The sequence below is a fragment of the Rutidosis leptorrhynchoides genome, chromosome 3, assembly GCF_046630445.1.
Source record: "Rutidosis leptorrhynchoides isolate AG116_Rl617_1_P2 chromosome 3, CSIRO_AGI_Rlap_v1, whole genome shotgun sequence".
Classification (NCBI taxonomy): Eukaryota; Viridiplantae; Streptophyta; class Magnoliopsida; order Asterales; family Asteraceae; genus Rutidosis; species Rutidosis leptorrhynchoides.
In genome coordinates this window covers 564,871,990-564,932,937 of record NC_092335.1, presented here as the reverse complement: position 1 = coordinate 564,932,937, position 60,948 = coordinate 564,871,990, and the positions used below count along the sequence as shown (strand labels likewise).

The 60,948-nt window shown below is 34.8% G+C and overlaps 2 protein-coding genes and 1 pseudogene across 2 annotated transcripts; 2 read left to right on the top strand and 1 right to left on the bottom strand.

The window, feature by feature from the left end:
* Positions 1 to 8,039: 8,039 nt before the first annotated feature.
* On the bottom strand, positions 8,040 to 10,425 carry LOC139902075 (bidirectional sugar transporter SWEET4-like; annotated as a pseudogene).
* Positions 10,426 to 15,232: 4,807 nt separating this feature from the next.
* On the top strand, positions 15,233 to 15,883 carry LOC139902074 (uncharacterized). The gene has a single exon (XM_071884732.1). It carries the CDS (start codon positions 15,233 to 15,235, stop codon positions 15,881 to 15,883), a length of 651 nt encoding a protein of 216 aa, XP_071740833.1.
* On the top strand, positions 15,884 to 16,291 carry LOC139902073 (uncharacterized). Its single transcript, XM_071884731.1, has one exon. It carries the CDS (start codon positions 15,884 to 15,886, stop codon positions 16,289 to 16,291), a length of 408 nt encoding a protein of 135 aa, XP_071740832.1.
* Positions 16,292 to 60,948: the final 44,657 nt, after the last annotated feature.

The following is a 60,948-nucleotide window of genomic DNA, read 5'->3' as shown; positions in this document are numbered from 1 at the left end:
TAAAGCATGTTTATTCTCAGGTGTGAAAGAAATCTTCCGATGTGCATTTGCTCGTATTACATGGAGTCGTTCATGGCATATAGAGGTTAGAACCTCGCAATGGGACCAGCTGTTGAAGACTTCGTCCAGATGGATTAGGACGGGTCCTTTCAATGTTAATTATGATGATGATGATAGTATTATGATGGAGATGGAGTGGTGATTATAATGAGGAAAGAATTAGGATTATGATGTCGGTTATGATTAAGATTAGATGTTACATGATTATGATAATGTTGATGATGATAATCGATGTTGATGATGATAATAATAAGAATGGTAATTAAAAGATGATAGTGATTGGGATTGTTATTACTCTGGTCAAATTATTAAGAAGAAAGTAAGCAACATAGGAACGGTTAAGGATGTTATCGGGTTAGCGGGTCGTCGCGGGTTCAAACCTGGACTTGAGCATTTTTTTAGGACTACTTCTTTGAGGTTCGTGAATCCGAGGCCAACCTTGCACTTGTTTAGTGCTGTCATATGCATTATTGCTACGAAATACAGTTTTGTGAGTTCATTTGATTCTCTTTTACTCTTTACATTTTTGGGACTGAGAATACATGCGCTGTTTTTACAACTGCTTTATTAAATGCTTTTGAAATATATTTTGAACTGAAAATACATGAAATGCTTTTATAAATGTTTGACGAGATAGACACAAGCAAAATATTCCTCGAATGAATTATTATGCAGACAGAAGTTCTGTGGATTATTATTGAATTATATGGACATGATAATTGCCACCAATTGATGTGAATATTTTTCCCTGATTATTATTGCTTGGTAACCTAAGAATTAGAATTGGGTATGGCCCTAATTCCGCGAATCCTAAAGGTAGCTACCGGGTTTAACACCCCCACCCAGAATGTTCACTAGACAGAAGGGCTAGTGGGCGTGGTGTTTAGTACTTCGAGGTTTATATATTATACAGACGAGATGTTCTGTTTTTGGGGATATTATTTATGCGCATTATATGTTAAGGTCGGTTACCAAGCCAAGCAATGAATGAAAAGTGAATGTTATGTATCGAGAGAATGATTTTATACACAGGTTATGTATAAGATTTATAAAAAATGGTTTCGTACACGAGATAGGTGTACTGTATTTGAATCTTGTGGTCTATCAAAATGATGAATTTTATTGTTTACGATAAACCTATGAACTCACCAACCTTTTGGTTGACACTTGAAAGCATGTCTATTCTCAGGTATGAAAGAAATCTTCCGCTGTGCATTTGCTCATTTTAAAGATATTACTTGGAGTCATTCATGGCATATTTTGAAAGACGTTGCATTCGTGTCATTGAGTTCATCAAGATTATTATTAAGTCAATTATAGTTGGATATATTATGAAATGGTATGCATGCTGTCAACTTTCGATGTAATGAAAGTTTGTCTTTTAAAAAACGAATGCAATGTTTGTAAAATGTATCATATAGAGGTCAAGTACCTCTCGATGTAATCAACTATTGTGAATCGTTTATAATCGATATGAATGGGTCCTTTCAGTTAGTATCAGAGCGGTGGTCTTAGCGAACCAGGTCTTGCATTAGTGTGTCTAACTGATAGTTGTTTAGATGCAATAGTGGGTCTGGACTTCGACCGTGTCTGCATGTCAAAAGTTTTGCTTATCATTTCGTGTCGAAAATTACCTGTTTATCATTCTTAGGAAATCACTTGCTTATCATTCTTAGTCTAGAGACATATTACTCCATTGAATGCATGATTAGTGTATAGACAAAATTCATATCTTAGCGTATCTGCTACTGTAAACTTTGTCTGACAACTTCCGAAAATTTCTCCGTAATCTACGGGATCTTATGTACTATACATAAGTATTCTATGTAATTAGAATATCATCTGATATCCAAAAATCATTTCATATCGAAAACTCTTTATCTAACCTTGCAATATGTAACTCGTAACTAGTTCAAATTCCGACAGCTATTCCGACATGGATGTTCACCTAAGCTCCGAAAGCAGCGTCACTAGAAATGAATCAACCAATCAGCCATCCCCAATTCATCTGATGGGTTCGTAGTCTACTTAATTAATGGAAATGAGAAGAAGACGATCCTTTCCACAAACCGAATTCACCTCTTGGTGAAGAACCTGAAGCATTTACATGTGAACCAGTTCAATACACTATATTCACTCTCATTTCCAGGATATCTCGCAATGATTATATGATATCTAAAATTCTCAACCATATTCATCCGCTTGTTCTGACCGACAATCATCCTGGAGTAATGGAAGAAGTCAACGAGCTTCGCGCTCGAGTAATTAATTTGGAAAATATGGTGTAAAACTTACCAACTTCAACAACATCACCAGCACCAACAGTACCATCAGTAACAGCACCAGTACCATCAACAATCCACGTCTCAACATCTCATTATGTACCTCGAGCATAATTATCGTTCTACGTATCGCTCTACATCAATTATCTTCGTTCTTCATGGCGATTATGTAATCTCTAATGTTTTAGAGATTATGTATTCTAGTTTTGACGGTAAACCAAATGAGTTTAATACTAAATTAACTCATTAAATCCATGATTACATCTGAAGAAAATATATATGTATATATGTTTTCATAAAGATTGTAATTAAAAATTCTTTTGTACAAACTGTTAATGATGAAAATATTTTAACGGGTAGGTAATACCCGAGGAATATTTAGATTTCACATTAATAAATTACACTGTACATTCTTCGAATCTGATTCAACGGTCATTTACTATCCTACTTATATCCACATATATATGTATTCATTCACCACAAAATAACCATTTTCATTCAATTTCATATTTGGATTTTGACCTATCAGAATCCAACAAGTGGCATAATAAAGAAAACATTGGACAAAAATAAAATTTGTTAGAAACAAACAAATTAACTATGAGAAATTCTGTTAAGAATCCGCGCTAACAAAATCCTAGCTAACTGTTCCTAGTTAACTGTTAATTCCTTATTACATTTAATTATCGCAATTTATTTTTCGCAATTTTAATTCTCGCAATTTTATTTATCGTCATTTAATTTCTGTTATTTTTTTTACGCACTTTATTTATCGTCATTTAATTACTGTTATTTTATGCACTTTAAATATCGGGACACGTATACAAAGTTTTGACATATCATATCGATGCATCTATATATATTATTTGGAATAACCATAGACACTCTATATGCAGTAATGATCGAGTTCTCTATACAGGGTTGAGGTTGATTCTACAATAATATATATACTTTGAGTTGTGATCGAGTCTGAGACATGTACACGGGTCATGATACGTATTAATTAATTCGAATATTATATATTAAGCTATATATGAATTATTGGACTGTTAACTGTGGACTATCAACTGTGGACTACTAACATTGGACAATTAAAATGAATTAAAATACTGATTATAACATATGAAACTAAACAATTCTTCAAGTTTGCCACTTGATTTCATCTTAAACCTCATTTGTATCTTGATGATTACAATCTGCGTTCAAACCTTTCATGATTCTTGAAAACATCTCAATTGAGAGGATGAACCGACCGCACTTCATCTACGGGAGAAAAGATTGATGCATATAGTTATGCACCTGAAAAACTCTCGGAACCTGAGTAAACGTTTAACACATATCTGTACTAACTCCTTTGGCGTCGTTATTACCGAAAATAACTTTGCAATTCCTTTCAAAGTAGCAAATTTTGTCACAGCTCCAGCAAGTCAACTTCGACTTTTCGTTCGAAACAACCTTATTAATACCTTGATATATATGTGTGCTCTTTTATTGTTACCAGAGAACCTTTTATATTCCACCATATTATCATCGGCGTTTAATCATCTAAAAACACAATTCTCCTGAAACCACCTCGGATTGATAGCTGATGATTCAGATATCGTAGCATTAAATGTAGGGGAAACAGAAGAGTTGTAAATGGTCTAAACGGTCAAAAGTTTGATGATAAAGAAGGGAGTGTTAGGAACGCTCGAACAAAAATTTGGTACTGAAAAACAGATTGAGCAAACCATGAAAGAGACCAAGGACAAATACAAGGACCATACTATATATTCAAAGAAATCAGGTAATTCTGGATCTGATGAAACCTTCAACGAATATCTTGCTCCGTACTCATGTTAAAATCTTGCGGAAAATCTTTCTTCATCAATCATCGAACTTAGAAATTCCAAAATATCATCATAAATATCTTCGATATTTCTGAAGATATTTTCATAAATATTCTCGTCCGAAATTATTTATCTTTTCGTGCTATCTATATTACATCATAAAGGAAACTACAGTAAGTCATGTTGAGTTTCTAATGAAACATGATGATTCACAAATCATACCGTCATCATGTGTCATGTCACACGACTCTTTCATTCTACTTAACCTCTATTTGAATCTTGTGGTCTATCAAAATGATGAATTTTATTGTTTACGATAAACCTATGAACTCACCAACCTTTTGGTTGACACTTGAAAGCATGTTTATTCTCAGGTATGAAAGAAATCTTCCGCTGTGCATTTGCTCATTTTAAAGATATTACTTGGAGTCATTCATGGCATATTTTGAAAGACGTTGCATTCGAGTCGTTGAGTTCATCAAGATTATTATTAAGTCAATTATAGTTGGATATATTATGAAATGGTATGCATGCTGTCAACTTTCGATGTAATGAAAGTTTGTCTTTTAAAAAACGAATGCAATGTTTGTAAAATGTATCATATAGAGGTCAAGTACCTCGCGATGTAATCAACTATTGTGAATCATTTATAATCGACATGAAGGGGTCCTTTCAATGTTCATGTATTCAAGAAATACTAGACTGATGATCCACGTTACCAGATCATTAATAAGAATCTCCGGGATTCTTATAAGAGCGTCTACTAACATCTTTAATTTTATTCTTTCATGGATCACCGTTATTTCTTGATAATTAATATCGTATCTATCTTTGAGAATTTTCCATAATCACTTGGATCTTTGATCATATAATATGTAGATTCTAAGGACTCGTCAATATGTTTGCTAAGAAAAATACTTGTTATTGCTTTCTCTTGTTCGGAACAATTGTTATTTTCATTCAGGGTTTCTAAAATCCCGATTGATTCGAGATGTTTTTCTACATTCATAACCCATGTTAAGTAGTTGTTCCCACTTGATTCTAAAGGAGCAAATTTAAGCCTTTTCAAATTCGACATTTTCTATTATCAAAAGATGAACAACATAAATCATAATCATAATCAACTTCTATTCATAGACAAATAATAAAATGAAATTAGAATCATTTTAAATTCATAAGTAGCAAACAACAGAATAATAGCATGATTACAAATGATAAAACTACAAGAGCAGGATAGAATATAGGTTCACCCCGTGGTATATTAGCAACAATGATGATAGTTAGTATGACCAATACAATAGGAAAAATCATCCTTGTATGAATCATCTTTACAAAAAAAACTTTTTGAGAGTGGTAATCTGAGAAAATGAAGATTGATTTGTGAAAATGTGAAAACGGAGATGTTTATTTTATATTTATAAAATATAGTCGTTGTAACGTCGTCAGTTGACGTTAACAACCATTATGTATATATGACCGTTGTAACGTCGTTAGTTGACGTTAACGATTGTTATGTACTAGTTGTATTAATAATAATTTTAATAAAAGAATTTTATTAGTACAAATACGATTACTATAAATACATTTAGTATAAATACGTTTAGTATAAATACGAAGATTAAGAGAATAAACATATTATGCATAAATAATAAATTTTAAGAATAAACATTAGTATGTATGAAATAAATAATGATTAATTGCATAAGTAATCATAAATGTTAGATAACATAAATATAAATGTTAGTGAAGTTAAGAGTTAGATTACAGAAATATAATTCAGGCGGTATAACCGACCATATATCATAAATATAAATGTTAGTGAAGTTAATAAAAGTTAGATTACATAAATATAATTCAGGCGGTATAACCGACCATATATAACTTAAATAACATAAATATAAATGCTAGTGAAGTTAATAAAAGTTAGATTACATAAATATAATACAGGCGGTATAACCGATCATATATAACTTAAATAACATAAATATAAATGTTATTAAAGTTAATAAAAGTTAGATTACATAAATATAATTTTATTTATGATGATAATAATATTTACCTTACTAATAAATAATAGAAGATATCGTTAAAGAATTTCTTACATTGATTAGTGACTTGTGCTTGCTTAGATAAACCTTGATTATACGGAGCACTTCGTGCTGATAACGTGTTATAATTCAGTAGACTTATAACTACCTTTAGTGGTTTGATTTATGTTATAATTCAGTAGGCTTATAACTACCTTTAGTGATTTGATTCTTGATTAAGAATACTAATAATGAAGTGTAAGAACAAAGATGATAATGGAGAGAAAGAAAGAAACACTTTGTAAGTGTGAGAAATGATGCAAGTGTTTTAGCTTGCAATACATGGCTATTTATACAAAAATAAAGCTATCCAATATTAACTCAGTATTGGTACAAAATTGACTATCCACATGTAAATAATATTTTTATTATTATAACACCAACAACTAATCGGTATTCCAAACAATTTTCAGTTTTCACACCTACCTTGAGTCCTTGAACCGCACAGAACTTCAGGCAAACAGAGGCAAACAGTGGCAAAACAAATCCTCAAACAAACGATCCATTGACCTCAACTTCCTTTTGAACAACTGATTATATAATTTCGTTCATGCCATATGAAATAAATAAAAGCAATAAAAACACTTGTGCCACTACCACACTAGCAGTATCCTGAGACGCCATAAGAGATATTGAAGCAGTATTGTCCTTCCAATTGTAGCTCTGACTAGGAATATCAACTAACAAACAATCCATCTGGTCTATTCCCATCACAATAAACTCATTCATTCCTCAAATGGCCATTTTGAAAGGATTATACATCTTCTCAAGGTATTTTCTCTTTTAGTTCAAGTAATACATTGGGTTGTTCTGTTGATTCTGTATTAGATTTAGGGTTTGAAAGATAGATAAGATATATATTTCCCATGGTACAATATATAGAGACTAAATTAGTCTGACTAATACACAGGGTTAGCCCTAAACATGTATAAATGGGATTAATGCATAATCTGATATAGCCTGACAGATAGCCCATTTTACTTTTGTGGTTTGTAGGTGACAGATCCATGGTTCTTGTTGTATTCTTTCCTGTTTCTTGGCGCATATGGTCAAGATTGTTATGACTTCATCCTATTTAATAGCACATACAAGAGATGGTGGAATGAACAAAGGATATGGCTAATAAGGGGACTGTCACCCTATTTGTTTGGACTTGTTGAGTACTTTATTAAACAATTGAGGATAGCCACACAAGGGTTCAATGTGACAAGCAAAGTGCCAGATGACGAACAAAGCAAAAGATATGATCAAGGTCTTGTGGATTTTGGGGTACATTCTGCCATGTTTGTACCCCTGACCACTGCATCGATTGTCAACTAATCCGCATTCGTTATTGGGATAATTCGAATGCCGAGTGTCAAGGACTTTGAAAGTTCCTTTGTGCAATTGTTTATAACCAGTTTAATTGGCCAGTTTATGAAGCCATGTTACTTAGGAGCGATAAATGGAGGATGCCGATTAAGACCATTGTTCTTTCGGTGTGTTTGGCATCAGTTTTATGTGGTGGAGCTTTTTTTATATTGTAAACTAATATATGTAAGTAGTTGCTGTACAACTTAGTAGTTGTGCTAAATATTTGATAAGCATCCCAGAATCTATGTAACTATAGGCATATGGTTGACCACAATATCATGTATATTTGGGTTTTTAAGGGCATCCCATATGTGAAATCTAATGGTTCAAAACATTGTGTAGAAACCCATGCTCCAATCTCAGTCTTATATAGTCATTCATATTTGTTGCCACCAATTTTATAGCTTTGTTCTTTTGTATTTTACAGATCAGCCCATCTCAGCCAGGCCCACTTATGCAACTTCTTTACTCTCAGCCGATTGTTGGTTTGTTGATTTGTAAAAGGTTGCGTAGAGTGCCAACTGGGTTAATCCCAAAAGTGCTCCAATTCCACTAGGTATCTGTAAACAAATATACACAAGGTCACATAACTATAATGCTACAATATTCATTCACATTGGAATGTATAGATGGAGAATGTTTTTAGTTGTAGTAATAAATTTTAAATGCGTTCCAAGTCAAACAGAGAGTGAAAACAGTGACTTACAACAATGAAGAGATCAAAGCGAATGAGTGCGTAGATAGTCCAGCTTATGCCATTGAGTAATGAAAATAGAGACGGTAAAAAGGGCATATATTTTACGCTTTTGGTAGTAATCACCCGATTCTACATCACAGATACATACAAAAGTCTTCTGTCAAGTTATATTATAAGAAAAAAAATCTGTCTCATTCATAGTCCATACAGTTTATTAACAATTTTCCATCAAGAAAACAATTACTGTAATTCTAAAACTCTAATTTTGAACATATATCAATAGAACACTTCAAATTCCTACTAGTAGTTTTTGCCATACTAGTAGTTTTTGCCATATTTTGCATAAACTTGTCAAATTTTACAGGTCAAATTATATATCACAACTAATAGAACACTTCAAATTCCTTACATTTTATGACTAAATCGTGTCCAGTCGTGCTAAGGTAAAGCTGCTACAACTTCATTACTTTGAGTAAAACAATGATTACTGACTAGAGTTGTTAATTACGCATAGAGCCTAAATTGATGCATCATTAAGTCCTAATATAATATATTCTAATAATAATCTAATATATAATCTAATATAATGTTCAATATGAAATATGAATATATAAAGTAAATAAGGGAGACAAACATACCATAACAGATAAAGGGGCTGCATACATCACGATATTGGCAAAAGTAGCAAAGACACCAACAATAGTTGACCGGTCCTTAGTGGTGTGAGCCTTAGTGAAGACCACACCAGTCAAAAACCCAAGGAACAAAAATTCATACAGCATCCATAACATCACATTGAACCTCTGTTCCCGGTCAGAGTATATTAGGAAAAGCACCAAATATACAAAAGCTATAAAGAAGCCTGTCCCATTGATTGTCAACACCAACAAACTGTGTGGGTGCACCACTGGTAGTCCATACAGCACCCATAACCCACAGTTTATAAATGTGGCTAGGTATGGTTTTGGTGAGAATTGCTCCACTGCTCCATTCTTCACTATTTTCATGAATGTTGGCCTGCAATATACATATATATTTTATCCTAATAATGCTTGACTTTATTCAAATATAGTAGTAATAAACATTAGTTTGATCTTTCCTAGTTAAAGCATCATGTTCTTTTTATATCTCTAATGGCATGATAAACTAGCATGAAATTATAGGTTGCAATACACTAATACAATAAGATGAAACCAGAACACTGTTCCTAAACTAGCATAAACTAAATTCATACTCTTGAAATGGACACCATAACAATTTTTCAAAAAATTGGTGTCTTAAGATTGATCATTATTCTTTTCGCATTACTGCCACATTTGTTGGTGATGAGATTGTGATGGTTCAAAACACACACAAATAACAGGTACAAAGGAACGATGAACTGCATTACAAAGTGGCGAGTTTTCTGACTATATTTCTTTAATGGATAACGATTACACTAACGAATGAAAAACTAGAGAAATTACGGTACAAATAGACATAAATACAAATTTTACTTGAATAAAACTGATATGCAAATCCTAGTTTAATAACTTAAACGAGGCAACAAAACGTAAGATGAAAGGTGTATACCTGCATATCCTTATTCTAATGGCAACCACAACCAGTTATTTACCTAAAACCTAACATGCATTCCAATTCCAATAGAGAGGGGGCAAATTGTCATTTGACAATAACACATATTGAATTCATGAAGTGTGCATTCGTATAGCATGAGTGTATGACGGTTGAAGATGCTAAAAATATCTGTTTGCTAAAATCAAGTGCAGCATATATAAACACACATACAGACACACACATATAGATACAGATACACGTTTACGTATAGATAATTGAATTTTGTAAATAAATTGTACAGATAAAGTTAACTTACACCGGAGATAAGAACAAAATCAGAGCAATCACATTTCCTGAAAAACGATCAACAATTTAGGTCAAATATATACCGAAATCGACAAACAGAATGATACGAGTATAAGTGTATTAGATTCATGTCATTGAAATCAAAATTAGGAAAACATTGATTAAAACTAGCGAATGAAGATTTAATTGAAGAAATGTAAAGTAAAATTACCGATAATGCCGACTGTTGTGCGAGCAACTTCTGTAGAAACCATGGCGAATTGAAGAAGGAAATTAGTGTGTAGTTGAAAAGTGAAATGAAACGACTACTTCGTATTTATATATGTTGATATTCTAGAGAGAGGGAAGGGTGACGAATGTGCAGTTTGATTAATATCACCGATTGTAACTTTTTTCTTTAACCATCACAAAATCGTTTAAACGTCGACGTTTGATATTCGGAAAAAGATTCGATTTAATTTATAGTAGTACGGAGTATCTTGGAATTGTTAGAAGGAAAAAATCAGTAACGGTTAGTGATATAACCTGAAATTTCGTTTAATCCTGCTCTTCGTAGATAAGTTTGAAATTTAGTAAAATGTCCGTTTACCCATTTTTGACTCTTTAGTTTAGAATTTAACATCTTAACTTAATCTTATTACAATATAATTTTCTCCAAGATATCAATTCAATTATGAAAAGTGTTTCGTAAGTTTCAGTTAACATTTCCATAATCAAACAGATATATACTCTAAAAGTTAAATGATAGTGTACCCCACCTCCGGCCCGTTTACCAGCTTCGCAGTTTGCTTCGGAGGATCTGCCACAATATATAGAATGAAGGAAAGCTTTAGCTACAGTGAACGAGGTCCTGGAATCAGAGCAACAATAGTGATCTTAGAGCCCATAAAACCCAAGTCAATTACAAAGTCAGGCTAGCGAAACTATTCCTAGCTCGGTGCACGCCTGTACCACAAAGGAAAGGGACAAGATCACTTTCCTCTGCAGGTTTACCAAAAGGAAAAGTCAACTAGTGATCCAAAATCATTGAGAACTAGCGAGCTGGTATAGGAAGCCGCTCCATCCCACTTATAAATAGAATAGAATGCAGGAAACATTCCACATTCGAAATATACACACTTAATAACACAATCATGTTATATCATTTACTTCGATGGCGCAAAACAATCCTCTGATTGTTACCTTCGGGGAATCGCCAACGAACAAAACCAATATCATAATCACTCAATCTCAATCTTTGTGACTTGCATATCCCCATATCAATACTAATCGCCGGTTATTGTACAAACAATTGGCGCCATCCGTGGGACTCACATTTTATTCATCTTGTTGAGCAAGAACCGACGTCATGGCGGACTCCAGTCACATACCTCCGGGTTTCACACCACCCAGAATCACGCAAACCTCAGATTCAACACAGCTAGAGTTCTCAACCGTGGGAACCTTGACCAGGTCACCAGCCACTCCCGCCATATTCGTCTCAACGAGCAGAACCACCGCCGTTGATAGATAAGACTTTCGTCTTGAATAATTACGATCATATCAGATCGGTGATAAAGGATCTAAGGGACACGAGAATCTTACAAAGTAGAAGGGTGCTAACATACGAAAGCGAGGATTATGACGAGGAGATGGAAATGGAACCTCCTAATCAAAATTCACAGCCTAGGAACCCACCAGTAAACTCGTCAGTAGAAGCTATGACTCGAGCAGGGGAAACCCCCAGCATATCTCAGGTAACCCTAACTATACCTACTGCACCACTCTACACTTGTAATGCGTCAGCCCCGACTGTGTCCATAGCACCCCAGGCACCGAATAGGCATGTACCACCTCCTCACCCGAGCTGGGGTAGCTTCGGGCAACCGAACCAATATGTATAGGCCCAAGGAAACTCTCATGTCACCCCCAACATACCATGTGTGGAAACAACCCCTGTGAACAATCAACCAAACGCTTCGGTACCACCGGTGACCAGCCATGCGTACTTCCAAAATTGGAACCATCCACCACAACAAATGACCACAACCTGGATATATCCTCCTAACCAGGGGGGAATGTGTTGCTCCCGAGGTCACCAGATACTACCCCCGATCGCGGCCAACAACAACTTCTGGATAAATCAAAAAACCCCGTTTATGCCCTACATCCAAAACTGTGCATTCCCTGATGGAATGAAAATACCCGCACACCTAATTTACTACGAAGGAAAAGATGACCAGATGATTTCCTTAGTATATTCGAGGGTGCAGCACGAATGGCCAAATGGGACATACCCGTAGCATGTTACGCATTCTCCTACATGTTAAAGGGGGATGCTAGGGTCTGGTTTGACTCCCTACCAAAAGACTCTGTAGCTAGCTTCGATGACTTAAAACGGCAATTTAGGTCTAAGTTTAGTCAGCAAAAGCGACACAAAAAGAATCATGTGGCCGCTCATGGGATAAAGCAAAGAGATAGCGAAGGTTCTAGAGCCGTCCCCACTAGGTATACTAACGAAACTCAACAAATTCCCAGCCTACCGGAATCCCAAAGAATATCTGGGTTGCTTTATGGATCTAGGGTCAGACCTCTCATTGAACACCTTAGCCGAGACCTACCAAGCACTTACGAAGCTTTGTTAGAAAAGGCATATATATGGTTAGACGCTAAGGAAACAGCAGGTAACTTCGTCCTAGACGACGCTCCCATGAATAGGAGAAAAGAAAAATCAGAAAGAAGGGATGACAAATATGGTAGGAATGAGGATAAAGGGAGATTTCACCCTTACCGAAGAGAAACTGGAGCCGGGATCCTAGGGGCGTTGATAAAAACCCCCCAAGGAAATCCTAGCAACAGAAAAAGCAGCCAACAAGTTCAAAGCCCCGGGAAACATGTCCAACAGAGGAAGGAACAGAGACATGACCAAGTTTTGTGACTTCCACAATGATTTTGGGCACGATACGGATGAATGCTTCAACCTCAAAACAGCCATTGAGGAGGCTGTTAAGTCGGGCAAATTATCTCATCTCATAAAAGGAATCCGAGAACCAAAGAAAGAGAGGGTACATGAAAAGAAAATGGAAGACACGAGTCAAGAAGTAGAGAATGTAATCCTGGCAATAGATTCACACCAGCCTTTTAAGAAAAGAGAAAGATGTCGTATCATCAGAGAATGGAGTTAAGTATCGTTCCCAGCCCTTGATACAATATGTCCTTCGGACCTACCGGTCACCATAAATGGAAAGATTTTCAACAGAGAAGTACGAAGGATATACCTTGACAGTGGAAGTGCTTGTAACGTAATGTACGAACATTGCTTCGAACGGCTAAGTCCTGCGATCAGAGCACGGTTGGGTGCCCCAAGAGTACCCTTAGTAGGATTCTACGGAGAAAGGTGTTGGCCCATTGGAGAAATTGATCTCGACTTCACGATAGGGGAGCCACTATTGACAAGGACCGAAACTATTGATTTCGTGGTGGTCCGAGCAAACTCCCCACATAACATTCTGCTTGGGAGGGTAGCTATGAAAAAGATGGGTATAATCGTATCCACAGTACATCAAATGATCAAATTCCATACCCACGAAGGGATCGGAACTCTCGCATCAACATATGACAGGAATAAGGTGATCCTGGCCATAAAAGAAACAATGAAAGAACCGACCGAGTGCATCCTCGAAGCTTCGAAGGAAGATCCCCAGGTAGAAAAGATATCAGTGAATCCGATGTTTCAGGATCAGGAGATCAGCATAGGAAAGAAATTGCCAGCATCCACCAAACAAAAGCTCCGGAAGTTACTACAAGCCAATGTGGATGTATTTGCTTAGGAAAACATCGATATGACCGGGATACCACGAACCATCAATATACAGGGGTCACCCTTCGTGACGGAGCATCGACTCAATGAGCATAAGCACCTTGAACAGGTGCATCAGAAAAAATGGAACTTAGCACCGGAAAGGGACGAAGCGGCCTGTAAGGAAGTAGAAGGTCTGCTAAAAGCAGGAATAATTCGCGAAGCTAAATATCCTTCGTGGGTCGCTAATCCAGTAATGGTGAAAAAATCAGACGGAGGATGGAGAATGTGCGTCGATTTCACCAACATCAACAAAGCATGTCCCAAAGATTGCTACCCCCACCTGAAATCGATTGGAAAGTCGAATCCCTAAACGGGTATCGATACAAAAGCTTCTTAGATGCTTACAAAGGGTATCATCAGATCAAAATGGCTAAGGAGGACGAACAAAAAATGTCATTTTTCACCATCAAGGGAATTTATTGCTATCAAAAGATGCCCTTCGGTTTAAAAAACGCAGGGGCAACTTATCAAAGACTCGTCGACAAAGCCTTTCATAATCAGCTAGGAAGAAATCTAGAAGCCTACGTGGATGACATGGTAATCAAAAGTCGAAAAGAAGAAAATCGGATAGAGGACATCCAGGAAACTTTCAACAGGCTTCAGGCAATAAACATGAAGTTGAACCCGAAGAAATGTTCTTTTGGAGTCGAAGAAGGAAAATTTCTTGGGTATTATATCACCAAAAAGGAAATCCAGGTGAATTCGGAAAAGGTAGACATGCTAAGACAACTCCAAACCCCCACAACCATAAAAGACATGCAGAGCTTGAATGGGAAATTAGCATCACTTAGCAAGTTCTTATCAAAGGGAGCAGAAAAACAACTACCCTTCTTTAGGATCCTAAAGGGATGCTTGGGAAAAAAGAAAATTGTCTGGAACGAAGAAGCAGAGAAGGCATTCGTCGAAATGAAGGAGTACATCGCCAAACTCCCTACCTTGACTTCACCCGAAGAAGGAGAAACAATCTTCTTATACTTGGCCTGAAAGAGTGCATTAGTACAGTTTTGGTTACCGAACGAGAGAAAACGCAAGTACCAATATACTTCGTTAGTCGAGTACTTCAAGGAGCAGAGCTGAATTATCCAGAACTTGAGAAACTCACCCTAGCACTCGTCCACACAGCTAGGAAACTCAGGAGATACTTCCATGCACATCAAATAGTGGTGCTTACCAACAAACCAATCAGACAAGTACTCTCAAAACCTGAAAAATCGGGGAGAATGGCCAAATGGGCCATTGAGTTAGGTGAACATGACATCGAGTTCCGAGTCAGGCACGCAATCAAAGGACAAGTTCTAGCAGATTTCATCGCCGAGACAGATAGTGTTAATGAAGAAGATACAGAGAACTCAACTCAAGTTATTACCCCAAAGATCGAGAGTGAAGAATGGAAGTTATACACCGACGGTGCATCAAGTTCTGATGGATCAGGTGCTGGTCTGATGTTAGTAAATCCCGAAGGAAAAGAGTTCACTTATGCACTTCGTTTTGAATTCGTAACGACTAACAACGAAGCAGAATACGAAGCTCTGTTAGCAGGATTGAGAATGGCAAAGGAATTAAAAATCCTTCATCTCCGAGCCTTCGTCGACTCACAACTAGTGTCTAACCAAATCAGGGGCACTTTCGAAGCAAAGCAACCCACCATCCAAAAATACTTGTCAAAAGTAAAAGAACTGATCGAGAGCTTCAAAAGTTTTGATATCGAACATGTCCGAAGAAGTCAAAATAAGAAGGCAGACGCACTGAGCAAACTTGCTTCGCTTGCATTTGAGCATCTTTCAAAAGAAGTCTTGGTGGAGGTGCTAGAAAAGAAATCGATCCAAGAAGAAGAGGTCAATGACCTCATACAAGAAGACGCGGTAACATAGATGACTCCACTGCAGGTATATCTTGAAACAGGAAAATTACCAGAGGATAAAAGCGAAGCAAGGAAGATAAGGATAAAGGCACATTCATATAAAATAATGAACGGAGCACTATATAGAAGATCCTTTCTCACTCCATGGCTTCGATGTGTAGGGCCAAAGCAAGCAACTGTCATAATCCAAGAAATGCACGAAGGGATATGTGGTCTTCACGCAGGTCCAAGGTCAGTAGTAGCAAAAATCATGAGACTAGGGTACTATTGGCCTACAATGCATCACGACACAACGACGGTACTACAAACTTGTGAGTCTTGTCAAATCCACTCAAACGTCCCGAGATTACCCAAGCAAGAACTAATCTCTGTTACATCTGCGTGGCCATTCATGAAATGGGGAATAGACATAGTTTGACCTATCAATGATACCCCCAGGAGCCCAAGATTCCTACTGGTAGCAATCGACTACTTTACCAAGTGAGCCGAAGCAAAACCCTTGGCAGCAATCACTGGTAAGCAAATAGAAAAGTTTGTCTGGGAGCAAATCGTATGCATGTTCGGAGTTCCTCAAGAAATAGTCTCGAACAATGGGAAACAATTCGCAGAAGGAATATTCCCAAAATTTTGCAAGCAATTAAAAATTCTCCAAAACTTCACCTCAGTATATCATCCCCAAGGTAATGGACATGTGAAAGTAACAAACCGAGACATAATCAAAGGAATAGAGAAAAGCTTAGGTAAGTGCAGAAATGGATGGGTCGATGAGCTTCCCTTAGTGCTGTGGGCACACATGACAACACCAAAGCGAAACAATGGCGAAACCCCCTACAGCCTTGCATACGGAACAGAAGCTGTCCTTCCTGCAGAGATACAAGTGCTAACAGAGAGAACAGCGAACAATGAAAACAACGAAGAAAATCTTCGAGTCAACTTGGATCTACTCAAGGAAAGAAGAGAGGCAAATGTGATTCGGGAGGCCTCGTATAAACGAACGATCGAAGGCTATTACAACAAGAGAGTAAAGCCCTCAACCTTCAAAGTAGGAGAATATGTCCTAAGGTTAAACAGTGTAAGCAAAGTGGAATACGAAGGAAAATTAGGACCAAATTGGGAAGGCCCCTATGTAATTTCACAAGTGCTGGGTAAAGGCTCCTACAAATTTGAAACGACAACCGGCAAACCAATACCAAGGGCATGGAATGCAACCAACCTCCGAAAGTTTTATCATTAGAAGTCTTGTATCTTTTATTTTGTAACATGTAGTTGAAAGATGCAACATTGGTAGTTGAAGCCTATAAACTTCCTACACAAAACTTAATGAATTTCTCACAACTACTTTTGATAAACTAATGTCTTAACAAACTTAAAACTCCATATGGGGAATTATGTGAGAAAAATGACAGCCGTCACATAAAATAACCCTGTAATAATCCACCCTATACCGAGCAACGAAGCAAAATATGCTTCGGAATACTCGACGTAAGGAAACAAGCTTTCCTTAAAAGTGATCACTGCACCACCATCCTGCAGGAAGAGAGTTTTTACCCATCCAAGCAGGATAAAATATATGGTAACACACACAAAAAGCATGCTAAATTAAACGAACTAGAGTTATGCCATACATGACCATTGTTCAAATAAAGAAGGGCGACAGAGCCCAGGCACCTAAGCCAAACAAAAGATGATAATTGTTTTTAAAATGATTACAAACAACAGCTAATTAAGAGGGGCATCAACCTTTCCAGATTCTCCCATAGCTTCAGGAACCTCCAGGTGAGTTTCTTCATCATCATCATGAACCGTAGGAACAACAGTGGCAAGCGTCTTCAAAAGCTCACTTGGCTTGGCATCCACCTTGGCTGAGATGGTCTTGACATAATCGAATTCAGCTTGCTCGAGCTCATCAAAAGTAGAGTCAACCATTGCCTTTTCCTGATCAGTATAATCCGCAAATTCAGCAAACTGCACAACCCCTTTAGATGCCAAACCCCCTATCACTTCACACCTAGCCTGAACTTTCGAAGGCAACACCACGTTACCAAAAAGTTGCCCAAAATTTGCACTCTTTAGTAATTGGTGACAAGCATGAGGAATAACCTGAGAAACAACTTGGGAATAATCAGACTTCAACATTTCATAACGCTTATTGTAGTCTTTCAACTCATCAGCAATGGCCAATTTCTGAACCTCACCTGCCTTCACTGTAGTGACCCGAACTTTTCCATGATTATATAATAAATGAAAACTATATTTTCATGATTAAATGTTTCCAACATGTTAAGCAATCAAACTTGTTAAGACTTGATTTATTGAAATGAGTTTCATGTAGACAATTGACCACCCAAGTTGACCGGCGATTCACGAACATTAAAACTTGTAAAAACAACATGATATATATATATATATATATATATATATATATATATATATATATATATATATATATATATATATATATATATATATATATATATATATATATATATATAACATGATATTATGATGAGTAAGTATCTCACCAAGTACATTAACAATGAGTTATAGACATAAAATGAAAGTAGTGAATTAAGAAACGCGAAACGATATATATAACGGCTATCGTTACAACAACGTCTTACTAAATACATATGTATCATGTTAAGATATTAATACACTATGTTTAACATCATGAAATGATAATTACATATATCATTATGCGTATTAACAATGAACTACACGAGTACGATGAGACTACTAACTTAAGGATTTCGAAACAATACATATATGTAACGATTATCGTTGTAATAGTATTTTACACACACACACACACACACACACACACACACACACACACACACACATATATATATATATATATATATATATATATATATATATATATATATATATATATATATATATATATATATATATATATATATATATATTAATACACCATGTTAACATGTTAACATAACAATTTAACATCTCATTTAAGTGTAATAACAATGGATTAATTACATTTAACAAGATCGTTAACTTAAAGGTTCCGAAACAACACTTACATATAACGACTAACGATGACTTAACAACTCAGTTAAATGTATATACATATAGTGTATTAAGATGTATTAATACACTTTTGGAAGACTTCATGACATATATCAAAGTACTTCTACTTAACAAAAATGCTTACAATTACATCCTCATTCATTTACATCAACAATTCTACTCGTATGCACCCGTATTCGTACTCGTACAATACACAGCTTCTAGATGTATATAATATTGGTATATACACTCAATCATCAGCTCCTTAGCAGCCCATGTGAGTCATTAAATATGTGAGAACCATCATTTGGCAACTAGCATGAAATATCTCACAAAATTACAAAAAATATTATAAATCATTCATGAATTATTTACATGAAAACAAACTTACACATCCTTTATATCTAATCCATATACCAATGACCAAAAACACCTACAAACACTTTTATTCTTCAATTTTCTTCATCTAATTGATTTCTATCAAGTTCTATCTTCAAGTTCTAAGTGTTCTTCATAAATTCTATAAGTTCTAGTTTCATAAAATCAAGAATACTATCAAGTTTGCAAGATTACTTTCAAGCTTTCTAATCCAATCCAAGTAATCAGCTAAGCTCAAGAAATCTTTCTTATTTACAATAAGATATCTTTCTAATACAAGGTAATATTCATATTCAAACTTTGATTCAATTTCTATAACAATAACTATCTTATTTCGAGTGAAAATCTTACTTGAACTTGTTTTCATGTCATGATTCTACTTCAAGAACTTTCAAGCCATCCAAGAATCCTTTGAAGCTAGATCAATCTTTGTTACTTCCAGTAGGTTTATCTACTAAACTTGAGGTAGTAATGATGTTTATAACATCATTCGATTCATATATATATATATATATATATGTATATATATATATATATATATATATGTATATATATATATATGTATATATATATATATGTATATATATATATATATATATATATATATATATATATATATATATATATAACTATCTTATTCGAAGATTTAAACTTGTAATCACTAGAACATAGTTTAGTTAATTCTAAACTTGTTCGCAAATAAAGTTAATCCTTCTAACTTGACTTTTAAAATCAACTAAACACATGTTCTATATCTATATGATATGCTAACTTAATGATTTAAAACCACGGAAAACACTGTAAAACCGGACATACGCCGTTGTAGTAACACCGCGGGCTGTTTTGGGTTTGATAATTAAAAACTATGATAAACTTTGATTTAAAAGTTGTTCTTCTGAGAAAATTATTATTCTTATGAATATGAAACTATATCCAAAAATCATGGTTAAACTCAAAGTGGAAGTATGTTTTTCAAAATGGTCATCAAGATGTCGTTCTTTCGACGGAAATGACTACCTCTTTAAAAAAATGACTTGTAACATGTATTTTTGACTATAAACTTATACTTTTTCTGTTTAGTTTCATAAATTTCAGTTCATTATGAAACCATAGTAACTTGAATCACTCAAAACGGATTTGAAACGAAGAAATGACGGGTAAAACAAAATTGGATAAATTTGCTAGTTTTAGCTACGAAAATTTTGTAACAAATCTAGACTAAACATATCCTAACTAATTTATATTGTATTATACATATTATGTAATCTTGGGATACCATAGACACGTATACAATATTTTAACATATCATATTGATCCATCTATATATATATTTCGGAACAACCATAGACACTCTATATGCAGTAATGCTTGAGTTAGCTATACAGGGTTGAGGTTGATTCCAAAATAATATATATACTTTGAGTTGTGATCTAGCCTGAGACTTGTATACACTGGGTCATGGATTGATTTGAGCTAATATATATTGATTTATTTCTGCACATCTAACTGTGGACAACTAGTTGTAGGTTACTAACGAGGACTGCTAACTTAACAAACTTAAATAATTAAAACGTAATAAAAACTGTTGTGAATATATTTCGATCATACTTTAATATATATGTATATATTTGTTATAGGTTCGTGAATCGACCAGTGGCCAAGTCTTATTTTCGACGAAGTAAAAATCTGTGAAAGTGAGTTATAGTCCCACTTTTTAAATCTAATATTTTTGGGATGAGAATATATGCAGTTTTATAAATGTTTTACAAAATAGACACAAGTACGTGAAACTACATTCTATGGTTGAATTATTAAACCGAATATGCCCCTTTTTAGTCTGGGAATCTAAGAATTAGGGAACAGACACCCTAATTGACGTGAATCCTAAAGATAGATCTATTGGGCCCAACAAGCCCCATCCAAAGTACCGGATGCTTTAGTACTTCGAATTTATCATGTCCGAAGGGAGTTCCAGAATGATGGGGATATTCTATATGCATCTTGTTAAGGTCGGTTACCATGTTTTCATTATATGAATGATTTTTATCTCTATGCAGTTTGCGAAATGCCTGATATGAGATGTGCATTTATGAGAAATGAAATCTTGTGGTCTATTATTACAATTTGATAAATATATAGGTTAAACCTATAACTCACCAACATTTTTTTGTTGACGTTTTAAGCATGTTTATTCTCAGGTGATTGTTAAGAGCTTCCGCTGTTGCATACTAAATTAAGGACAAGATTTTGAGTCCATGCTTGTATAATATTGTTTAAAAACTGCATTCGAAGGCATATATTGATGTGTAATATTATTGTAAACCATTATGTAATGGTCGTGTGAAAACGCTATATTTTAGATTATCATTATTTGATAATCTTCGTAATATTTTAAAAGTTATGGTTTGTTTTAAAATCAAATGCAACCTTTGAAAAACGTCTCATATAGAGGTCAAAACCTCGCAACGAAATCAATTAATATGGAACGTTTATAATCAATATGAATGGGACATTTCAGTTGGTATCCGAGCGTTGGTCTTAGAGAACCAGAAATTTGCATTAGTGTGTCTAACTAAATTTGTTAGGATGCATTAGTGAGTCTGGACTTCGACCATGTTTTCTTTAAAAACGATTGCTTAACATTTTTTTTGTTGGAAACTATATATTATTAACATGTAAATATTATGTGATATATTAATCTCTTAACGTGTTTGATATTGTGTGATAGATGTCTACCTCTAATACAAATCCCATCGATTCACCTAATAATAATGAAGAGTCGAATATATATTGGGAAGTTTCACAAATTCCCGAAGAGGAACCGGAAGAAGAGGAACCGGAAGAAGAGGAACCTGAAGAAGAAGAGGTTACAGGGGAGGAAATATTAGAAACCACTGAAAAACTGATAAATAAAAGAAAATCCTCAATCAATGGACCAAAATTAATAATGGTCAATGGTGTTTCCGCCGAAGAAGCAAAATATTGGGAAGATTACCAATTTTTCGATGAATCGGATCCCGATGAGGATTCCGATGATGTTATAGAAATTACCCCGACACAATTTGAAAAGGCAAAAGAAAATAATAAGGGAAAAGGCATAAAAATAGAAAAACCCGAGTCCAACCCCGATGACCTCTATGTTAACATGAAATGTCCCGATGGAAAATACCGTCAACACCCGTATTTCTTAAGTTTTAGCTATAACACGGGAACATCTAAGCCACCTGGTCCTTCTAGACCATTTGTGAAAAGAACGGCTCGTATTAGGGGAGCACCATATATCCCTAGGAAATTAACGAAACAAACTAAGTCCGAAGAAGAAGAAACAAGTGAGTCGGAATAAAGAGTTGTAATCATGCGGTGTAATATATGTAATATAAGTGTGCTTGTACTTTATTGTTGTATGAAAAAATTGCTTGTATTATTTGATAATTATCTTTTACGAATCTAATTCTCTTCTGTTTTACAGTATAAAAACACAATGGACGTTAAGGATAGACAACCAAAAATTTTAGAAGACCTACCCGGGGACATGATTGATGAAATCTTGTCTAAAGTCGGTTAGAATTCGTCGGCACAATTATTTACGGCAAAATTAGTTTGTAGAACATTTGAAGAATGTTCCAGGCATGCCTTAGTTTATAAAAGGCTTTCATTTGAAAGATGGGGTATATCACATTGGGGACACCGTAAGTTACGCCGTGTTTTCTTTAAAGCGTTAAATGCAGGGAACCCAAATGTAATTTTACGCTACGGGTTAAGAACCTATTTTGACTCAACATATCCCAACGTAGGACTTTGTGAGTTAGAAAGAGCCTCTAACATGCAACATAAAGAAGCATGTTATGCTTACGGGTTAGTGATGTTTGCTTCTCACCAAAGTGAGAAAAAGAACATCGGATTGCAACTTTTAAATAAAACATTCTCACAAGTGACGGATTCAATAGTTGGGGTGAGAAACAAGGTTTTTAGATTATTACGGGGCTGTTGGGCATTACGAAACCCTCGTCCCTTTGATAACGTTACAACATGCTGTCTTGTCAACGACCACAACGGTTATGTTCCACAAGACCAAGGATGGGAAGTAGTCTTAGTAAAACCAGAATGCATGACTTGTTTCTGGACTTATAAATTACGTGTTTTTATTGCCTTTGCTGAATGACTTGCGTATTAACTAGGATTGTTGTCACAACTGTTTTGTGTCAAAGTTATTGTGTGCTATATTTCATGCTATATGTATAATAGCGGTATTGTAAGTTTGTAAAATATTGTATAAAATTTGAACGCGAAATATTATTATAATCAGTTTTTTATATAGAATTGCAGTAGTTGAATTGTATATTAGCTACTAAGTATGAACTTAACGGGTAGGTACTACCCGAATTAAAACTATAAAATGCTAATATGAAGAAAAAGCTTTTATAAATGAGTTCATACTATGCTACGAAATACTATTGACTACTCTTAAAATTCTATATGATTAACTTAATTCTTTTGGTATATTTTTGAAGGAAATGGCACCGACGACTCGTCAGAATTTGAACATGAGCGAGAAAAACTTCCGTGTTTTCCTTGCAGCAAACATAGCCGCAGTACAGGCTGCAATGCAAAACAACAGCAATAACTCTGAATCTAGCAATGCAAATAACGCCACAAGAAATCGTGTAGGATGCTCCTAAAAAGAATTCATTGCCTGTAAACCTTTGGAATTCGATGGAACCGAGGGTCCAATCGGATTGAAACGGTGAACCGAAAAGGTTGAATCAGTGTTTGCCATAAGTAAGTATACTGAAGAAGACAAAGTAAAGTATGCTACGCATACCTTCACAGGTACTGCGTTAACATGGTGGAATACCTATCTAGAGCAAGTGGGACAAGATGCTGCGTACGCACTACCGTGGTCAGCATTCAAACATCTGATGACTGAGCAGTATCGTCCCAGAAACGAGGTCAATAAGCTCAAAGTAGAGCTTAAGGGATTACGAATACAAGGATTCGATATTACCACATACGAACGACGATTCACGGAGTTGTGTTTATTGTGCCCAAGAGCGTTCGAAGATGAAGAGGAGAAAATTGACGCATTTGTAAAAGGGTTACCAGAAAGGATCCAAGAAGATATAAGTTCACACGAGCCCGCCTCCATACAAAAGGCGAGTTAAATGGCTCATAAACTCATAAATCAGATTGAGGAAAGAATTAAAGAGCAGGCGGTCGAAGAAGCCAACACGAAACAAATCAAGAGAAAATGGGAAGAGACCAGTGACAATGGTCACAATTTTAACAATCAACACAGCAATCACAACTTCAATCGCACCAAATTTCGCAACAACAACCACAACAACAACCATCCCAACAACAATAACCATTACAACCACCGTCCCAACAATAATAACAATCGCAACAACAACCATTTCAAAAAAAACAAACAACAGAAACAACCATGCTTCAGGTGTGCAGAGTACCATCCGAATGTGTTCTGCACAACATTTTGCACCAAGTGTAAGAGAAGTGGACATGGCACGGCAAAATGTGAGGTTTACGGACCAAAGAACAACAAAAATAAAGAAACAAATAATGTCGGAACAAATAATGCCGACTTAGTTTGTTATAAATGTGGAAAATCTTGTTATAAATGTGGAAAATCGGGCCACATTATTAGAAATTGCCCAAACCAAGGGAATACTAATGGGAAAGGCCGCGGAAGTATTTTCAATATTAATGCGGAAGAAGCGCAGGAAGACCCGGAGCTTGTTACGGGTACGTTTCTTATTGACAATACATCTGCTTATGTTTTATTTGATTCGGGTACGGATAGAAGCTATATGAGTAGAGATTTTTGTGCTAAATTAAGTTGTCCACTGATGCCTTTGGATAATAAATTTTTATTCGAATTTGCAAACGGTAAATTAATTACAGCAGATAATATATGTCGGAATCGAGAAATTAAACTGGTTAGCTAAACATTTAAGATTGATTTGATACCAGTAGAGTTAGAAAGTTTTGATGTGATAATTGGCATGGACTGGTTGAAAAAGGAGAGAGCAGAGATCGTTTGTTACAAAAATGCAATTCGCATTGTACGGGAAAAAGGAATACCCTTAATGGCGTACGGAGAAAAGAGCAACGCGAAGCTAAATCTTATTAGTAATTTGAAGGCGCAAAAGCTAATAAGAAAAGGTTGCTATGCTATTTTAGCACATGTCAAGAAAGTACAAGCCGAAGAAAAGAACATCACTGATGTTCCCATCGCAAAAGAATTTCCCGATGTATTTCCGAAAGAATTACCGGGACTACCTCCACACCGATCCATTGAATTTCAAATAGATCTTGTACCAGGAGCTGCACCAATAGTTCGTGCTCCATACAGACTTGCACCCAGCAAAATGAAGGAACTCCAAAGCCAATTACAAGAACCTTTAGAGCGTGGTTTCATTCGACCAAGCACATCACCATGGGGAGCTCCTGTTTTGTTTGTCAAAAAGAAGGATGGTACATTCAGGTTGTGTATCGACTACCGAGAGTTGAACAAACTTACCATCAAGAACCGTTATCCACTACCGAGAATACTACAAGGCTCGTCGGTTTATTCGAAGATCGATTTACGTTCTGGATATCATCAAATGCGGGTGAAGGAGGATGATATTCCGAAAACAGCTTTTAGGACGCGTTACGGTCATTACGAGTTAATGGTTATGCCATTTGATTTAACTAATGCACCAGCTGTGTTCATGGACCTTATGAACCGAGTGTGTGGACCATATCTTGTTAAGTTTGTCATTGTTTTCATCGATGACATACTTATCTGCTCAAAGAATGATCAAGAGCACGAAGAACATTTGAGAAAAGTGCTAGAGTTGTTGAGGAAAGAAAAACTGTACGCTAAGTTTTCAAAGTGTGCATTTTGGTTGGAAAAAGTTCAATTCCTCGGTCACATAGTGAACAAAGAAGGTATTCAGGTGAATCCGGCAAAGATTGAAACCGTTGAAAAATGGGAAACCCTGAAAACTCCGAAACACATACGCCAATTTTTAGGATTAGCTGGTTACTACAGAAGATTCATCCAAGATTTTTCCAAAATAGTAAAACCATTGACTGCATTAACGCATAAAGGGAAGAAATTTGAATGGAAGGATGAACAAGAAAAAGCGTTTCAATTGTTGAAAAAAAAGTTAATTACGGCACCTATATTGTCATTGCCTGAAGGGAATGATGATTTTGTGATATATTGTGACGCCTCAAAGCAAGGTCTCGGTTGTGATTAATGCAACGAACGAAGGTAATTGCTTATGCGTCTAGACAATTGAAGACTCACGAGTAAAATTATACGACGCATGATTTGGAATTAGGCGCGGTTATTTTTGCATTAAAGACTTGGAGGCACTACTTATATGGGGTCAAAAGTATTATATATACCGATCACAAAAGTCTCCAACACATATTTAATCAGAAACAACTGAACATGAGGCAGCGTAAGTGGATTGAGTTATTGAATGATTACGATTTTGAGATTCGTTACCATCCGGGGAAGGCGAATGTGGTAGCCGACGCTTTGAGTAGAAAGGACAGAGAACCTATACGGGTAAAAGCTATGAATATAATTATTCGCACTAAACTTACTACTCAAATAAAGGAGGCACAACAGGGTGTTGTAAAAGAAGGGAATTTGAAGAATGAAATACCCAAAGGATCGGAGAAACACCTTAATATTCGAGAAGACGGAACCCGGTATAGAGCCAAAAGAATTTGGGTACCAAAGTTTGGAGATGTGAGAGAAATGGTACTTGGGGAAGCACATAAAACTAGATACTCAATACATCCCAGAGCGGGAAAGATGTACAAGGACCTCAAGAAACATTTTTGGTGATCGGGTATGAAAGCCGATATTGCGAGATATGTAGGAGAATGTTTGACGTGTTCTAAGGTCAAAGCTGAACATCAGAAACCATCAGGTCTACTTCAACAACCTAAAATCCCGGAATGGAAATGGGAAAACATTACCATGGATTTCATTACTAAATTGCCAAGGACTGCAAGTGGTTATGATACTATTTGGGTAATAGTCGATCGTCTCACCAAATCAGCACATTTTCTGCCAATGAGAGAAGATGACAAAATGGAGAAGTTGGCACGATTATACTTGAAAGAAGAGTTCTCCAGACATGGAATACCAATCTCTATTATCTCTGATAGGGATGGCAGATTTGTTTCAAGGTTCTGGCAGACATTACAGCAAGCATTGGGAACTCGTCTCGACATGAGTACTGCCTATCATCCACAAACCGATGGGCAAAGTGAAAGGATGATACAGACCCTTGAAGACATGCTACGAGCATGTGTTATCGATTTCGAAAACAGTTGGGATTGACATTTACCATTAGCAGAATTTTCCTACAACAACAGTTATCATTCGAGTATTGAGATGGCACCATTCGAGGCACTTTATGGTAGAAACTGCAGGTCTCCGATTTGTTGGAGTGAAGTTGGGATAGACAGATTACGGGTCCAGAAATTATTCAAGAAACCACAGAGAAGATCATTCAAATTCAACAACAGTTAAAAACCGCCCAAAGTCGACAAAAGAGCTACGCGGACATTAAAAGAAAAGATATAGAATTTGAAATTGGAGAGATGGTCATGCTTAAGGTTTCACCTTGGAAAGGTGTTGTTCGATTTGGTAAATGGGGGAAACTAAATCCAAGATACATCGGGCCATTCAAGATTATAGATCGTGTCGGACCAGTTGCTTATCGAATTGAGTTAGCTCAACAACTCGCGGCTGTACATAACACCTTCCACGTCTCGAATTTGAAGAAATGTTTTGCTAAAGAAGATCTCATTATTCTGCTAGACGAAATCCAAATCAATGAAAAACTTCAATTCATCGAAGAACCCGTCGAAATAATGGATCGTGAGGTTAAAAGGCTTAAGCAAAACAAGATACCAATTGTTAATGTTCGATGGAATGCTCGTAGAGGACCCGAGTTCACTTGGGAACGTGAAGACCATATAAAGAAGAAATACCCGCACTTATTTCCAGAAGATGTGTCAACACCTTCAACCGCTTAAAATTTCGGGACGAAATTTATTTAACGGGTAGGTACTGTAGTGACCTGAACTTTTCCATGATTATATATTAAATGAAAACTATATTTTCATGATTAAATGTTTCTACCATGTTAAGCAATCAAACTTGTTAAGACTTGATTTATTGAAATGAGTTTCATGTAGACAAGTGACCACCCAAGTTGACCGGCGATTCACGAACATTAAAACTTGTAAAAACAACATTATATATATATATATATATATATATATATATATATATATATATATATATATATATATATATATATATATATATATATATATATATATATATAACATGATATTATGATGAGTAAGTATCTCACCAAGTACATTAACAATGAGTTATATACATAAAATGAAAGTAGTGAATTAAGAAACGTGAAACGATATATATAACGGCTATCGTTACAACAACGTCTTACTAAATACATATGTATCATGTTAAGATATTAATACACTATGTTTAACATCATGAAATGATAATTACATATATCATTAAGCGTATTAACAATGAACTACATGAGTAAGATGAGACTACTAACTTAAGGATTTCGAAACAATACATATATGTAATGATTATATTTTTAATAGTATTTTACACACACACACACACATACACACACACACACACACACACACACACACACACATACACATATATATATATATATATATATATATATATATATATATATATATATATATATATATATATATATATATATATATATGGTATTAAGATATATTAATACACCATTTTAACATGTTAACATAACAATTTAACATCTCATTTAAGTGTAATAACAATGGATCAATTACATTTAACAAGATCGTTAACTTAAAGGTTCCGAAACAACACTTACATATAACGACTAACGATGACTTAACGACTCAGTTAAATGTATATACATATAGTGTATTAAGATGTATTAATACACTTTTGGAAGACTTCATGACATATATCAAAGTACTTCTACTTAACAAAAATGCTTACAATTACATCCTCATTCATTTTCATCAACAATTCTACATGTATGCACCCGTATTCGTACTCGTACAATACACAGCTTCTAGATGTATATACTATTGGTATATACACTTAATCATTAGCTCCTTAGCAGCTCATGTGAGTCATTAAACATGTGGGAACCATCATTTGGCAACTAGCATGAAATATCTCACAAAATTACAAAAAATATTATAAATCATTCATGAATTATTTACATGAAAACAAACTTACACATCCTTTATATCTAATCCATATACCAATGACCAAAAACACCTACAAACACTTTCATTCTTTAATTTTCTTCATCTAATTAATCTCTCTAAAGTTCTATCTTCAAGTTCTAAGTGTTCTTCATAAATTCTATAAGTTCTAGTTTCATAAAATCAAGAATACTATCAAGTTTGCAAGATTACTTCCAAGCTTTCTAATCCAATCCAAGTAATCATCTAAGCTCAAATAATCTTTTTTATTTACAGTAAGATATCTTTCTAATACAAGGTAATACTCATATTCAAACTTTGATTCAATTTCTATAACTATAACTATCTTATTTCGAGTGGAAATCTTACTTGAACTTGTTTTCATGTCATGATTCTACTTCAAGAACTTTCAAGCCATCCAAGAATCCTTTAAATCTAGATCAATTTTTGTTACTTCCAGTAGGTTTACCTACTAAACTTTAGGTAGTAATGATGTTCATAACATCATTCAATTCATATATATATAACTATCTTATTCGAAGATTTAAACTTGTAATCAGTAGAACATAGTTTAGTTAATTTTAAACTTGTTCGCAAATAAAGTTAATACTTCTAAATTGACTTTTAAAATCAACTAAACACATGTTTTATATCTATATAATATGCTAACTTAATGAATTAAAACCTGGAAACACGAAAAACACTGTAAAACCGGACATACGCCGTTGTAGTAACACCGCGGGCTGTTTTGGGTTTGATAATTAAAAACTATGATAAACTTTGATTTAAAAATTATTTTTCTGGGAAAATGATTATTATTATGAACATGAACCTATATCCAAAAATCATGGTTAAATTCAATGTGGAAGTATGTTTTTCAAAATGGTCATCAAGATGTCGTTCTTTCGACGGAAATGACTACCTCTTTAAAAAAATGACTTGTAACCTGTATTTTTGACTATAAACTTATACTTTTTGTATTTAGTTTCATAAATTTCAGTTCATTATGAAACCATAGCAACTTGAATCACTCAAAACGGATTTGAAACGAAGAAATGACGGGTAAAAAAAAATTGGATAAATTTGCTAGTTTTAGCTACGAAAATTTTGTAACAAATCTAGAATAAACATATCCTAACTAATTTATATTGTATTATACATATTATGTAATCTTGGGATACCATTGACATGTATACAATGTTTTGACATATCATATCGACCCATATATATATATATTTCGGAACAACCATAGACACTCTATATGCAGTAATGCTTGAGTTTGCTATACAGGGTTGAGGTTGATTCCAAAATAATATATATACTTTGAGTTGTGATCTAGCCTGAGACTTGTATACACTGGGTCGTGGATTGATTCGAGATAATATATATTGATTTATTTCTGTACATCTAACTGTGGACAACTAGTTGTAGGTTACTAACGAGGACTACTAACTTAACAAACTTAAATAATTAAAACGTAATAAAAAATGCTGTGAATATATTTCGATCATACTTTGATAAATATGTATATATTTGTTATAGGTTCGTGAATCGACCAGTGGCCAAGTCTTATTTTCGACGAAGTAAAAATCTGTGAAAGTGAGTTATAGTCCCACTTTTTAAATCTAATATTTTTGGGATAAGAATACATGCAGTTTTATAAATGCTTTACAAAATAGACACAAGTACGTGAAACTACATTCTATGGTTGAATTATTAAACCGAATATGCCCCTTTTTAGTCTGGTAATCTAAGAATTACGGAACAGACACCCTAATTGACGCGAATCCTAAAGATAGATCTATTGGGCCCAACAAGCCCCATCCAAAGTACCGGATGCTTTAGTACTTCGAATTTATCATGTCCGAAGGGAGTCCCGGAATGATGGGGATATTCTATATGCATCTTGTTAAGGTCTCTTACCAGGTATTCACCATATGAATGATTTTTATCTCTATGCAGTTTGCGAAATGCCTGATATGAGATGTGTATTTATGAGAAATGAAATCTTGTAGTCTATTATTACAATTTGATAAATATATAGGTTAAACCTATAACTCACCAATATTTTTTTGTTGACGTTTTAAGCATGTTTATTCTCATGTGATTGTTAAGAGCTTCCGCTGTTGCATACTAAATTAAGGACAAGATTTGGAGTCCATGCTTGTATAATATTGTTTAAAAACTGCATTCGAAGGCATATATTGATGTGTAATATTATTGTAAACCATTATGTAATGGTCGTGTGAAAACGCTATATTTTATATTATCATTATTTGATAATCGTCTTAATATTTTAAAAGTTATGGTTTGTTTTAAAATCGAATGCAGCCTTTGAAAAACGTCTCATATAGAGGTCAAAACCTTGCAACGAAATCAATTAATATGGAACGTTTATAATCAATATGAACGGGACATTTCATTCACCTGCCTCTGCAAACCTGTTATCTCATATCGAGCAGCCTTCAATTCCTCTTCATAACTAGGAGCCATTAATATCTCCTTCTTAAGCTTCTTAACCTTCTCACTCATAGAAACATGACGCTCTCTCAAAGATTCAAGCTCTGCAGTACGCTTCTGTAAAAGGGAAGAAGCAATATGACCCATAGAAGCAGCCTGAAAATTGATAACAGAATACGCATCATGGAAGCTCTTCATGTCATCAGCAAAAGAATTCCCCCAGTTATCAGGAACGAGGCTATCATTGAGATCAAAGCAATTGCTCGGAGCAGGAACTTCAGAATACACAGGCAGATCTGCAAACAAGCAAAGAAATAAGTAATAAATAAAAAGAAATGAGTAGCAAAGCAAAAAACGAAGCAAAATATACCAAACAAAGGGTTAGCAGCAACGATGTCATCACTCGCTTCGTCTTGAAGATGGCCGAACTTTTGGTTTTTCACAGAAGAAACATCAGGCTGAGCCTTTCACTTCATCACACCTTTAGATTTGTAACGTTGTGCCACCCTGGCCCCAACGCCTGTCACCAGAGAGGCAAGAGGTTGGTCATCTTGGGTATCCACATCAATAGGAGCTTCCACTTGATTCGATTTTTCCTTCGTATTAACCTTTGACGAACTCACTTCGACATGATCAGTCCTTGGCTTACTAGATATCTACATGAAACCAGAGCATGTAGGAGATCCAACATTCTTAACAATAGTCGACCGAGTTTGGACAGCAACAGTATATTCCTTCAAACCTTGGGCCTTGACAACATTCCTCAATGACATTTCTGTAAAAGGCACAACTGATAAGTATAAACAGTTAGAAAGGCAACCAATTATATATAAAAACAAAAATAAAACATACCGTGCTCCCCATAAAAGAACACATGAGTAGCAGTACCCTCTTCCCATTCAGGTGCCATCCCTAACTTAAAAAGTATAGCATCTGGGTAAGTAGAAGGAATGATGGGGTGGATACAAATCCTCCTAAACAAAGCATCATCTTCATAAATGAAAGGGATAGGATCTTTGTATTCTTTAGGAACAAATGCCCTTTCAGGATCAGAAACAAAAGGATAATCTTTCGGAAACAAAAAGGATTTTTTCAAAAAGATAAAAGAACACTTCCAGTTCTGAACATCAGAAAATTGGGGAGCGAAGCAATAAACAGGAGAAGGAGCACCTCTCCTACTTTTTCGCTTTTGAACAGTAACCCAATCACCGGTATCACCAGTACGAAAGAAACGGCGAAATAGATCAACAGAATGTTCACCGCCATAAGCTCTACACATTACCTCAAAAGCCATAACCTTTTTCACGGCTAAGGGATGAAAAACAGAAATATTCACTTTAAAGTAATCTAAAATGCCGAGAAAGAAAGAAGAGAAAGGAACCCTAACGTTACACTCAGTGAACAATTGGGTATACACGCCAATGTAACCCTTAGGAGGATTCAAGATGTGCCGGTCGCTAGCCGGAATAACAGTATTGCCAGATTTCAAACCAAGCATTTCAATCAGATACGACAGCAAAGAGGGGTTAAAGTCGCTAAAAGAGGCCTTAATACCACGTTTAGACATGGTAAAAATAAACAAAAAAGAAAAACATAAGAAGAAAACTATGAGTACCTTGGTATGCGAAGAAGAAAGAGTTCCAGATGGTAAAGTTTGAATGAAGGATAAACACAAATGAGAGGGAGAAGAGGAGGCGTTAAAACCTTAAGAAAAGAAGAAGAGTGGCCGTCAAATCAAACTGCAGGGCACTCTCGATAACCGAAACCCATTGGACGATCGTACACCCAACAGTAAAACCGAAAAGATTCTCTCATTAAGGGTAAAGTAGTAATTTCGGGGACAGGAGTATTAAACGGTGCAGTCAATTGTCAAATCACAGCAGCAAAAGTAATTATTACTGAGTTTAACTTAACGAAGCTCATATGTTGATATTAATTCTTCGTAAAATTAAACTAGGGGGCTTGATAGTGTACCCCACCTCCGGCCCGTTTACCAGCTTCGCAGTTTGTTTTGGAGGATCTGACCACAACATATAGAACGAAGGAAAGCTTTAGCTACAGTGAACGAGGTCCTGGAATCAGAGCAACAATAGTGATCTTTGAGCCCATAAAACCTCGATCAATTACAAAGCCAGGCTAGCGAAACTATTCCTAGCTCGGTGCATGCCTATACCACAAAGGAAAGGGACAAGATCACTTTCCTCTGCAGGTTTACCAAAAGGGAAAGTCAACTAGTGATCCAAAATCATTGGGAACTAGCGAGCTGGTATAGGAAGCCGCTCCATCCCACTTATAAATAGAATAGAACGCATGAAACATTCCATATTCGAAATATACATACTTAATAACACAATCATGTTATATCATTTACTTCGGTGGCGTAAAATAATCCTCTGATTGTTACCTTCGGGGAATCGCCAACGAACAAAACCAATATCATAATCACTCAATCTCAATCTTTGTGACTTGCATATCCCCATATCAATACTAATCGCCGGTTATTGTACAAACATTAAACATGTATTTTTTTTTCTTTCTAAAATAATGATAACATTAAAAACATAGTCTTTTCATCAATAGATAAAAAGATGAAATCGCTACAAAGTAAACAAAAGCGCCACAAGACTCATAGGCATTAAACGATCTCTAACACTAATCAAAGAGTAAAAGTTAACTAAGTCTGAACCTTGAGCAACCAGATATCTAAAGCGATCCCCTATCACAATAAAAATCAAGAAACAAAACAATAAACCACATCTAACTAAAAATGCCAAACTAATATAAAAGCAACGAGTCGAACACAAACTAACCAACAGCCTTTTTACCTTTTCGAGTTTTTATGATCGGCTTAATTACCACACAGTCCACCTTCAATCGATTAAATAACTTGCCCGCCCGATTTTTAATCTCATAAGATGAAACCTTAGTCGAAGAAATACCAATCCTAATACCGGAACCGGAGGAGGGAGCGAACCTTCCTTTTGAAGGCCCTAAAAAACCCAACATTTTGATGCATGCTTCCACGCCACAACCGTCATCTGGGGTTGCCAAATCTTCATCACGAGACCTGGTACAAGGTGAATTGCGCATTACGCGCACCCTCTGGTCACACTCTGTAAGAATTTGAGTATAAACTCACAAACACAATCAATCAACTACCAAAATTACAAGAGAATCAGGTTTGATAGTTACAATGATAAAAGAGTAATGAATCACACACTTAGTGTAGTGACCCGAACTTTTCCATGTTTATATATATTAAATGAAATTGATATTTACATGATTAAGTGTTTTCAACATGTTAAGCAATCAAACTTGTTAAGACTTGATTAATTGGAATAGGTTTCATATAGACAATTGACCATCCAAGTTGACCGGTGATTTACGAACGTTAAAACTTGTAAAAACTATATGATGACATATATATGATTATATATATAGTTAACATGATATTATGATAAGTAAGTATCTCATTAGGTATTTTAACAATGAGTTATATACATAAAATTGTGTTTATTGAATTAAGAAACTTGAAACGATATATATAACGATTATCGTTATAACAACGTCTTACTAATTACATTTGAATCATATTAAGATATTGATACACTATGTTTAATCATGATAAATGATAAGTAACCATGTCATTAAGTGTATTAATGTAGCGACCCGACAAAATCGTCATTGACGGTGCCGTCTACTTAGGTCCCGTTGCGTGGTCATAGTCTCTATATGAGACGCGTTTGACCAAAATTATGTCACATTCATTTGAAATGTACAAAACTTGCAAAGTTTAGTTTACAAAACGGTTCGACAACAAGTTTAAGTTTACAAAAGTTATAAAGTGTAAATGAAATAACTTGCGGCATAATTAGTTTAAAATCACGGTTTGCTATAAATAGCAAAAGTATGTAAACGATATGTTGAATCCAAAGGTACTATCACTAGCGTATGTATGTATGTATGCTTGACCCCAAGCAAGTATGAGTGTACGCGGAAGCATGTATCAAATAGCCAAGTATGAACCTGAGAAACATATAGAAAACTGTCAACGAAAAACGTTGGTGAAATCGTAGGTGTAGTAATAAACGTTATTTTTGAATCACAAGATTTAGTATTTCCATAAAATTGATCATCCAAAAGTTGCATTCCAAAAGTTGGTTCGCGAGCACCCAATTATCAATGCTTAACATTCCTTCCATAGAACCCCATCACAATAGTGTTAGAACATACACTGTTTCTCGAAAATATATTTCATCCGTAGACGGTAGCGAACCGTCCGTAATGAGGGTTTGTCAAACCCGTATGGCCACACAATATAAGTTCTCGCTTACACCCTGCAAGTGTAACTAATGATAATCGAATTGAGGATTTTTGTTCTAACTCGCTGTGGAATGTTTGTTTCCTTGTACTTGTGTTCAAAGTATAAAGTATGTAGTATAAAACTGTATATGTTTCTCATCCCATAATTTAAAAGTATTAAAGTTGTTGAAAGATGGGACTATGATCTCACCTCGAGTACACGAGTATAAAAATACTTCACAAAGTAAACGTGTGCATGATAGTTGCTTAGCCTTGACCTAAACAAATAATTTGTATCAATTAATCGGTTACGACACAAGGTCGGGTGAAATGTGTTCAATTAGTCCTAAGGCTCGTTACGACTCGATTAAGTAGCATGTGAATCAAATTATCACGTTTCATGCAAGATACAGTATAGAAGCGAGTTAGAAAGATTGTATAAGTATTCGGTTAAGTTTGGCTAAAAGTCAAACTTGGTCGGGTCAAAGTCAACGAAAAAGTCAACACGTTCGGGTTGGGTCCCGAACTATTTTTCTGAGGTTTTTAATCATATATAAGCATGTTGGTCAAGTTTCATGTTAATCGGAGGTGCGTAGCATAGTTAGAATTAAACGAAAAACGACAATTTTGGACAGCCCCTGATAGTTCATCTGGACGGCGTCCAAAATGGCTGGACGGCGTCCAGTATTGAAGGCCTGGACGGCGTCCAAAAGGCTGGACGGCGTCTAAGTCTGAAGAGCTAGACGACGTCCAAGAATCTGGACGGCGTCCAGATCTGTATCCAGGCCCTGTTTTGCTGCAGCAAAGAAATGCACGAACCAAAACTCAAACAATCCCAATTTATGACCCGCAAACAATCAAAACATGTATCCTATATCATCGGGAAGGTATTTTGACAAAGGATACAACTAACCACATATCATCAATCGAGTTTATCATTTACAACAACAAAAACCTCGTCAAGAGATCGTTAAATGTTCATAATCGAAGTCTCAAGTTCACAAAATGCATTTCATGATTCGGGAATCCAATTCATACATATGATATGCCGTTTTGAAGGTAACGAAACATACAATACAACTAAACACTTACTAACAATGTTTCATGGCATTCAAATCATCAAAAGTCCATTTTAAGAGCTATCAAACCCTAGCCAAGAATCACAAAATCAATAATCATGTTAGTGATGTTTTTCCAAATCAACCTACACACCAAATTGAAGCTAGTGATACTAGTAACACAATTAAAACATGAACTTTAACAATTTAACAACATTAACTCATCCAAAATCAAAGATTAAGCACACCCATTTCAATTGTTCTTACTAGTTACTCAAAACAACAAATCGAGCAAGTAAATCATATATTCATGCTAGACACGAGCCATAGACACTAACTAACACCATTTCAAATCAAAAACACGAATTTAGAGAAATCTAGAGTTTTAGAAATGTTACCCAAACGAGATGAAGTTGGTATCAAATTGTAGAGGATGAAGAGAGGATTCCAAATACGTAATTTGTTTTGATGTTGGCCTCCTAGATCGAATTTAGATGATGAATGATTGAATTGGTTAAATGTGTGTGTGTTCTTGCTAGAGAGAAAGAGAGAGAGATGGAGATGATTGAATGGTGGTGATTGGGGTGGACTAGTTGACCTAGTCAACTAGTTTGCCCCGTGTCAATTTTAGTCCCTCGAGTTTAGAAGCGGGTGCGGGATTTTACCGAACGAATATTTTGAAAACGCTCGAGTAAACGAGTGATGTTATAATTAAGTAACGGAAATATTATGAACGGTAGTCAACGGAAACTACGAATTTAGACAACGGAAGATATTATCTAAAAAAAAAAAAGACGGTCGTTAAAATAATTTAACGAAAAAATGCGGGATGTTACATTACCTACACCTTAAAAGAAATTTCGTCCCGAAATTTAGTTGGAAGTAGTAGTCGTTGTTTCTTCCTCGAGATCTTGCGTTGTCGGTTCTACGAATAAGTGAAGGTACTCCTTCGGGTATTTCAACGAACTTCGACAGTCGCGATTTTACGTTGTTTCAGAGCTTGGTTTCACGATTTATAGTTTCAACCGGTCCTCCTAGAAAGTGAAGTTTATCGTTGATAGTAAGTTCATCGAAGAGGATAACAAGTTCTTGTCTGGTAAGACACTTTTTCAAGTTCGACACATGGAAAGTAGAATGAACGGAGCTCAAATGAGTCGGAAAAGTCTAAACGGCTAGCAACGGGTCCAAAACGCCCCAAGATTTTTAAAGGATCAAAATATCGCGGATTTAGCTTTCTACGTTTTCCGAAACGGATTGCACCTTTTCAAGGTGCGACTTTTAACGTTACGCAGTTTTCCACATGGAATTTGAAAAGTTTACGTCTAACAGTGGCATAGCTCCCTTGGTGACTACAGTCGTCTCGAGCCTTTATGAGGTTAAAGAAGTTTCTTGGTTGTTCCATGAATTAGCTCGGGTTCGGTGGTTTGATTATCATTAACTTGGTTCTACGAAAGGAGAATGACGTTTCCGGTCACATAAGATTTCAAAAGGTCTGACGTTAAGACTTGAATGATAACCATCGGCGTAAGAGAATTTAGTAAAGGCAATGACTTTTCTCAAGAAATTTTGAAGTCGATAACACGAATTCGTTTTATGATTTCCAAGGTTTGAATCGTATGTTTGTTTGGCCCTTCGAGATGCTTTGATGTGTTGTACTCATGTTTAAACGTGGTCCCGAGGCTTTTCGAAAAGCACTCCGAAATCCAGAAGTGAAACAAGAATCTCGATCTGAAATGAGGTACATTTCTGTAAGGTATGTTTGAACGGGTACATCAGGACTCGAAAACGTTAGTTAGAACAAATTTCTAAAGAAATTTGCGTCGCGAAAGATTTATCTGTTTCCAAAAATGTTTGTCGGAGCAAGTTCTCATCGGTCTCTGAAAACGTTCGTCGGGGCTATTCACCCTCGAGGCGAGTACTAGTATAACGTGAAGAGTCTATCTCTCCATTGAAAATTTAGAATCAAAGATTTCCTTATACGGAAGTACGAGTGTAATACGAGAGAAGTTTCCACCTCGGTGTGAGCATAACAGGTATATTGTAGTTCGTTGATAAAAATGTGCGAGGACGAGATAGTATTCATGTATAACGTATGTTTGAAGTTGAAAGAATTCGTCATTCATTCGGAAGCATAAATATGGTTCGATAATATTCGAAGGTGTCTCCCCGGTATGGTTGTTGTCAGTACTTTCGGAGTTTTCAGATGTCCAAACATGAATAGATGAAGTCATGTACATGGCACATGGTGGTGATTAGGTTGATCGAGTCCAATCACCATCACGAGTCATTAGAACTTTGGTATGGCTTACCGTAATATAACTACGTTGATCGAGTGTCGTTATATTACGCTAACTCATACCTCCATTCCCACATCACTCCATAACATCAAGTTCGTGTAACTGTGAAGATCTAGAATGAACAAAGTGTAACGACGTCTCAAACGTGACTCGTATTAAATCGAAAGAATTTCTGCAACTCTAAGGAAGCGTTCCCCGAGGGAAGTGTATAAATGATTGTTCACGTCAATGCGGTTCGAGTCAGACAATAATGTATTTAGGTATGAAAAGAGTAACGAATCATGATAACAAGTAGTACGCAACCGTAGTGATAAATAGTGATGACGATACTTATCTAGAGTGGTGGTGGTAACTTTACAACACTTGTGGATAGTAAGCTGAGACGGGGTGGATAACAACCAAGGAGTCAGAATTCCCGAACTAGAGTGACTAACGAAGTCGTGGTCATCCGTACGCGTATAAACCTTGAATTCACGTGTATTACCAAAAAGTGGCGGAATACGAGTTCGTATGATGAAGGTTGGGTACCATTATAAAGTTTGCCTAAGAATGATTCAAGTATAATGCACAAGTATTCAAGTAAGTGCTATCTATAGCAAATGTATGTCAGAATGCAATGGCTAACTATCCGGTTGTAGTCTAGATTACCTAATGCATCCTAACGACTCTGTCAGACACACTAATGCATATCCTAGTTCCCTACAACCAACGCTCTGATACCATCTGTAGCGACCCGACAAAATCGTCATTGACGGTGCCGTCTACTTAGGTCCCGTTGCGTGGTCATAGTCTCTATATGAGACGTGTTTGACCAAAATTATGTAGCATTCATTTGAAATGTACAAAACTTGCAAAGTTTAGTTTACAAAACGGTTCGACAACAAGTTTAAGTTTACAAAAGTTATAAAGTGTAAATGAAATAACTTGCGGCATAATTAGTTTAAAATCACGGTTTGCTATAAATAGCAAAAGTATGTAAACGATATGTTGAATCCAAAGGTACTATCACTAGCGTATGTATGTATGTATGCTTGACCCCAAGCAAGTATGAGTGTACGCGGAAGCATGTATCAAATAGCCAAGTATGAACCTGAGAAACATATAGAAAACTGTCAACGAAAAACGTTGGTGAAATCATAGGTGTAGTAATAAACGTTATTTTTGAATCACAAGATTTAGTATTTCCATAAAATTGATCATCCAAAAGTTGCATTCCAAAAGTTGGTTCGCGAGCACCCAATTATCAATGCTTAACATTCCTTCCATAGAACCCCATCACAATAGTGTTAGAACATACACTGTTTCTCGAAAATATATTTCATCCGTAGACGGTAGCGAACCGTCCGTAATGAGGGTTTGTCAAACCCGTATGGCCACACAATATAAGTTCTCGCTTACACCCTGCAAGTGTAACTAATGATAATCGAATTGAGGATTTTTGTTCTAACTCGCTGTGGAATGTTTGTTTCCTTGTACTTGTGTTCAAAGTATAAAGTATGTAGTATAAAACTGTATATGTTTCTCATCCCATAATTTAAAAGTATTAAAGTTGTTGAAAGATGGGACTATGATCTCACCTCGAGTGCACGAGTATAAAAATACTTCACAAAGTAAACGTGTGCATGATAGTTGCTTAGCCTTGACCCAAACAAATAATTTGTATCAATTAACCGGTTACGACACAAGGTCGGGTGAAATGTGTTCAATTAGTCCTATGGCTCGTTACGACTCGATTAAGTAGCATGTGAATCAAATTATCACGTTTCATGCAAGATACAGTATAGAAGCGAGTTAGAAAGATTGTATAAGTATTCGGTTAAGTTTGGCTAAAAGTCAAACTTGGTCGGGTCAAAGTCAACGAAAAAGTCAACACGTTCGGGTTGGGTCCCGAACTATTTTTCTGAGGTTTTTAATCATATATAAGCATGTTGGTCAAGTTTCATGTTAATCGGAGGTGCGTAGCATAGTTAGAATTAAACGAAAAACGACAATTTTGGACAGCCCCTGATAGTTCATCTGGACGGCGTCCAAAATGGCTGGACGGCGTCCAGTATTGAAGGCCTGGACGGCGTCCAAAAGGCTGGATGGCGTCCAAGTCTGAAGGGCTAGACGACGTCCAAGAATTTGGACGGCGTCCAGATCTGTATCCAGGCCCTGTTTTGCTGCAGCAAAGAAATGCACGAACCAAAACTCAAACAATCCCAATTTATGACCCGCAAACAATCAAAACATGTATCCTATATCATCGGGAAGGTATTTTGACAAAGGATACAACTAACCACATATCATCAATCGAGTTTATCATTTACAACAACAAAAACCTCGTCAAGAGATCGTTAAATGTTCATAATCGAAGTCTCAAGTTCGCAAAATGCATTTCATGATTCGGGAATCCAATTCATACATATGATATGCCGTTTTGAAGGTAACGAAACATACAATACAACTAAACACTTACTAACAATGTTTCATGGCATTCAAATCATCAAAAGTCCATTTTAAGAGCTATCAAACCCTAGCCAAGAATCACAAAATCAATAATCATGTTAGTGATGTTTTTCCAAATCAACCTACACACCAAATTGAAGCTAGTGATACTAGTAACACAATTAAAACATGAACTTTAACAATTTAACAACATTAACTCATCCAAAATTAAAGATTAAGCACACCCATTTCAATTGTTCTTACTAGTTACTCAAAACAACAAATCGAGCAAGTAAATCATATATTCATGCTAGACACGAGCCATAGACACTAACTAACACCATTTCAAATCAAAAACACGAATTTAGAGAAATCTAGAGTTTTAGAAATGTTACCCAAACGAGATGAAGTTGGTATCAAATTGTAGAGGATGAAGAGAGGATTCTAAATACGTAATTTGTTTTGATGTTGGCCTCCTAGATCGAATTTAGATGATGAATGATTGAATTGGGTAAATGTGTGTGTGTTCTTGCTAGAGAGAAAGAGAGAGAGATGGAGATGATTAAATGGTGGTGATTGGGGTGGACTAGTTGACCTAGTCAACTAGTTTGCCCCGTGTCAATTTTAGTCCCTCGAGTTTAGAAGCGGGTGTGGGATTTTACCGAACGAATATTTTGAAAACGCTCGAGTAAATGAGTGATGTTATAATTAAGTAACGGAAATATTATGAACGTTAGTCAACGGAAACTACGAATTTAGACAACGGAAGATATTATCTAAAAAAAAAAAGACGGTCGTTAAAATAATTTAACGGAAAAATGCGGGATGTTACAATTAACAATGAACTACATATGTAAAAACAAGACTACTAACTTAAAGATTTTGAAACGAGACATATATGTAACGATTATCGTTGTAACAACATTTAACTGTATATATATCATACTAAGATATATTAATATATCATAATATCATGATAATGTAATAATTTAACATCTATTTATATATAATAAACAATGGGTTAACAACATTTAACAAGATCGTTAACCTAAAGGTTTCAAAACAACATTTACATGTAACGACTAACGATGATTTAACGACTCAGTTAAAATGTATATACATGTAGTGTTTTAATATGTATGTATACACTTTTGAAAGACTTCAATGCACTTATCAAAATACTCCTACTTAACAAAAATGCTTACAATTACATCCTCGTTCAGTTTCATCAACAATTTTACTCGTAAGCACCCGTATTCGTACTCGTACAATACACAGCTTTTAGATGTATGTACTATTAGTATATACACTCCAATGATCAGCTCTTAGCAGCCCATGTGAGTCACCTAACACATGTGGGAACCATCATTTGGCAACTAGCAAGAAATATCTCATAAAATTACAAAAATATTAGTAATCATTCATGACTTATTTACATGAAAACAAAATTACATATCCTTTATATCTAATCCATATACCAACGACCAAAAACACCTATAAACACTTTCATTCTTCAATTTTCTTCATCTAATTGATCTCTCTCAAGTTTCATCTACAAGTTCTAAGTGTTCTTCATAAATTCTACAAGTTCTAGTTTCATAAAATCAAGAATACTTCCAAGTTTACTAGCTCACTTCCAATCTTGTAAAGTGATCATCCAACCTCAAGAAATCCTTGTTGTTTATAGTAATATATCATTCTAAATCAAGGTAATACTCATATACAAACTTTGATTCAAATTCTATAACTATAACTATCTTAATTCGAGTGATGATCTTACTTGAACTTGTTTTCGTGTCATGATTCTACTTCAAGAACTTTCAAGCCATCCAAGATCCTTTGAAGCTAGATCATTTCTTGTTACTTCCAGTAGGTTTACCTACTAAACTTTAGGTAGTAATGATGTTCATAACATCATTAGATTCATACATATAAAACTATCTTATTCGAAGATTTGAACATGTAATCACTAGAACATAGTTTAGTTAATTCTAAACTTATTCGCAAACAAAAGTTAATCCTTCTAACTTGACTTTTAAAATCAACTAAACACATGTCCTATATCTATATGATATGCTAACTTAATGATTTAAAACCTGGAAACACGAAAAACACCGTAAAACCGGACATACGCCGTCGTAGTAACACCGCGGGCTGTTTTGGGTTTGATAATTAAAAACTATGATAAACTTTGATTTAAAAGTTGTTCTTATGGGAAAATGATTTTTCTTATGAACATGAAACTATATCCAAAAATCATGATTAAACTCAAAGTGGAAGTATATTTTTCAAAATGGTCATCAAGACGTCGTTCTTTCGACTGAAATGACTACCTTTACAAAAATGACTTGTAACTTATAGTTCCGACTATAAATCTATACTTTTTCTATTTATATTCATAAAATAGAGTTCAATATGAAACCATATCAATTTGATTCACTCAAAACGGATTTAAAACGAAGAAGTTATGGGTAAAACAAGATTGGATATTTTTTTATTGTTGTAGCTACGGGAAATATTGTAACAATTCTATAAAAATCATATCCTAGCTAACTTATATTGTATTATACATGTATTCTAATATATTATGTAATCTTGGGATACCATAGACACGTATGCAAATGTTTTGACATATCATATCGGCCCATGTATATATATTATTTGGAACAACCATAGACACTCTATATATAGTAATGTTGGAGTTAGCTATACAGGGTTGAGGTTGATTCCAAAAATATATATACTCTGAGTTGTGATCTAGCCTGAGATGTGTATACACTGGGTCGTGGATTGATTCAAGATAATATATATCGATTTATTTCTGTACATCTAACTGTGGACAACTAGTTGAAGGTTACTAACGAGGACAACTGACTTAATAAACTTAAAACAGTAAAACGTATTAAAAATGTTATAAATATATTTTGAACATACTTTGATATATATGTACATATTTGTTATAGGTTCGTGAATCGACCAGTGGCCAAGTCTTACTTCCCGACGAAGTAAAAATCTATGAAAGTGAGTTATAGTCCCACTTTTAAAATCTAATATGTTGGGATGAGAATACATGCAGTTTTATAAATGTTTTAAGAAATAGACACAAGTAATTGAAACTACATTATATGGGTGAATGATCGAAGCCGAATATGCCCCTTTTGCTTGGTAACCTAAGAATTAGTAAACCGATCTACTAATTGACGCGAATCCTAAAGATAGATCTATTGGGCCTAACAAACCCCATCCAAAGTACCGGATGCTTTAGTACTTCGAGTTTTATATCATGTCCGATGGATGTCCCGGAATGATGGGGATATTCTTATATGCATGTTGTTAATGTCGGTTACCAGGTGTTCACCATATGAATGATTTTTATCTCTATGTATGGGATGTATATTTAAATATGAAATCTTGTGGTCTATTATTATGATTTGATAATATATAGGTTAAACCTATAATTCACCAACATTTTTGTTGAAATTTTAAGCATGTTTATTCTCAGGTGATTATTAAGAGCTTCCGCTGTTGCATACTAAAATAAGGACAAGATTTGGAGTCCATGCTTGTATGATATTATGTAAAAACTGCATTCAAGAAACTTATTTTTGATGTAATATATTCTTATTGTAAACCATTATGTAATGGTCGTGTGTAAACGGTATATTTTAGATTATCATTATTTGATAATCTACGTAATAATTTTTAAACCTTTATAGATAAAATAAAGGTTATGGTTGTTTTAAAAATGAATGCAGTCTTAGAAAAACGTCTCATATAGAGGTCAAAACCTCGGGACGAAATCAATTAATATGGAACGTTTATAATCATTATGAACGGGACATTTCAGTTGGTATCAGAGCGTTGGTCTTAGAGAACCAGAAAATTGCATTAGTGTGTCTTACCGAGTTTGTTAGGATGCATTAGTGAGTCTGGACTTCGACCGTGTTTTTCTTCAAAAACGATTGCTTAACATTTTTTTGTTGGAAACTATATATTATTAACATGTAAATATTATGTGATATATTAATCTCTTAACGTGTTTGATATTGTGTGAGAGATGTCTACCTCTAGTACAAATCTCATTGATTCACCTAATAATAATGAAGAGTCGAATATATTTTGGGAAGATTCACAAATTCCCGAAGAGGAACCGAAAGAGGAGGAACCGGAAGAAGAGGAACCAGAAGAGGAGGAATCGGAAGAGGAGGAACCAGAAGAAGAGGTTTCGGAGGAAGAAATATTGATATCTATAGTAAATCGATTAAATAAAAGAAAATCCTCAACCAACGGACCAAAGTTAATAATGGTCAATGGTGTTTCCGCAGAAGAAGCAAAATATTGGGAAGATTACCAATTTTTCGATGAATCGGATCCCGATGTGGATTCCGATGATGTTATAGAAATTACCTCAACCAATTTAATAAAGTGAAAGAAAATATTAAGGGAAAAGGTATAAAAATAGAGAAACCCGATTCCAACCCCGATGAACTTTATATGTATCAGCAACATTCGTATTTCCTAAAAAGTAACAATGACCCGGGAACCTCTAAACCACCAGGTTTTTCTAAACCATTATGGAAAATGACAGCTCGTATTAGAGGAACACCATATATTCCTAGAAAATTAGGAAAACGAACCAAGTCCGAAGAAGAAGAAGTGATTCAGATTAGAGGGTTGTAATCATGTTGTGTATTATATGTATTGTAGTGTGCTTGTACTTTTATGTTCTATGTAAAAAAATTGCTTGTATTGTTTGTTATTACGAATCTAATCCTTCTCTATTTTACAGTATAAAAACAAAATGGACGTTAAGGGTAGACAACCGAATATTTTAGAAGACCTACCAGAGGATATGATTGAGGAAATCTTGTCTAGAGTCGGTCAGAATTCATCAGCACATTTAGTTATGGCGAAATTAACTTGTCAAACATTTGAAAGACTTTCCAGAAATGCCTTAGTTTATAAAAGGCTTTCCTTTGATAGGTGGGGTATATCACATTGGGGAGACCGTAAGTTACGCCTTGTTTTCTTTAAAGCATTAAATGCGGGGAACCCAAATGTAATTTTACGCTACGGGTTAAGAACCTATTTTGACTCAACATATCCCAACCTAGGATTTCGTGAATTAGAAAGAGCTTCTAACATTCAACATAAAGAAGCATGTTATGCTTACGGGTTAGTGATGTTCGCTTCTTACCGAAGTGAGAAAAAGAACATCGGACTGCAGCTTTTAAATAAGACCTTCCCACAAGTGACGGATTCAGTAGTTGGGGTGAGAAACAAGGTTTTTAGATTATTACGGGGCTGTTGGACATTACGAAACCCTCGTCCTTTTGACGACATTACAACATGCTGCCTAGCCAATGGTCATAACGGTTATTTTCCACAAGACCAAGGATGGGAAGTCGTCTTAGTAAAACCAGAATGCATGACTTGTTTCTGGACTTATGAATTACGTGTCTTTATTTCCTTTGTTGAACAACTTGCGTATTAACTAGATTTATCTTCAAAACTGTCCTGTATCAAAGTGTACTATATTTTATGTTATATGTAATATAGCGATGTTGTAAGTTTGAAGACTATTTGTATGTGATATATTATTATAATCAGTTTTTCATATGGAATTGTAGTAGTTGAATTGTATATTAGCTACTAAGTATGAACTTAACGGGTAGGTAGTACCCGAATTTAAACTTATAAAACGCTAATATGAAGAAAAAGCTTTTATAAATGAGTTCATATTATGCTAAAAAATACTATTGACTACTCTTAATATTCTGTATGATTAACTCGATTCAGTTGGCTATTTTGAAGGAAATGGCACCGACTACTCGACACACCATGAATATGAGCGAAGAGGAATTTCGTACCTTTCTTGCTGCAAACATAGCCGCAGTACAGGCTGCGCTACATACCAAAAATAACTCTGAATCTAGCAATGCAGCTAACGACGCAAGAAATCGTGTAGGATGCTCCTACAAAGAATTCACTGCCTGCAAACCTTTGGAATTTGATGGAACCGAAGGACCAATTGGATTGAAACGGTGGACCGAGAAAGTCGAATCGGTGTTTGCCATAAGTAAGTGTACTGAAGAGGACAAAGTTAAGTACGCTACGCATACCTTCACAGGTACTGCGTTAACGTGGTGGAACACCTATCTTGAACAGGTAGGACAAAATACTGCTTACGCACTACCGTGGTCGGCATTCAAGCAATTGATGAACGAACAGTACCGTCCTAGAAACGAAGTCAATAAACTCAAGGCAGAACTTAGAGAGTTACGAACACAAGGGTTCGACGTTGCCACATATGAACGACGATTCACAGAGTTGTGCCTATTGTGTCCGGGAGCATTCGAAGATGAAAAAGAGAAGATTGACACGTTTGTAAAAGGGTTACCAGTAAGGATTCAAGAAGATGTGAGTTCACACGAGCCAGCTTCTATACAGAAGGCAAGTCGAATGGCTCATAAACTCATAAATCAGATTGAGGGAAGAATTAAAGAGCAGGCGGCCGAAGAAGCCAACACGAAACAACTCAAGAGGAAGTGGGAGGAAAACGGTGACAAGAGTCACCAGTACAACAACAACAATTACAACCACAATCGCAATAACTATCCCAACAACTATCCCAACAACCGCAACAATAATCGCAACAATAACCGCAATCCTAACAATAACTGCAACAAACATCCCAACAACAACAAATACAACAACCGTTTCAACAACAATAACAATCCCAACAACTACCTCAATAACAACAACGGCAACAAAAACAAAAAACAGCCATGTCATAGGTGTGAATAAAATCATCAGGGTTTTGCACGACATTTTGCAACAGGTGTAAAAGAAATGGTCATAGCGCAACAAAGTGTGAGGTCTACGGACTAAAGTTTAATAGAACTAAAGGAACAAATAATGTCGGAACAAGTAATGCTGAAACGAATAGTGTCGGAGCAAGTAATACCAAAGCTGTTTGTTATAAATGTGGAAAACCGGGCCACATTATTAGAAATTGCCCGAATCAGGGGAATACTAATGGGCAGGGTCGTGGAAGAGTTTTCAATATTAATGCGGCAGAAGCATAGGAAGACCCGGAGCTTGTTACGGGTACGTTTCTTATTGACGATAAATCTGCTTATGTTTTATTTGATTCGGGTGCGGATAGAAGCTATATGAGTAGAGAATTTTGTGCTAAATTAAGTTGCCCATTGACGCCTTTGGATAATGAATTTTTACTCGAATTAGCAAACGGTAAATTAATTTCAGCAGATAATATATGTCGGGAGAGAGAAATTAAACTGGGGGATGAAACGTTTAAAATTGATTTAATACCAGTCGAGTTAGGAAGTTTTGATGTAATAATTGGCATGGACTGGTTGAAAAAGGTGAGAGCAGAGGTCGTTTGTTACAAATATGCGATTCGCATTATGCGTGAAAAAGGAAAACCTTTAATGGTGTACGGAGAAAAGAACAACGCGAAATTAAATCTTATTAGTAGTTTGAAGGCGCAAAAACTAATAAGAAAAGGTTGTTCCGTCATTCTAGCACACATCGAGGAAGTTAAACCTGAAGAAAAGAACATCAGTGATGTTCCCGTCGCAAAAGAATTTCCCGATGTATTTCCGAAAGAATTACCGGGACTACCTCCACACCGATCCGTTGAATTTCAAATAGACCTTGTTCCGGGAGCTGTACCAATAGCCCGTGCTCCATACAGACTCGCACCCAGCAAAATGAAGGAACTTCAGAGCCAATTACAAGAACTTTTAGAGCGTGGTTTCATTCGACCAAGCACATCACCGTGGGGAGCTCCTGTTTTGTTTGTCAAGAAGAAGGATGGTACATTTAGGTTGTGTATCGACTACCGAGAGTTGAACAAACTTACCATCAAGAACCGCTACCTACTACCAAGAATCGACGACTTATTTGATCAACTACAAGGATCGTCGGTTTATTCGAAGATTGATTTACGTTCTGGGTATCATCAAATGCGGGTGAAGGAGGATGATATTCCAAAGACTGCTTTTAGGACGCGTTACGGTCATTACGAGTTTATGGTTATGCTGTTTGGATTGACTAACGCACCAGCTGTGTTCATGGACCTCATGAACCGAGTGTGTGGGCCATATCTTGACAAGTTTGTCATTGTTTTCATCGATGACATACTTATTTACTCGAAAAATGATCAAGAGCACGAAGAACATTTGAGAAAAGTGCTAGAGTTGCTGAGAAAATAAAAACTGTATGCTAAGTTTTCAAAGTGTGCATTTTGGTTGGAAGAAGTTCAATTCCTCGGTCATATAGTGAACAAAGAAGGTATTCAGGTGGATCCATCAAAGATTGAAACCGTTGAAAAGTGGGAAATCACGAAAACTCCAAAACACATACGCCAATTTTTAGGGCTGGCTGGTTATTACAGGATATTCATCCAAGTTTTTTTCCAAAATAGCAAAACCCTTGACTGCATTAATGCATAAAGGGAAGAAATTTGAATGGAAGGATGAACAAGAGAAAGCATTTCAATTGTTGAAGAAAAAGTTAACTACGACACCTATATTTTCATTACCTGAAGAGAATGATGATTTTGTGATATATTGTGACGCCTCAAAGAAAGGTCTCGGTTGTGTATTAATGCAACGAACGAAGGTAATTGCTTATGCATCTAGACAATTGAAGATTCACAAGCAAAATTATACGATGCATGATTTGGATTTAGGCGCGGTTGTTTTTGCATTAAAGACTTAGAGGCACTACTTATATGGGGTCAAAAGTATTATATATACCGACCACAAAAGTCTTCAACACATATTTAATCAGAAGCAACTGAACATGAGGCAGCGTAGGTGAATTGAATTGTTGAATGATTACGACTTTAAGATTCGTTACCACCTGGGGAAAGCAAATGTGGTAGCCGACGCCTTGAGCAGAAAGGACAGAGAACCCATTCGAGTAAAATCTATGAATATAATGATTCACAATAACCTTACTACTCAAATAAAGGAGGCGCAACAAGGAGTTTTAAAAGAGGGAAATTTAAAGAATGAAATACCCAAAGGATCGGAGAAGCATCTTAATATTCAGGAAGACAGAACCCGGTATAGGGATGAAAGAATTTGGGTACCAAAATTTGGAGATATGATAGAAATGGTACTTAAAGAAGCTCATAAAACCAGATACTCAATACATCCTGGAACGGGGAAGATGTACAAGGATCTCAAGAAACATTTTTGGTGGCCAGGTATGAAAGCCGATGTTGCTAAATACGTAGGGGAATGTTTGACGTGTTCTAAGGTCAAAGCGGAGCATCAGAAACCATCAGGTCTACTTCAACAACCCGAAATCCTGGAATGGAAATGGGAAAACATTACCATGGATTTCATCACTAAATTGCCAAGGACTGCAAGTGGTTTTGATACTATTTGGGTAATAGTTGATCGTCTCACCAAATCAGCACACTTCCTGCCAATAAGAGAAAATGACAAGATGGAGAAGTTAGCACGACTGTATTTGAAGGAAGTCGTCTCCATACATGGAATACCAATCTCTATTATCTCTGATAGGGATGGCAGATTTATTTCAAGATTCTGGTAGACATTACAGCAAGCATTAGGAACTCGTCTAGACATGAGTACTACCTATCATCCATAAACTGATGGGCAGAGCGAAAGGACGATACAAATGCTTGAAGACATGCTACGAGCATATGTTATTGATTTCAAAAACAGTTGGGATCGACATCTACCGTTAGCAGAATTTTCCTACAACAACAGCTACCATTCAAGCATTGAGATGGCGCCGTTTGAAGCGCTTTATGGTAGAAAGTGCAGGTCTCCAATTTGTTGGAGTGAAGTGGGGGATACACAGATTACGGGTCCGGAGATAATACAAAAAACTACCGAGAAGATCATCCAAATTCAACAACGGTTGAAAACCGCCCAAAGTCGACAAAAGAGCTACGCCGACATTAAAAGAAAAGATATAGAATTTGAAATTGGAGAGATGGTCATGCTTAAGGTTGCACCTTGGAAAGGTGTTGTTCGATTTGGTAAACGAGGGAAATTAAATCCAAGGTATATTGGACCATTCAAGATTATTGATCGTGTCGGACAAGTAGCTTACCGACTTGAGTTACCTTAACAACTCGCGGCTGTACATAACACTTTCCACGTCTCAAATTTGAAGAAATGTTTTGCTAAAGAAGATCTCACTATTACGTTAGACGAAATCCAAATCAATGAAAAACTTCAATTCATCGAAGAACCCGTCGAAATAGTGGATCCTGAGGTTAAAAGACTTAAACAAAAGAAGATACCAATTGTTAAGGTTTGATGGAATGCTCGTAGAGGACCCGAGTTCACCTGGGAATGAGAAGATCAGATGAAGAAGAAATACCCGCACTTATTTCCAGAAGATATGTCTACACCTCCAACTGCTTAAAATTTCGGGACGAAATTTATTTAACGGGTAGGTACTATAGTGACCTGAACTTTTCCATGTTTATATGTATTAAATGAAATTGATATTTACATGATTAAGTGTTTCCAACATGTTAAGCAATCAAACTTGTTAAGACTTGATTAATTGGAATAGGTTTCATATAGACAATTGACCACCCAAGTTGACCGGTGATTCACGAACGTTAAAATTTGTAAAAACTATATGATGACATATATATGATTATATATATATAGTTAATATGATATTATGATAAGTAAGTATCTCATTAGGTATTTTAACAATGAGTTATATACATAAAATTGTGTTTATTGAATTAAGAAACTTGAAACGATATATATAACGATTATCGTTATAACAACGTCTTACTAATTACATATGAATCATATTAAGATATTGATACACTATGTTTAATCATGATAAATGATAAGTAAATATGTCATTAAGTGTATTAACAATGAACTACATATGTAAAAACAAGACTACTAACTTAAAGATTTTGAAACGAGACATATATGTAACGATTATCGTTGTAACAACATTTAACTATATATATCATACTAAGATATATTAATATATCATAATATCATGATATAATTTAACATCTCTTTAGATATAATAAACAATGGGTTAACAACATTTAACAAGATTGTTAACCTAAAGGTTTCAAAACAACATTTACATGTAACGACTAACGATGATTTTACGACTCAGTTAAAATGTATATACATGTAGTGTTTTAATATGTATTTATACACTTTTGAAAGACTTCAAGACACTTATCAAAATACTCCTACTTAACAAAAATGCTTACAATTACATCCTCGTTCAGTTTCATCAACAATTTTACTCGTATGCACCTGTATTCGTACTCGTACAATACACAGCTTTTAGATGTATGTACTACTGGTATATACACTCCAATGATCAGCTCTTAGCAGCCCATGTGAGTCACCTAACACATGTGGGAACCATCATTTGGCAACTAGCATGAAATATCTCATAAAATTACAAAAATATTAGTAATCATTCATGACTTATTTACATTAAAACAAAATTACATATCTAAACACTTTCATTCTTCAATTTTCTTCATCTAATTGATCTCTCTCAAGTTTCATCTTCATGTTCTAAGTGTTCTTACAAGTTCTAGTTTCATAAAATCAAGAATACTTCCAAGTTTACTAACTCACTTCCAATCTTGTAAAGTGATCATCCAACCTCAAGAAATCCTTGTTGTTTACAATAAGATATCATCCTAAATCAAGTTAATACTCATATACAAACTTTGATTCAATTTCTATAACTATAACTATCTTAATTCGAGTGATAATCTTACTTGAACTTGTTTTCGTGTCATGATTCTACTTCAAGAACTTTCAAGCCATCCAAGATCCTTTGAAGCTAGATCATTTCTTGTCACTTCCAGTAGGTTTACCTACTAAAATTGTGGTAGTAATGATGTTCATAACATCATTCGATTCATACATATAAAACTATCTTATTCGAAGATTTGAACATGTAATCACTAGAACATAGTTTAGTAAATTCTAAACTTGTTCGCAAACAAAAGTTAATCCTTCTAACTTGACTTTAAAATCAACTAAACAAATGTCCTATATCTATATGATATGCTAACTTAATGATTTAAAACCTGGAAACACGAAAAACACCGTAAAACCGGACATACGCCGTCGTAGTAACACCGCGGGCTATTTTGGGTTTGATAATTAAAAACTATGATAAACTTTGATTTAAAAGTTGTTCTTCTGGGAAAATGATTTTTCATATGAACATGAAACTATATCCAAAAATCATGATTAAACTCAAAGTGGAAGTATATTTTTCAAAATGGTCATCAAGACGTCGTTCTTTCGACTGAAATGACTACCTTTACAAAAATGACTTGTAACTTATATTTCTGACTATAAACCTATATTTTTTCTGTTTAGATTCATAACATAGAGTTCAATATGAAACCATAGCAATTTGATTCACTCAAAACGGATTTAAAACGAAGAAGTTATGGGTAAAACAAGATTGGATATTTTTTGATTGTTGTAGCTACGGGAAATATTGTAACAATTCTATACAAATCATATCCTAGCTAACTTATATTGTATTATACATGTATTCTAATATATTATGTAATCTTGGGATACCATAGACACGTATGCAAATGTTTTGACATATCATATCGACCCATGTATATATATTATTTGGAACAACCATAGACACTTTATATGCAGTAATGTTGGAGTTAGCTATACAGGGTTGAGGTTGATTACAAAAATATATATACTTTAAGTTGTGATCTAGCCTGAGACGTGTATACACTGGGTGTTGGATTGATTCAAGATAATATATATCGATTTATTTATGTACATCTAACTGTGGACAACTAGTTGTAGGTTACTAACGAGGACATCTGACTTAATAAACTTAAAACAGTAAAACGTATTAAAAATATTATAAATATATTTTGAACATACTTTGATATATATGTACATATTTGTTATAGGTTCGTGAATAGACCAGTGGCCAAGTCTTAATTCCCGAAGAAGTAAAAAATCTGTGAAAGTGAGGTATAGTCCCACTTTTAAAATCTAATATTTTGGGATGAGAATACATGCAGTTTTATAAATGTTCTACGAAATAGACACAAGTAATTGAAACTACATTATATGGGTGAATGATCGAAGCCGAATATGCCCCTTTTGCTTGGTAACCTAAGAATTAGTAAACCGATCTACTAATTGACGCGAATCCTAAAGATAGATCTATTGGGCCTAACAAACCCCATCCAAAGTACCGGATGCTTTAGTACTTCGAGTTTTATATCATGTCTGATGGATGTCCCGGAATGATGGGGATATTCTTATATGCATCTTGTTAATGTCGGTTACCAGGTGTTCACCATATGAATTATTTTTATCTCTATGTATGGGATGTATATTGAAATATGAAATCTTGTGGTCTATTATTATGATTTGATAATATATAGGTTAAACCTATAACTCACCAACATTTTTGTTGACATTTTAAGAAATTTTATTCTCAGGTGATTATTAAGAGCTTCCGCTGTTGCATACTAAAATAAGGACAAGATTTGGAGTCCATGCTTGTATGATATTATGTAAAAACTGCATTCAAGAAACTTATTTTTGATGTAATATATTCTTATTGAAAACCGTTATGTAATGGTCGTGTGTAAATGGTATATTTTAGATTATAATTATTTGATAATCTACGTAATGCTTTTTAAACCTTTATAGATAAAATAAAGGTTATGGTTGTTTTAAAAATGAATGCAGTCTTTGAAAAACGTCTCATATAGAGGTCAAAACCTCGTGACGAAATCAATTAATATGAAACGTTTATAATCAATATGAATGGGACATTTCACTTAGAACATACAAACAGATGTAAATCAGAAGAATCAACAGAATCAATCTCAATCACCAAGATGATGATAATGAAAACCCTAGAAATTGCCCAAAATCAAAGAACTGCTCTCAATGTATGTGTGTGTGTGTTATTATCTCCAAAACCCTATAGAGGGTATAAATAAAATCTGATACGGTAAGAATAGTCCCTGAAGATTGAGAAGCTATATCCTTAGCACCAAGTATTAGCAAATGTCATGAACAGCCCTCCATATCTTCAGAAATAACTTCAGTGATCCCTTTTAACAGCAACACCTACACAATTACTAATCATGCCATAAGATTCAAGAAGAAAAGATTTCAGGCTCAAGGTTGCTTATAAATCTAACATCCCCCCTCAATCTAAGTTTGAAACAAGTCTATTAATCTAAGTTTGTGACATAAAAACAAATGTTGACCAATATTCAATCCCTTAGTAAAAATGTCAGCAATTTGATTTTCAGAATCAATGTTAATGATATTTTTAACACCAGAAGTCCATTTATCTCTTACAATGTGCAAATCAATTTCAAAATGTTTAGATATTTTATGAAACACAGGATTTGCTGCAATTTGAATAGCAGACCTATTATCACAATACAAATTAACAGGTAAAAGATTTTTAACATTCAAATCATTCAAAATTTTCAAAATCCAAATAATTTCACAAGTTGTGGAAGCCATAGCTCTATATTCAGATTCAGTTGATGATCTGGATACAGTAGCTTGCTTTTTACTTTTCCAGGAAACTAAAGAACCACAAAAAAAGATAGAATAGCTAGTGACAGATTTTCTTGATGATAAACATTTACCCTAATCAGCATCAACATAAGCATAAATATTCATATTATCAGACTTAAAAATGCATACACCTTTACCAGGAGAACCCTTTAAATACCTTAGTAATCTTAAAGCAATTTTTAAATGAGATTGCAAAGGACTATGCATACATTGACTAAGACTTTGAATAGAAAAGGAAATATCAGGTCTGGTCATTGTAAGATATATCAACTTCCCAATTAATTGTTGATATTTAGAAATATCCAGAAGAGGTTGATCAGAAATAGAGGGTTCAAAATTGATAATCAAATTGGATTCAAGTGGAGCACCAACAGGTTTGCTACCAACTAAGCCAAACTCATTAAGAAGTTCAATACAATATTTCCTTTGAGACAGACATATTCCAGATTTAGTTTTTAAGACTTCAATTCCAAGAAAATATTTAAGTTCACCTAAGTCTTTAATAAGAAAGTTTGTTTTTAAAAAATCTTTAAATTTATTAATTTCAACTTCATTATTTCCTGTAACAATCATGTCATCAACATAAACAAGAAAAACTAAGAAAACATTACCAGAATTCTTAACATACAATGAATAATCACTCATACTTTGAACAAAACCATTTTTTTCAAAGACATAGTCAGTTTATCATTCCATTGCCTAGGAGCTTATTTTAAACCATATAAGGACTTGATGAGTTTGCAAACCCTAGTATCATTTTTAGAAAAATAGCCTTGAGGTAATTCCATATAATCATCTTCCACAAGATCACCATAAAGGAATGCATTATTAACATCAAGTTGATACAATTTCCATTCATGTTGTACAACTAAAGTTAACAAACATCTTGTAGTGACCCGAACTTTTCCATGTTTATATATATTAAATAAAATTGATATTTACATGATTAAGTGTGTCCAACATGTTAAGCAATCAAACTTGTTAAGACTTGATTAATTGAATTGGTTTTATATAGACAATTGACCACCCAAGTTGACCGGTGATTCACGAACGTTAAAACTTGTAAAAACTATATGATGACATATATATGGTTATATATATAGTTAACATGATATTATGATAAGTAAGTATCTCATTAGGTATTTTAACAATGAGTTATATACATAAAAATGAGACTATTCAATTAAGAAACTCGAAAACAATATATATATAACGATTATCGTTATAACAACGTCTTACTAAATACATATGAATCATATTAAGATATTGTTACACTATATTTAATTATGATAAATGATAAGTAAACATGTCATTAAGTGTTTTAACAATGAACTACATATGTAAAAACAAGACTACTAACTTAATGATTTCGAAACGAGACATATATGTAACGATTATCGTTGTAACAATATTTAACTGTATATATATCATACTAAGATATACTAATATATCATAATATCATGATAATGTAATAATTTAACATCTTTTTAGATATAATAAACAATGGGTTAACAACATTTAACAAGATCGTTAACCTAAAGGTTTCAAAACAACACTTACATGTAACTACTAACGATGACTTAACGACTCAGTTAAAATGTATATACATGTAGTGTTTTAATATGTATTCATACACTTTTTAAAGACTTCAAGAAACTTATCAAAGTACTTCTACTTAAAAAAAATACTTACAATTACATCCTCATTCATTTTCATCAACAATTCTACTCGTATGCACTCGTATTTGTACTCGTACAATACACAGCATCTAAATGTATTTACTATTGGTATATACACTCCAATGATCAGCTCTTAGCAGACCATGTGAGTCACCTAACCATGTGGGAACCATCATTTAATATCTAGCATGAAATATCTCACAAAATAACAAACTAATGGAGCCTATATGATGGATCATAATTCACTTGAAGATGGGTGTACACAAACACTTTCATTTTGCAACTTACATGCATCAAACTAAACTCTCTCAAGTGTTCTTCCATTTTTATAAGTGTTCTTCATCATCTTCATCAAAATCTAGCTCAATCTAGTTCATAAATCCATACATAAACCAAGTTATAAAACAACTACTTAAGAACACACCAACAACACTTCCAAGTTTGCTAGCTTACTTCCAATCTTGCAAATCCACTTTGAGTGATCATCCAATCTCAAGAAATCTTTCTTATTTATAGTAAGATATCTTATTAATACAAGGTAATACTCATATTCAAAATTTGATTCAATTTCTATAACTTTAACAATCTTATTTCTAGTGGAAATCTTACTTGAACTTATTTTCGTGTCATGATTCTACTTCAAGAACTTTCAAGCCATCCAAGGATCCTTTGAAGCTAGATCTATTTTTCTCATTCCCAGTAGGTTTATCCATAAAACCTGAGGTAGTAATGATGTTCATAACATCATTCAATTCATATATATAAAACTACCTTATTCGAAGGTTTAAACTTGTAATCACTAGAACATAGTTTAGTTAATTCTAAACTTGTTCGCAAACAAAAGTTAATCCTTCTAATTTGACTTTTAAAATAAACTAAACACATGTTCTATATCTATATGATATGCTAACTTAATGATTTAAAACCTGAAAACACGAAAAACACCGTAAAACCGGATATACGCCGTCGTAGTAACACTGCGGGCTGTTTTGGGTTAGTTAATTAAAAACTATGATAAACTTTGATTTAAAAGTTGTTCTTCTGGGAAAATGATTTTTCTTATGAACATGAAACTATATCCAAAAATCATGGTTAAACTCAAAGTGGAAGTATGTTTTCCAAAATGGTCATCTAGACGTCGTTCTTTCGACTTAAATGACTACGTTTACAAAAATGACTTGTAATCTGTATTTCCGACTATAAACTTATACTTTTTCTATTTAGATTCATAAACTTAAGTTCAATATTTTGATGACCCGGGAATTTTCGACCAAATTTAAACTTAACCTTTATACGTTTCGACACGATAAGCAAAGTCTGTAATCTTGAGTCTTAAAAAAAAAACTTTGAACTGTGTTCATATATATATATATATACTTTTGACCTCTGACTACTCCCGACGATTCACGAACATCAGTGTGTAAAATTAATATATTAAGTATTACTACAAGTTTATCAATATTATTATTACTCTCATTATTATTATTATTATTATTGTTTTTTTTAGAAAATAATACAATTTAATATATTTATCATTAATAATATTATTAATATCTTTTTTAGTAATATTCATATTATTATTAATTCTATATCTAATATTATTAAAATTCTAATTAATTATAATTGTTAAAAAGATTCATACGTACGATTTCCAAATCAGTTTAGTTATGCATCATAATCCAACTGTTATAGATTGGTACTTTTGTCTCCATATTAAAACAATTCCAATTTAGGTGGCTGCTTTGCTTTATTGTATCCCTTCCATTTCATTCACGTTCCATCTCAAAGTATTATTGTTACTTTATTAATAATATGATTGATATTATATAATATACATGCATCACACATATATGCATATCTTCTTCCTAAATCTATTTCCTATTGCTACTCTTATTTACTAATTACAACAACTAAAACCATCGAGTGGTTGATTACTGTACAAGGGCTATTGCCAGGTTGTTCGACACCCACTAACCACCCAACAATTTATTGCTACTACTCGTTTTGTGGTTTTCTATTCGATGAAACTCATGATCGAACACCACACCTCCAACTTCATCACCACCTACAGCTTTATGGTCCTTACTTCTTACTCGATAAACCACCACTACAACCCATACAATCACCACTTTGTGCCTAATTATTTGCAGCCATAAACCTCACCACCACCGGGACCTTCACCTTAAAACCCATCAACCCTATTAATCGATCAAATCTCCACCAAACTATCCTAACCACCATCACCAAACCATGATCACCATGCCACCTTCCACCGTGAGCAAACATTCCTATCATCAAACTACCACCACTTCCAATTTACAACCACCGGTTAACCCATTATTGTGAAACCCACTTCACCACATCCGTTTAATGCCATCAACCACCATCATCCTCTATATACTTTGTTCCTTGTTTCTTCTTTATTGTGAACCTCTATTGAAACGCCACCATCGACAACCCAAATCACTCGAGCTTAAGTTGCAACGTTTTATGTATCTTGTGTAAATTGAAAACCTAT

What these genes read in the sequence shown, in the direction of transcription:
- LOC139902074 (XM_071884732.1), top strand. Translation starts at nt 15,233, where the DNA reads ATGGCCAAATGGGCCATTGAGTTAGGTGAACATGACATCGAGTTCCGA.
- LOC139902073 (XM_071884731.1), top strand. Translation starts at nt 15,884, where the DNA reads ATGACTCCACTGCAGGTATATCTTGAAACAGGAAAATTACCAGAGGAT.